At 40.2% G+C, this 54231-nt stretch overlaps 3 protein-coding genes and 4 pseudogenes across 5 annotated transcripts; 5 read left to right on the forward strand and 2 right to left on the reverse strand.

The window, feature by feature from the left end:
• Positions 1-1402: 1402 nt before the first annotated feature.
• Positions 1403-12244, forward strand: LOC111337109 (uncharacterized; annotated as a pseudogene).
• Positions 12245-21416: 9172 nt separating this feature from the next.
• LOC148729085 (putative skeletal organic matrix protein 5) lies at positions 21417-24637 on the forward strand. 3 transcript variants are annotated; one of them, XM_088725346.1, is made up of 5 exons: positions 21417-21666; positions 22241-22355; positions 23100-23139; positions 23464-23590; positions 23780-24637. In XM_088725346.1, exons 1-5 carry the CDS (start codon positions 21496-21498, stop codon positions 24299-24301), a joined length of 975 nt encoding a protein of 324 aa, XP_088581472.1. In that variant the 5' UTR covers positions 21417-21495; the 3' UTR covers positions 24302-24637. The 3 variants fall into 3 exon arrangements, with proteins under 3 accessions (XP_088581472.1, XP_088581474.1, XP_088581473.1); XM_088725348.1 differs by lacking the exons at positions 21417-21666; positions 23100-23139 and having other exon boundaries at positions 22236-22355; XM_088725347.1 differs by lacking the exons at positions 21417-21666; positions 22241-22355; positions 23100-23139 and having other exon boundaries at positions 23230-23590.
• Positions 24638-31998: 7361 nt separating this feature from the next.
• On the reverse strand, positions 31999-33434 carry LOC148729086 (uncharacterized; annotated as a pseudogene).
• Positions 33435-36694: 3260 nt separating this feature from the next.
• On the forward strand, positions 36695-38727 carry LOC148729087 (putative skeletal organic matrix protein 5; annotated as a pseudogene).
• Positions 38728-39678: 951 nt separating this feature from the next.
• LOC148729088 (uncharacterized) lies at positions 39679-40460 on the forward strand. The gene is given in 2 exon segments (XM_088725079.1): positions 39679-40353; positions 40356-40460. Coding segments are annotated over 2 exon segments (780 nt in total).
• A 2506-nt stretch (positions 40461-42966) lies between these two features.
• Positions 42967-43726, forward strand: LOC148729089 (putative skeletal organic matrix protein 5; annotated as a pseudogene).
• Positions 43727-45868: 2142 nt separating this feature from the next.
• LOC148729090 (uncharacterized) lies at positions 45869-50184 on the reverse strand. Its single transcript, XM_088725080.1, has 6 exons — positions 50142-50184; positions 49275-49552; positions 48859-48973; positions 47516-47549; positions 46758-46884; positions 45869-46461 (listed from the first exon to the last, which is right to left on the reverse strand). The coding sequence occupies exons 1-6, from the start codon at positions 50182-50184 to the stop codon at positions 45943-45945; spliced, it is 1116 nt and encodes a 371-aa protein (XP_088581206.1). The 3' UTR covers positions 45869-45942.
• Between the last annotated feature and the right edge of the window lie 4047 nt (positions 50185-54231).

Here is a 54231-nt window from a genome sequence, read left to right on the forward strand (position 1 = left end):
TCTGATGGAGAGCTTCATCTTTCCACAAACATGGTCAAGAAGCTGGCAGAGGCTGGTTTGTCTCATGTTACACTACAATCTCTGTACGAGAAACTCAACATTAACGGTCTCAATGTTGTACTGGCATTGGCGCCACCTTCAAAATCAACTTGTCATCATATATCCAATTCCGCAAGAGAATTCTCTCCGGAATGTTCTTACATTTCCAACTGCCGTAACGGTAAGCAGTCTGAGTCTCAAATGATGACTTATTTTTTAGGAATGTGTAAAATCACGAAACAATGTGAATTCATCTTCAGGATGTACGATTTTTTCCGCGCTGAGGACATCCACCGATTAAGCGCGGACACGGACTCATCCTCGCGAAAGTGAGCCCTGGAGTCAGCGGTATCGTTTAAAGCGCGTGACCGGATATAAAAGTGTGAGCTGAAATTGTAAAATCCGGAAATAAAGCTTGCTAAGTTGATGAACTAGTATCTCGAAAATTAGTTCGGTGACCTACCCTGATTTTTTGTGTAGAAATTATTTTCATCATTACGCATTCCTGAAGAAAATTTAAAAAAAAATTATCCAGTGGAAAGTTTTTTACATTTTAAAACAGCATTTTCCTATATGATTCAAGTTCTACTCGTTAGTTTTTTTTTATATCACGTATACAGATAGAGAATGTGATGATGTTAAATAAATTAAAAAAAAAAAAAAAAACTAGGTCACCGACTTGGTGTTTGTGATATCTTTCAAAAAATGAGTTTTAGAAGGTCTTTTAGCACTACTGTACTGTTGCCATGGCAACAGATGGTGCCTGACGAGCCCTCTTAAAAGATTGCCCTAACATAGTGTTAAGCATATGTCAAGTCATTATCCCGATGATAAGTTTGACAGTCATGATATCTTTTACTGATTGGCACTTGCTGTTAATTGTGGAAAACCCTTTCGAGCCTCCTTAAGTTAGATTTAGACGGATAAACTGTCGTTAAATACTAAAGCTACTAAACCTTAATGTAATCAAGGGGGAAAGTTTCTAAAGAAAATTTTTTTGCTGCCTCGGTGGGGGTAGTAAGGTAATTTGGTTTAGTTTGTCAACTAAATTCAAATTATAAACTGGCCATCGTAAAGAGTTTCAAAGCTGACGCTTCGAACGTTAGCCGAAGGGTCGAAAACGGTCGAAAACGTCAACTTTTTTAAAACTCTTTACAGTGGCCAATTTACAATTTCAACTTAGTTGATTAAACCAAATTGCCATACTATATAATAACATTATTGTTGCCATAATTATCAATTCTTTTATGTTTATCTCTATTAACATATTTTTCCTTTTCTTCTAAATTATTGAGAATTTTCCGATGCAGACCAATGCCGCCATTTGGAGTTTACACCTGAAAAAGCACTAGACGGCAAGCGTCTCGTAAACCACGTGATTCGCATCGTTGAAGTCATGACAATTAAGTTTTGTGAGAAGATGTGTTACATGGAGCCTGACTGTGTCAGCATTAATCTTGATAAACGAGGGGGTAGACATGGAGGGTACAAATGTGAATTGAATAATGTTACTCACGAAGGACACAAAAGTGAGCTGAAGAAAGAACAAAATTATTTTTATCATGCAGCTGAGGTAGGTGTTGGATCATCAGCAAATACTTATTTTCAGCGACGAAAATCTACTTCCTCAACCATAAGCGTTGAAATGATAGCTATAATTCTAATATTACTACAGATATTTTTACCGCTAGTGCTATCATTATGCCCCTCGTTTTCTGTCTTATTTTCATTGCCTGATCAAAATCTAAAATTTAAAGATGATTGATCACCCAACCTGTGACATCGATATTTCAACGTATGATATTAAGATTGTTAATACATTTTCTCCTTTTGGCTTCAAAGCGCTTGTGTTGATAACCCTTGCGATAACAATGCGACTTGTCAAAGTGGTTTTACCGACAAAGGATACCGCTGTTTGTGCACCACTGGATTCAAAGGTGCAGACTGTAAAAAAGGTAAATCTTGCCATGTCAAACCGCGGTCGTAGACTTGTTTGGGCTCAGAGTCTGAAGAATCTGAATGATTTTGATGTCTTTGAAATGAGTGAAACCTGGTTAAATTCAACTTGGAGCGACTGGACAATTGCTTCGAAGAATTATCAGATTCACCACTGTGATCAGAGTGACTCAAAAAGAGGTGGTGGGGTTACCGCTTATGTTCATCATCATCATCATCATCATCATCATCATCATCATAGTTTATTTAATAAAGCAGGTTGAGGGATAGGCAAGACATTACGTCCTGATGTGGACCTGCACCAATTAAACTATCAATTAATAAAAACCTAATTAGTGAATAAACCGAAAATGGGTATATAAATAATGACAATTGAAAGAAATAAATATTAATAACAATACAGAGTAAATGTTAAAAGTGGTTAAAGCTAACAGATTTGTTGAAAACGCTGCAGGAAGCTTTAGCAAAACTGATAGATTTCAGAATTCTCTTATTTTTCCTGAGTTTTCTCATGAAAGAAGTTAAGTTTGAACAGTTCTTGTTGTCTTCAGGAAGGAGGTTACAGGATAGTGCAGCTCTGTGCTTAAACGAAGATCTTCCCATTTCTGTTCTTGGTCTATGAACTTAACTTTTAAGGATTTTCTTAAGTCATAAGGAGTCTCGGATTTCACTATTGAGTTATTTAGAGGCTCGATGCTATTTCCGTGATAGATATTGTACGTAATAGTAACTAAAAGTCTGCTAATGTAAAATGAAACAATAGAGTTCCAGTGTGTAGCCTTGATGATGTCATCATTGTGGATGCTATGGGGTAGGTTGCAAATAATTCTAGTAGCTCTCAAATGAATTCGATCAATATCATCCGTCAAGGCTGAAGAACAAGACCCCCAGACTACAATGCCATACAAAACGCTAGGGATAATATTTTTATAATAAATGTTTTCTAAGGTTGGTATCGGTAAAAACTTTATCCGATTTAGTACTGCGACTTTGTTACTGAATAACTTACAAACGTTATTTATGTGCTCCTGCCATGATAGCTTGCTGTCAATTGTCATCCCAAGACATTTAGATGATGATTTGTACTCAATAAAGCTCAGTATTACCAAAGGCCGAACGTGGCAGGGGGCCAATAAAGTTCTGGCTAGAAATTATCAGCGCTTCAGATTTCGATTCGTTGGCGATTAATCTGTTAGATTGACACCAGGGGTACAGCTGGTCTAGTACAGACTGGAGTGTTAAGACGATATCGTCCATGTGGTTTCCAATTGTAAAATAGTGGTGTCATCGGCAAACATAAATAATTCACCACTAGTTATTGATTCTGGAAGATCGTTTACAAATATTGAAAATAATTTGGGCCCTAGTATTGAGCCTTGGGGAACTCCATGTGTGATGGTTTTGGGCTCGGACTGATATCCTAATATTTGGAAAAATTGCTTACGTGCAGACATGTAACCGGTAAGCCACGAAAGCAGTTCGCCAGATATCCCAATGGCCTTTAGCTTCTCTAGAAGGATGGTATGGTTCACTGTGTTGAATGCTTTTCGAAAGTCAATAAAAAGCACGCCCACTTTCAGGCCCTTGTCTAGCGCATTTTTCCAGGTCTCTTTTAGGTGAAGTAAGAGGCTTTCAGTTGAATAATTTTTCCGAAAACCCCACTGTCTATGAGATAACAAGCCTTGTGTGTCCAAATGGTTGTTGAGGGCATCACTGACAATGTCTTCTAAGATTCTCCCAGGGATACTGGGGAGGGAGATAGGTCTGTAGTTGTTCACTTCTGTTGGTGAGCCTTTCTTAAATATGGGGTTAACACGTGATAATTTCCAGCTTGAAGGGAAAGATGCATCACATATAATCTTCCTGAAGATTGGTAAAAGACCGTGGATAACGGGGTCACCAATCATGGAGAGGACCCTGGGGGATACTTGGTCTGGACCAGTAGCCTTCTTGGGGTTAGGAGCTTTAATTAGTTTCTTTTTTACCAGTTCCCAGCTCATGTCAGTTTTGTCCCTGGTAGGAGTGACTCTAGTGATAAAGGTGTTTATAGTTGACAAGTTCAAAGGATCAAGTTGCTTAGTGAGATCTTTGCTGACATTCACAAAAAAAGTCATTAGAATACTCTGTCTTCTCTAAGTCATGGGTCATTATCTCCTCGTTGTGATCACAGATTGGACCGATGTTTTTAACTTTATGTTTCCTCAAGACTCGGTTGGTCAATTTCCAAAATTCATTAGAATCATTAGCTTCATTGAATATTTTTTGCCAATAATCAGCTTCAGCACTCCTTAGTAGCTTCTTAGCCTCATATCGCTTCTGTTTGTAGAGACTCCATATTTCGGGGTCGCCTGATGACTTTGCCTTTTTAAAGAGCTTGTATCTTTTTTTCATTTCTTTCCTGATGGAGGTGTTGATCGAAGGAAGAGACTTATCTCTTATTTTAGCATCTCGTGGGGGTAGGTGGTGATGTAGGATTTCACGGTACAGACATTGCCAAGCGTTTACACTGTCATCGATGTCGTCGAATAAACTAGTTATATGCCAGGAAGCCCGGTGGAAGTCACTCCTAAGTTGCCTTGTGTCTAGCGATTTATAATCCTTGTTGGGATAACTTTGGGTTTTGCATTACCTCTTGCAACTTTGAAGACTGCGAATAATAGGTGGTGGTCAGAGATGCCCAGGTCGATGGAGCCAGAGGTTTGGATTTTTGAGGGTTGACAAGTGATCACGAGGTCAATAAGTGACTTGGAGTTGGCACTAATACGGGTGGGCTGTTGATAATGTTTTTTTTAGTCCACAGCTACATAGAATCCCTCGTAGGAGTTTTCCATATTCGGATTCCCTATTGTTAGGTTTGTGCAACACATCAGAGTTGAAGTCACCAACAAGGATTACATTTTTTCTTTTCAGCCAGATATTAGCAATCAGGTCTCTGAAAGAGTCGAAAAAGGAGGAGTCATCAGGTGGTCTGTAGACACAGCCAACAAGGAAGGATTGGGATCTCATGGTGATGTTCAGCCATGATGCTTCTAAATTTGGTCTTTCCCAAGAAACAGAAGAGTATACAGTAAGATCTTCTTTAAAATATATCAGAACACCACCTCCACAGGAACCACGATCCCTTCTCACAAATTTATATCCAGAAATTCTGATCCATTCGTGTGACACGCTTGAGTTAAGATGGGTCTCAGTAATACCAAGAAGGTCAAACTTGATCTCATACAAGAGGTGCTGGACCTCATACAGCTTGTTTATAAGGCCATTGATGTTGAGATGACCAATCTTAAGGTTCTCATCGCCAACTGTTTGTTTAAGAACGAGAAAAGGATCTTCCTGGGATTCTGTAAGCTTGATTTCGTTTACATTCGAGGTAGCAGTTGTAAGTGGGGATTCATTTCGGGAGGTATTTGCAGTAATCTCAGTGGATTGTTAGCAGCGAAGACAAGACCACTCGAACATTGTCAGGCGTTGCAAGTTTTTGCAATCGTTAGGCTTGATGTTACCGCATCGGATATGGCACCATTTTTCACATTGGTCACAAATCATGGCTCTGTGGTTGCAAGCGACGGTCTTCAAACAAACAGAGCACTTTGGAGGAATGGAGTTCGGACCAGGATTGAGGGAAAAATCGCCGCTTCTAAGGAGACGACTTTGTTGAAAACTTGTTTCGGAGTTGGCATAGTAGTATGTCCTCGAACCAAGATATCTTCCACCATATGGGGCGGAAACAAAATTGCGGACGTGCTCACACGTTGGGAAAGGCTGCAATTTCGGTGCAAAATTTTCTCTAGGAGACACAAAAATTCTGAGCTGGAAAGCCGAGTCGCTTAGAGAGCGGTTCCAAACTGAGTTTTGACCAGAGTAAGACAGAAAGCAGAACAAATTCAGCAAAAGTACGGGGACGCCAAATACACGTCTGACCGTCATTACACCGCTGACCAAAAAAAGGTGTCGTCGAGTTCGATTCTTGGATTTATCCATTGAACTCAAACATCTCTGCCTGGAAATAAAACAACATCGATCGGTCCCAACGATTTTATTCATTGTTATTTACCGCCCACTGAACTCAAGTCCTGATTTCTACATATTTCTTGACGAATGAATCGACACTCCTATGAGCAGGTATAACAAAGTAATTGCGGTTGTTGAACATCGACTCACTAGCAGTAAATGGGTCTTGTAGGTTATCTAAAATTATTCAGGACGCAGGAATGAAACAGATCGTCTCTTCTTCAACTCCTACAAGGATTACTCGATGTTCGGCCGCGTTGCTAGATTATGTTTCGCATCCATGGCGGATCATCGAAACCCTAGTCCCGATATATGGACTGAGTGATCACTATCCAGTCTGCTTTGTACACAAGTTTCGCGGCCTTAAATCCCCCAAACTGCATCACGATACCATCAAATATCGAAGCTTTAATAATTCTGACAAATAAATTTTTATTTACGATCTAGATACCGGTCCATGGTCAGTGCTTGATATATCCCAAGATGTTAACGACAAGTTGGACACCTGGGAGCTGAATTTCAATAATGTAATCAACCAGCACGCACCCATTGTCGAGAAAAGAGTAAAGCGGAAAATGTTGCCACCTTGGATAAAAAGCTCCCCCATTAATTGTATCCGAACCAGAGATAAGTTCAAGAAACGTGCGAAAACTAATGTCCTAGCGAACACCATGTATAAGAAGCTAAGGAAGCAAGTTGTCAAAATGGTCGCCAACGCAAAATCGGCCCATATGAGAAGTGAAATCACTGAAAATATGCGCAACCCCAAAAAACTCTGGAAAACTCTTAAACATGCAGTATCAACACATTCGATTCCTTCAACGCCCTCTTTCATTGAAATGGATGGCCAAGAAATAAGAGACCCACTTTCCATGGCTGATGCTTTTAACTATCAATCATTTCACCAACATACAGCGGGCTGCAAACCTGGCTCAGGTCACAGTCAACGAACAGGTACTTGCTAACATAGAGGCTAGCATTTTACACTTTATCAATGCTCGCATAGATGCTTCTACGCAGTTTGATATCCACCTCATGACCACTCAACAAGTTGAAGAATATACAAAGCGCCTAGGAGGAAACAAAGCCACAGGCCTGGATGGGATTGGAATTAAAATTCTAAAACTAGCACTACCGGCGATATCTAATTGTTTAACCAATATCTACAATTCTCGCATCAGTAAAACCGTTTTCCGGATCATAAATTCAAAAAAGCAAGGCTAACTCCTGTCTACAAGAAAGACTCACCTCATGACAGGAACAACTGTAGGTTGTCAGTCCTGCCAGTTATCTCCAAACCTCTTGAAAGATATATTGCGTCGTGCTACTTAAAATACCTGTGCCACAATAACCTTCTATACAGCAAACAGTCTGCTTATCGTTCAAATCATTCATGCGAAACTGCGCGTGTTGAACCTCACAGACAACTGGCTGAAGGCTATGGATAAAAAAAAGTTTGTTGGGTCGATATTTTTGGATCTGAGCAAAGCCTTCTACTTAGTAAGTCACGACATTCTACTATCTAAAATCGCTAAATACCCCGCTAGTGAACCAACCTTGAGATGGTTCAAATCGTATTTATGCGATCGAACTCAAACATGCACTATTTCTGGATCACTATCTAACCCTCTCACGTTGCCACAAGGCGTTCCACAAGGATCAATTTTGGGGTCCCCTCCTCTTTTCACTTTATATTAACGACTTACCTCTCTGCCTATCCACTTCTGACGCTGAAATATATGCTGATGATGCAATGCTATGGACTTCCGATCGCTCCATTGATCATATCCAATAGAATTTGCAAGTCAGCCTAAACAATGCTACCAGTTGATTCAAGTTAAACAAAATGGTACCTAACACAAAAGAAGACAAAACACCTACTCATAACTAAACGAGAGAAATTGAAATACGCTAACAACCCAACCTTAGATCTTTACTTAAATGGCAACAGAAGAAGCCAAAGATGAAAAACTCTCAGGCGTCAAGATCGCCAAGCGCATTAGCTGGCACAACCACATCGAATATTTAATTGGGAAGCTGAAGTCTAGAATCTATTTGCTAAAATGGGCGAATGGCTACCTTGACCTCCACTGCAGAAAATTGTTATTAAATGCGCTTAATAAGCCTGTCTTTGAGTATTGCTGTTCGGTTTGGGGTAACGCCCCTAACGATCAACTGCTGAGAATACTTAGAGTTCAGAAACGTTGTAGTAGGCTAATATTACATGCTAGTTTCCACGATAACTCGGTTCAAATGTTCAAGAAACCACAGTGAATGCCCATTGATGATGTAATATGTATGAAGAAATTGTGCAGTGTTCAAAATTGTGAACGGAGAGCGTCCGCATTATTTTACAAGCTATAGATCTTATGTAAAAAACACCCATTCTTATAATGCGCCAGCTTCTTTTCACGATCATCTGGCCGTGCCGAAATGTTGCTCCAACGCAGGCCTTCGAACATTTCATGCGAGTGCCACTAATGGAACCGTCTGGACGACAAATCTAAAACTATCAGAGATGAAAGCAACGTTGAGAATCTCTTAGTGCACAAAAATTAAAAAGTAATTCAGATCGCGAACATTTTACTATCTATAGAACGATTTGAATATATTTATGTGCGTGCTGTTCTTCAGTATTAATCTAGTTTTTATAATTCTTTTAACACAGCGCACAATGTAAACTACTGGGTTACCAGTAATTATGTTAGCTATTAAAGTTTATTTATTTATTTATCTCTTGGTTAGAGAGCTGCTCCAATATTGTAAGACTATCATGTCGGATCCCACGCAAGTGTCAATTTGTTTTTTACATTTTATTTTTACATTCGCAATGATGACGATCTAATTTGCAGGTGTCGATGAGTGTGCTGCAGGAGCACAAGAATGCAGTAAACATGCTGTTTGCAACAATACTGAAAGTTCCTACAGCTGTTCGTGTAAATCGGGATATTCTGGAGATGGAAGGACATGCAAAGGTGAACTAGACCAGAACCCTAATTATCTTGACGAACAAAGGAATAAAAGTTAAAGAAAAAAACGTGTTCAACCCTATAAATGATCAAATTAATCACGTGATTAGGGATTTTCCTTGCTAAGTCAGTTGCCTTGAATTCTACAGATTTAAACAAGTGTGCCGACGGAACAGCCAACTAAAGTGCTGAAGAAACTAAATAAAAAATATATTCAACCCTATAATGTAGTAACGTGCCTAGTGGGTTTTCCTTACTAAATCGGGTGCTTTGAGTTTACAGATATAAATGAGTGTGCCATTAGAAAATCCAATTGTAGTGTTGATGCTCTGTGCAACATTGTCAAGGAATCGCATCGCTGCAAATGCAAACCAGGATTTACTGGAGATGAAAGGACTTGCAAAGGTAATTAAAACGCAGCTTAGTTTCAGAGGCTAATCTTAATCAATTAAATAGGGTCTGGTGAGTAATGTCTAATTCTCATCAACTAAATACATCAAATCGTACAATAATCAATCCCCGTAACTGGCTCGATGGCCCTATTGGTTAGAGAGCTGCTGAAACATTTGCAAGATTACCTGTCGGATTCTTCTTTGGGCTCAATTCGTTTTACACACTTTATTTTCACATCTGCAATGATGACCATCTAATAAAAGGAGAGTATCTTCAGACTTTGATAACCAACGTGGGTCTCCATTCGTTGTTCATACTCTGCTTTTAAATCTGCGTTAATTTCTAAAGTTAACTGCATTGATGAGATTCTTGCTAATGAAGAGCTTTTTCAGATATGAACGAGTGTGCTTCAGGAACACAAAACTGCAGTGCTGATGCAGTGTGCAACAGTACCAAGGGATCGTACAACTGTACATGCAAACCAGGATACTACGGAGATGGAAATATCTGCCGTTCTGGTAATATTTTTCCTGCGGTATTTCTTAGTTTCTTGAAATGCTTCTGTTTAGACATCATTTATGAGACGTTCTTTTCTGTAAACTGGTAAAAAATAAAGAAACAAACCAACAAAAACAGAACAATAACAAACAAAAAAAGAAAAAAAATATGGAAAAATTCGATAAAAGCCTTGTTAGGAACTATTGAGAAAACAAATTAAAAAGACGCTCGAAGGGTTTGTAAACGCTGCCCTGCGTAAATAGCGGCCTTCTGGTGTGCATTTGAAACTTCAAGTGGTGTGAGAACGAACGGTGAAGCTGTGAGTTGTTTGGACGCATCTTAAATTCTCGGCTCCGTTGCTTCCAGTTTCATCGTACGCATTAGACACCACCGACACCACGAAAACACGAGGAACTAAGCCGCAATAGCTTTGATCTTCTTTGCATGGTGAGTATCTGGAACAATCACAAAGCGTACTAAAGTGAAACCAATACAATTGTGGGTTACTTTCGGCCCTCAATTGGAATCGCTACATGGAGAATTTCAAAGCTATCATAGATGAATGAAGTCGATAACTTTCGTACTAAGCTAGGGACTATTCTTCCTTCTAATCGGTGACCAGTCACACTTTTTAACTTGGATTTGAACGTTATATATTTCTCTTCTACATATAAACGTTGCTCTTAAAAAAAAAATGTTTTTTCTTTCTAAAGGCTTTTTCGCTGTTGATATACCTTTTTTTTTCCCAGCTTTGACATTTAAGGAAATTTTCGACCGCAATGTGTAAGTCAGTAATTAATTAATTTAAAGACAAAAACAAAGCCGAACAGAACTATAGAGGGAATACATTAAAATAATATAACAGTACTGATAATTCGAAAAGGAAGAAGGGCAAGGAAAGCTCTGAAAATGAAGATAATGAGAATTATAACCTTGATAATAATATAATCTTCCACACTTGAATCTCGTTTCGGAGGAATTAGAAAGTACTTTGTATCATTTACTGAATATATAGCTATAGAGGCTATGGCCTTCATCAAATTTCAGCTGTATCTCTCCTATTAAAGAAATACTTTATTAAATAGATCCAAAAAGAGTGGCGAGGTCACCCTGCTCCTAGACTCAAAGCCAATTTCTGTTTTCTTTCACCTGGGAGACTTTGGATGCGGAGATGGGGGATGGACGCCGGTCATGTAGATCAATGGTAATAAGGTATGAATTTATTGGCTAAGAAATTCATTGTGGATAAAGGTCAATGCAAAGATGCGAGAAAGGGGATAGGCAAAATGGCAGCTGTTTTCCTGAAAAAGGTCAAGCGTCGCTTGCTTATCTTCACTGAATAGGAGCCTGAAACAGGCTATTACTGTTATTTCATTAATTAAAAATTAAGAAAAAATTAATTACGTATGATGCACGATCCTCGCAGTAGATAGCGCTATTTAAGCAATAGCGAAAATCAGACCTTAAAAAAAAAAATAATAATTAATACCGCACTTCAAAATATATGAACTTCATATATTTCATTGTATCTGGTCTATCACTTTCACGGGTTTATTACGAATCAACTTAACGGCCTGCTCCCAGTTGGCTTGTTAGCTCAATTGGTAGAGCGCTGCACTAGTATCGCAGAGGTCAGTGGTTCGAATCCCGTACAGGCCTGATTTTTTTCAGGTCTGATTTTCGCCATTGCTTAAAGAGCGCTATCTACTGCGAGGATCGTGCATCATACGTATCTAACACCGCAGTTCAAAATATATGAACTTCATATATTTCATTGTATCTAAAAAATTAATTATTTGTTATAAATTTCAGAGTACATTCCATTACGATTCCCAATTTTGGAGGAACAGAAGTTCTTACAACCTTCCAGGAGGCAAAGCTGGCTTTGACTTTCAAGAGACAAAGTTACCAACCTACTGGGACACATCCTTCTCCAACATCTGTCTCGGTATGAAGATCGGCAATCAGCTCAGATTCATTGTCATCAACAAGCATGCCGAGTCTCTACACTCACTCATCGCTGATGGAAAAAAACGCACCATCTCACTTGGTCGTAAAAAGTGGAAGACACTGATTGGCTTACAGACCTCCTTGCAGCCCCACTGCAACATGGAAGGATTCAACGTGGTTGGAGAGGAACCTCATCAATCCAAATCAAGAATCGGAATCACTGCTAACCAGCAGAATGACTGCTCTTCTTGTGACTCCAGGATTGGTTTTGGTGCAGGACGTCTGCATGATGGCTCCAATACTTGTGGAAACGAGGCAACGCGCGAGCCTGATAATGGAGACAAGCACATCAAAGCCATGGGGTACATCCTGGTGCAGTGACGAGGGACACTGCTAAATTCCAAACTCTTAAATTAAAAACATCATGAATAAGGACAATGTAGTGTTGGGACTTACCAGCTGATTAAATTATGGATTCAGAAAAGTTTCCATAATCAAATAGTTAATCTTCAGTTGAGTACTAGTACATTTGCTGTATTGGTAATTTTCCAAGAAACAAAGAAATTGAATAATAATAAAATTATAATGCAACAGCAAACATCAGAGAATATGAAATTTCAAAAGCACCGGGACAGGAATGACATTTTAAAGGAAAATTCCCTTTCGAAAAGAAGTTTATGAAGGTTTCGCTTCATTGCAAGTTCCCTACATACCTCCTTTGCCAGATTGGTCCCTTAGTTCAATATGCAGTTGACAGCGAAACCAGAACCAAGGTCGATCAACATGCAAATGTTAAGGCGTGTTTATCAACCACGAGTGATGCCATGCCGCAATATTACTCTTATCTGACATCTTCACTTCATTAATTCAAACAAAGTGTTCTACTGTTTTTTGGCTTAAGGAGGCTCGAAAGGGTTTTCCACAATTAATAGCAAGTGCCAATCAGTAAAAGATATCAGGACTGTCAAACTTATCATCAGGATAATGACTTGACATATGCATAACACTATGTTAGGGCAATCTGTTAAGGGGGTTCGTCTGGCATTATCTGTTGCCATGGCAACAGCACAGTGGTGCTAAAAGACCTTCTAAAACTCAGTTTTTGAAAGATATCCCGCAAAACCAAATCGGTGACCTAATTTTTTTTTTCAAATTTCTTAAACATCATCACATTCTCTACCAGTATACGTGATATTAAAAAAAACTATCTAATAGAAATTGAATCATTTAGGAAAATGCTGTTTTAAAATGTAAAAAAATTTCCATCAGATAATTTTTTTTTTAATTTTCTTCAGGAACGCGTAATGATAAAATTAATTTATACACCAAAAATCAGGGTAGATCACCGAACTAATTTCGAGATATTAGTTCATCAACTTAACAAGCTTTATTTCCGGTTTTTGCAATTTCAGCTCACACTTTTATATCTGGTCACGCGCTTTAAACGATACCGCTGACTCAAGGGCTCATTTTCGCGAGGATGAGTCTGTGTCCGCGCGATTAATCGACGGATGGCTTCAGCGCGGAAAAAATCGTTCATCCTGAAGATGGATTCACTCAGACTGCTTAACGTTACGACAGTTAGAAATGAACTCCGGAGATAAACTCCGGAGAGAATTCTCTAGCGGAATTCGATTTATGATGACAAGTTGATTTTGCAGATGGCGCCAATGCCAGTACTCCATTGAGGCCATTAATGTTGAGTTTCTCGTACAGAGATTGTTGTGTGACATGAGACAAACCAGCATCTGTCAGCTTCTGGACCATGTTTGTCGAAAGATGAAGCTTTCCATCGAACGTCTGGATGGTATCTTGTCAATGTTCCGAGAAGATGGCTTGATCGAAGGCCTCATTCGGCGATGCACATTTACGATGATTGACCGAAATAATTGTTTATGTGCAATTTGAAGTGGAAGAGTGAAAACAATTTGGAGTGAAAATATTTGCTGTGACGTCTTCCAGAATGTCATGAGCGTCAAACTCAGCGGAAATTAGGGTTTCATATACATCAGCAATTTCGTGAATTTCTATAATTTGCGAGGTACTAGAGGTATGAACAAGCCTTGGCTTCATTTTTCTTTTTTTTTCTTTGCCACTGTCATAACTGTGAACTTTCATTATTCCGTTTTAAATGGAAAACAAAACAAATTTTGCAATCCTTTCTTAGCAAATGCGAGTTTGCATTTTCGTAGGTGTTATTAAAAGTTTATCAAGGGAAATATCAACGAATTTCCTCACAAGTTTAAGATGAATATTTTATTTTGATTTTACCGTCTGTGGTTGAATTAGAATTAAAGTCTCATCTTTAATTATGGCAACGTTTACACCTCTCCATTTCCGTTAATAAAACTGTCACTGTTTACAATTCTGGATCCAACAATGATTTCATTTTCCTTTTCATCTTCCAGTGAGTTGTTTAGGAAAGTTTTCGGTCATCTCATTTTATTAGGAATCAAATTCAATGTGAAACAAATCGTAGCACTCAGAGGTATCCATTTAAATTTTTCGCGGAACAAAGTAAGATCTACCGAATTCACTCAACGCGACTTTATTGATGGGGTGTCGACTTCTCCATCCTCCTTTCGCTCGTTAAATAAAATTTTTTTGACAACTTTAGGCAAGAATCCTGCCATCCAAACATTTTCCTACCAGCTTTCAAGAAGTAAGCTTTCCATTTTTGTTTCTCAAACAACCACTTCCGCTGGAAACAATAGAGGTGCCGGCAATTTTGAAATGCTCATGGTGGCCATGTTTGTTTACGACTCTCTCTCGGATCTGATAACGCGCGCCATCGCTTATTTCTCTCGCGAAGAATTAGCTTGCGTGTATCTTGGAATCCATTCTCCGCGCCGTCGAAAAAACCCTTTCGAGCCTCCTGAAGAAATTTATTTTCAAGGGAGTAGAATTTTTACTTTATTTTGAGTGAAAAAGTGAGAGTCTTAAGAGCTTGGGACAACTTTGTTGAAGGGTAAATACGTGAAGCTTAATCACTATTCTGTCTTGAAACCGATGGTCTTTGTCAACGTAATTATTTCATTAACCTTTGTCAGTGGCATGGAGGCAATCGCGACAAACAAATGATCTCGCACAAGATGATTTGAACATGGAAAGCTACTGGTACGCTTATCGAGCGGTGTGTATGAGTGTATTAGTATGAGTCTGAGAGTTTAAACTTGTCTCTAAGTCAAAGCAGACATAGAGGTCGCAGTTTCCCTTTTGAAACCTGTATCAGCCCAGCAAAGGTTTCGTGGTGACCAAATGAGGCAGAAAGTAAACTGGTGATCCCTCACTTTTTAAATTAGCCCGTTAAAAAATTCGAAACACTGATCTAGATCAATGACAAATTCGTTAGCCCAAAGGACAGCCCTCAATTTATTTATCGCAATCATTAACGTTTTACTCATTTTATATCAAAGTATATGGATCCATAGTCCATTATAACATAGCTCTGCAAAAGCGCGCGCTCTGATTGGCCTTTATTCTCGGTCCATTTTCCCGTGGGTTGTGCTCAGACGTCACTTTCTTTTGCTTGAGGTGAGTAATAAATAGCAGCAATTTTAGAGAGTGTGTTTCAGCGATTTAGCGATAATAAAATTCTGTACAAGCGTTCAATGTGAAGTTTTTCCGACGTGGGAAGCTGTTTAAATGCTTCCTGCAAAACTGTGCTTGTGAGTTATACAAAATGTCTTTCCTATAATCCTCAGTTATCTATTCTTCTACTGTACTAAATAAAGAAAGTAACAGAGATCAATTCTTTTGAGCCATTCACGAGTTGAATTTCAGCCTGGTGCTCTGAGAAAACTAAACAAATACCGCTCGCAGACATGACGATTGGTCAGCTGGACAACAACCTAAGGCGATTTTATGCCGAAGCACGAACTCAGAAAGGGGAGCCATACAGTAAATCCACCTTGCTTGAATTTAGACACGAAATTGAAAGATATCTCAACTCGTCTCCCTACAACAAAGGGCTCCAACTAGCAAGTGACCCGATATTTTTTAGGTCAAACCAAATGTTAGGCGCGCAACTTGTCAATTTAAAACGAAGCGGAAAGTAAAACGTAACTCACAATCCTGCCATTGAAAAAGAGCATTTCAAACAGCTCTAAACTGGTGATGTTTTTTCGCCTTCCTTCCCGCTCTCGCTTTTGAGAAATGTCTGGTTCCATATCGTTCTTTTCTCTTTCTGGAGAGGCCTTGGGGGACAGAGAGATCTAACAACCAAAAGCTTCAATTTTGGCGTCGATGCAGCCGGGCGAAAATTCTCAGCCATGGCCCATGATGAAGCTTCGAAGAATTATCCCGGTAAAAGGAAGCTAGAATGTACGAAACTGTAGACCAATACTGACGACAGCTACAAGACTCTAAAGCTCTACCTTGAAAAGACAAACCCAAAATGCAATGCGTTTTTCCGGTATCCAAAGGCAAATCTCAGCCCTGAAGAAGACGTGTAGTTCGAGCAACGGCCATTAGGCGTCTAAACGTTGGAAAACATGATGAAACAAATCAGCAAAGCGGCTGGGCTGTCCAAAATATACACAAAACACACCATCAGAGCGATGGCCATAACTCTGTTGTCCAATGTTGGCGTCCTAAATCGCCATATCATGTCTACTGATTTCTGGCCATCGAAACGAGCAGTCTCTTGCCAAATACAACGACTGAAAAAATTGGTGTTCGACAAAACCTACCAAAATATTGGCATAGCTGGGTCCCTTTTTGGCACCCATGGTTACGCCATAGGTTTGTTTGCAAAAGTTTTCCCCGAATGAAAAAAAAATCGAGTGTGAGCACTAGTTCAGTTGAGTGTTTTAGATTTAGGTGTTTAGATAAAAAAAAAAAAATGTTTGAGGGGCAGAAGACCTTCGCAACTAGGAATGACAGTATAGAGATATGTAATGTCCATGTTGAAAACAAGCTTGTCTTGGGCAAGGAAATTAAAGTCGCGAAAAATTTGAGCCATTAAGCTCGATAGTTTAGAGCATAAGCTCACTTGCAGCGCTTCCTGTTTTCTAGTTTAACAATCTCGATCCTAATTAACCTAAGATTACCGTAATTTTCACCATGCCAGTTTGTCACATGATGTAAAACTCTAGGCTGACAATACAAGTTTTTGAAATGTTCCTAGCGAGCCGTCGTAAAAGGTACTACAAGGCGGAGGAAAATTTTGGGCCCAATAAGCGGCAAAATAGGTATAGCATATTTCAATACATTAAAGTCAGGTGCAGCGGCAGTAGTATTTATATTTTCCGTCAGTTTCTTGCTAAGCATATGGAAATCGATTTTCAAATTTAAACTGTTGTTATGTCAGTACGATCAACCATCGAGAATCTTACTAAGTAAGATAAATAATCCATTTTTTACCAAAGAATTGAATACCTGCTGGGAAAGTGACTTAAAATATTATGTTTAAACAAAGAACGATAAGGTAACCTCCAGGTCTCATTGGTCAAAAGAAAGTCAGGAGGTTTTTACCATAAGGAAAAAAAATTACTTTTTGCATCCATTTGCACATATTTCGTGAAGTCGGTCTCAGAAAGCGGTCTGAGATATGAAGAATTCGATTTCTATCGTTGTTCTGTTTCTGTGGTATTTCATGATATCTGCTTCTGTCTCATCGCAAGGTCAGTTTTACCATTACTCATTTCTGATGGGGGATGTTGAAGGGAAAGTAGTCCTTCTAAATAAGAGTTACTGTTTAACACCTGCTATCTGATTGAAAGAGGTTTTGTTATTCACCCACACAATAGAAATTATTTTAAAGATACCTTAACACTTTTTAAACTTTTTTAAACTGCTTAAACAAGAAACTCTGGGTGAGTGGATGATGAGTGGGCACATGGTTGGGTAAGTGTTTGGGCATTTCTTTCGCAGTGAATCGCGAATTTTTTTTTTTTTGGTAGATTGGTTCTTTATTACCGAGCTAGTAATTCAGGCGTTTCTTTTGTAATACTTTCTACCTATCTATCCAGCTCTTTATCCATCTCTTCATTTATGTATTTGGATTCTTATATGTGGAAAGTTTACATTTGTAAATATCGTCGTCTACATGCAAGATTTTATTGTTAGCTGCCCGCTGGAGTGGTTATTGTGCCTAGTAAAGTCAGATATTAGCTCAGTTTTGATCAAAATTTTGTCAAACAAATAACTAGAGAATATCAAGAAAATTACCTCTCATGGCAGATGTGTAGCATTAGGGTACTAATTTAAATGGCTAGAAGAACCGTAATATTATACAAGAAAGCTCTCTTGTAATATGAATTATTTGCAAAAGTTACTTCTGTCTTGATCCGGATAATTCGTAAATTTCTTCAACAATTCAGTTTACTCCACTCATTAAAACTAAGAAGTTGCATTTTGATTGGGAAAAAATATTTCTCTTATTTTTTTTTTGGAATTTCGAAGCAAATATCTTACTTGAACATTTGCATTTTCTGTGGAAATTCATTGCCATCTGCAAGTTTCTTGCAATAGGCAGAAGAACGGTTACTTGTTACCGAGAAATTAAAATGGCAGGTAAATGTTTATCTATATTACCATTGTTTTCCTTTTCTCAATTTCTAAGACTTGTCTAACCAATGTCGAAAGTTAGAGTTTATAATGGAAAAAGCATGGTGTTTTTACCAATTTGATGTCTCATGACAGATCAATAATCAGGGCAGGTGAAAGCTTCCGGTTGAAACTATTTATAGAAGATGAATAATAGTATTGTTGATCGCATGATAGAGTTAAAAAGTCGAGAAAATTACCTTGTTATAAATTGTAGTCAATGGATAGCAAGAAAAACATGGAGACTTCGACTTTTATCTGTTTTTTTGTTACTGTTAAGCGTTATCATGTCTATCTTTGCCACATCACAAGGTTTGTTTCAACATCGCTCATTCGCTCCATAATCACACCAGGCCTGTACCCATTGTAGTTGTTTAGGGACATGTCTTAGTTTTTCATCCTCAGCATGATAAAAAAAAATATTTTTGGCTGTGGCTTAGCATATAAACCGTCATTTTGAAAAGCCAGTTCTCTCAATCCCTTAACTAAGAAAATTGCATGGGGATGAAGGAGTTAATGTATGACTGGGTTTGCAGTTTACATTAGTAATTACATAAGTAATGCCAGTTTATGCGGAGGAATTGCAAATGTTCTCGATAATCTCAAGTTCCCTTGATATATTCGACTTTATCCGTTCATAGCGATGTGGATTTGTATAACAAGAGCTGAGGGTTCATATCTGTTATAATTTTTTCATAATTCGTGAGAAGGTGGTATTCTCTAAATCTTACGATTTGATTGGTTCCGAGAGCGGGCAGTAATATCCCATCCGGCCCGCTCTCAGTGGGCGATATCCGTTTCGTGTTGAGTCGCTTTGCACAGCATCTCTTGCTTCATCCAAAATTTTCATAAATATATACTGTTTTACTGGCTGGGAAGCATTTTTAAGAAAAGACTTCGGTCGCGACGTTTAGCCGATAAACAACATTAATCCTTTCTCTTCTCTCTCTCTCTCAAATCTCATTGGTTTTTCCGCTAAAATTTATTTCGAATTAAACTTTTTACTACTAAATTTTTTTTCAAAAAGATTGATACGCGGCCTAAAAACAATTGTAATTTTATAATCTTTCTCCAAACGTAACTCAGAAAGATAAAACGAAAGGTCCTTCCAGTTAACAATTTCATTGATAGTGAGAATCTCATTCATTTGTATAGGTAATCGTATGGGGCCAAGTAAAATTAAAGATTAATATCACTTGTGTTTTCGGAAGTTGTTGAAATTGCCCGAGTCGCGCTGCAACGAGGGCAATTTCTGGAACTTCCGAAAACACAAGTGATATTAATCCTTAATTTTACGAGGAACCATGTGATTACTTGTTTATAATATAAGGGGCAAAATGTTTTCTTACTGATCTCGCGCAAAAGGGGACGCCATTGTTACAAAACAAACAGAAGTTTCTTTACCTTGGCAGCCGTTGCTAAGCGTTTTTCAGCCAATAATTTTCAAGTAATTTTGCCCGGGGTAATTACAAAAATTAAGAAAAAATGCCCTCTGTCTTGAGCAATCACAATTCAGTAATTTTGCCCCTTGTATGATAAAATTAATATCCAATTCCTCCAAGACCATTCGTTCGTTGGCGAGGTTTTGAGATCTTCCTTAATCAAGGTATCACAGAGGAAAAATTAGCGTTTTCATCAAACTGAAAATCATTCGCGCTATACCTATAAAAGCATAAATTTTCTTGAAGCTTAATAAACACTGATTAAATTAGAGGAGGAAAGAGGTCAGGCAGAGGAAGGAGAGCTACACTGTAAACGCAAACGCAAGTGCAATGCTACGCGAATGATTATGGACGGTCGGCAATATCATTCGCGAGCTAACTCCCACGGCAGCTTCGATAGATATAGACCCTGGCCATTGAATCTCTCTGAGTCTAGTAGGAGCCCCTATCACTATCGGTGAACAATATTTCCACTTCGATGCAAACTGCGATGAAATTTTCCTTTTACCGGAGCAGCAAAAGGGACTCGTCGCTTTTGGATGTCATAACAACTTGAAAACATCACTTCAATTACAAAGACACTCTCTCTATATATCTAGTTTTCGGAAAGAACTAATGTAAGTGTATTTGAAAACGAATGAGCGATTTTAGAACTGTTCAAAACTCTACAACGTACATTGAAAATCAAGACTGGTTGTGAAATCGTTAACTAGATGATCGCGCGCCTTTCGTTTTACTCTCAAATTAATTTAATTTAATTTAATTTTTTCTTTATATCTCCTGAAGTAAGGAATATATCAAAATAAAATTTCAGAAGATGATAAATCCTTATTTTTTGTATTAGGCATTAAATTTTCAGGAAATTGAAACAAACATTTTTTCCCTCCGTGATACCTTAAATGCAATTCTGCTTATTCTTTGAAAGTCCCTTGAATTTGGACATTTCTAACATAAAACTCACCGATGCATCAAATACCCTTTTGTCTAGCTAGAAAAAGCCTCTCAGATGACTTCAGATTTTCGGCGGAAGAAAGATCAAGGTTTACACTCGCCTCTGCAGAAAACAAACAAGCAGACTCTCATAACTCCAAACAAACATTTGAATTCACCAACAATTTCTAGCAATTTGTTCATCTTTCGGAAATTCGGTTTTAGAAAGCAATCTGGGCCAAGATGAATTCACAGGATGTCTGCGTCTGTCTTATCGCAAGGTTGACTTTACCATCACTCATTTCTGAGCGGGGACAGTGAGGGGAATGTAGTCATTCTTTAATAATCAAGGTTGCCTGTTTAACACCTGAACGTTTTTAAAAGATGTCTTCTTTTTATCTTTACATAGGAATTCATTTTAAATTAGTGAAGCACTATTTAAAACTACTTTAAACAGCTTCACCTCTTAAACTTTGAAAAGATGGCCGCCTTGATCCATATGTCGGTCACAGTAACTGCAAGTAGAGACAATTCTCCATGAAAGTTTAGAAACGTCACGCATTTCCAATTCTTTTTTCCTAATAAGTGAAATTTTGCTAGGAGCCTATTTTTTCCAAAAGTACCTTCAATCTTAACCAATAGATGCAGAAATTACAGCACCCGACGATATACCAGAAACTTCGTCACAGATATCCAGACAAAGTCTACTCTCCTTAGACAAGTTCCACCATCTCAATGTACCTAAAATTGAAGAAATTATGGTATACGACGACTTTGAATGCACTTTTAAATGCCTTCACCACCCTCTGTGTGTCTCCGTGAACCTGGCCACTGAAGGGCAACTGTGGTGTGAGTTACTGTCAACTGATAAATACAGCAATCCTAACGAATATAAAGTCAACAAGAATTCGTATCACTATTACTTTGAGGTAAGAAGCTATTTTTATCATCAGCTCTGAGACTCTCTCTACTACATATGAGCCAACTCTGGGGGGCAGTAATCTTGAAAAACGACCAAATACGCTTCGTCGAGGTCATAACAATTATTTTTTGTTGAAATATGTGTATGGAACTCGACTATGTCAGAGTTCACCTTGATAAACGATTTAGTCAACACCGTGGGTACAATTGTGAATTCAGTAACGTTACTCACGAAGGACAGAAACTCGATCTCAAAGAGGATGAAAGGGAATTTTATCATGCGTCTGTGGTAGGTGTTACTTCATCAGCAGACGACTAGTCTCGGTGAAGTACCACTTTCATAATGTTCAGCGTTGAGATGATTGCTTTAACTTTGTTATCACTGACATTTATTTTTTGATCATCATCACTTTTTTTGTTTAAGTGCCCCATGTTTTCTAATTCCTTTTTTTTTTTAATTTGAATTGCTCTGATTAAAAGTTAGAGACTTAATTTAGAAAATAATGATCCCCCATCTTGTAACATTGATATTTCAAAGTATGATTTTAAGATCGTTATTATTTTTTCTCTTCTTGGCTTCAGAGCGCTTGTGCTGATAACCCTTGCAAAAACAATGGTACTTGTCAAAGCGGTTTTACCGACAAAAGATATCGCTGTTTGTGTACCACTGGATTCAAAGGTCCGAACTGTGAAAAAGGTAAACCTTTTCATGTGAAACCAGACGTAGGATTGTGTGGGCTCCATTTTTACATACAACTTCTTAAAGTGATAGTAAAAGTTTAGGTTCGGCATATTGTAAAATCTCACCATAACCATCTCACAACTGGCTTGATGGCCCTCTTGGTTAGAAAGCTGCTCCAAAATTGCAAAATATTCTTCCACAGGCGTCACAAGCTCGCGTATCGAGGAAAAGCGAAGGATCGTTTAATGAAAACGTCACGCGTGTTAACGCGTGTGACGCGGTGTTAAGTTACGCTAGCAACCGTTGAGTATTTGAATGCGTTATGAGGAATAGTATTTGGAACGAAATATGGTCCATTTAGAACACTAAATGTTCCGATATATGAACATCTTAGGTGTAAGATTCATCAAGCTTACTCACTCTTTGAGTGTCCGTTGTCGTTTCTGGCGATATCTGTTGCTTTGGGCTTTCTTTGCCATCACTGTTTTTCCTGTTATCAAGCGAGGTCAAGGCTGCTCATTACGATTTCGACCGTTGTCCACGCTGAGGCGAGAGAAAATCAGTCTGATCGGCAATTTTTTTACCCATAGCTTCTCAATACCAAAAATCTCCCCGCAGTGCGCTGAAAACGAGCGTTTTCTATCATCATTTCCAAGTTCGTTTCTTTCTGCCTGTGCCTTTGACTCAGACTAGACACGGCCGCGGAAGAGTTTACCGAGCACACAACTTACAATCTTTCTTACTCTATTTAAATTACAGTTTCAGCTTCGACGTGTAGGGAAATTTTCGACCGGAATGTGTAAGTCAATAATTCACAAACATAAAGCGAGAAAAAAACACAAACACTTAGAACAAGAAAATATGAAAGTAACAGTTCTGTGCTGAGGTAATTAATTAGTTTAGTTAGCCATTTGGCCAGTTAGTTTGTCCCCACGGCATAATTTTGACTTTCTTCTATATCAAAAAATGTAGCATAATAACCTTTATAATAATCTTCCACATCAGCTTCTCGCCTGCAAGGAATCGATAAGTGTTTCGTGACATCTAGTGAATATGCAGAAGCCATTGTCATTATAAAACTTCAGCTGTATCTCTCCTCATAATACGATAATGTATTCAATAGATTGAAAAAGAGTGGCGAGGTTGCCCTGCACTTAGACTCAAAGCCAATTTCTGTTTTCTGTCACATGGGAGACTTTGGGTGCGGAGATGGAGGATGGACGCCGGTTATGAAGATTAATGGCAATAAGGTAAAAATTTTACCAGCTAAGGAATTCAGTGTGGGTATAAGTCGGTGAAGAAAAGCGACAAAGGGGATAGACAAAATGGCGGCTGTTTTCCTGAAAAAAGGTCAAACGTCGCTCGCTTGACTGGGAGTCCGGAACAAGCTGTTACTGAAATTTTATTGAAATTGTTTTTTTCTTTGTTGTAAATTTTAGAGTACATTCCATTACGACTCGCATTTTTGGAGCGACAGGAATTCGTTCAATCTTGTAGGAGGTAAGACTGGATTTGACTTCCAAGAGACCAAGTTACCGACCTATTGGATCACGCCCTTCTCCAAGATCTGTCTCGGAATGAAGATCAGCAATCAGGACAGATTCATTGAAATCAACAAACAGGCCGGCTCTCTCCACTCACTCATCGCTGATGGGAAATACCGCAACACCTCACTGGGTAGTTCAACGTGGAAGTCGCTGATTGGTTCAGAGGCCTCCTTACAGCTCTACTGCAACAAGGAAGGATTCAATGTGGTGGGAGAAGACAACCTTCGTGGTGCCAAAGCAAGAATCGGTATCGCTGCTAACCAGCAGAATGACTGCTCTTCGTGTAACTCGCGAATTGGTTTTGGTACAGGAGGTTCACAAGATGACTCCAACACATGTGGCAATGAAGCAACACACTCGCCTGATAATGGAGACAAGCACATCAAAGCCATGGGGTACATCCTGGTGCAGTGACAGGGGACACAATTAACTTCCTAACTTTTAAGCCAAGAAACCATCATAAAGCAGAAAAATGTAGTGTGCTAAGTAAGGATTACCAACCAGTAGAAGAATAGGCTCCGTAAAACTGCCATAATTAAAGTAATTAATCTACAGTTGAGTAACAGTTCATGTGCTGTATTGGTGTGGTCGAAAGTAATATTTGAGGAAAGAAAGAGGTCGAATAATAAATTGCGATCTTTGAAATAAAAACTACAGTACAACATAAAATATCAGAAAATTTAAAAATTAAAAACGCCGCGGCTGGAATGACAGATTTCTTGTCGAAAATAGGTTTAAAAAGGGCATCGCCCCAATGCAAGTACTCCTCATGCCCCTTTGCAAGATTAGTGGCCCCCTAGGTTAAAAAAAGTTACCTCCACCTTTATCAGTTCGTCCCCATATGTTCCAACCCACAGCTTCACGGCATAACATTTTTCTTTTCTGCCGAAATGATAACTTATTTCGATCAACATGCAATTTACAGCAAAACCAGAACAATATTTGATCAACATACAGATGTTTAGGCGTGTTAATTGACGGTAAAATACTCTAATCTTTATCTGGTTTGAATATATATATATATATATGCGCATGCTCGCTAGTGTACTCTAGTTTGAGCACTCTGGCATGGCTTAGACGATACCACAAAGGTTGGATCGTTTGGGGTGACCATATTGGTTCTCCTCCATCCTAGCATTAGCACTGCACTGATGAGGCCCAGAAGGCCGAAACAGTACTGTCTGCAGTTAGTTATATATATAGTTATATATATATATATATATATATATAACTGCAGACAGTGCACACTGTTTCGACCTATGTGGGTCTCATCAGTGCAGTGCAGACACTGGGCCAAGCTCTGGAATAAACCATTGCCTGGGCGCTGCACTTGTGGGACCAAGTGCAGACACGTTGCCATGCGAGAGTGCTCAAATCACAACTAAGGTGATGAGCTTCGCCCGAAGGCTAAGTGCATGGCAACCCCAGTGTAGAGTGCTCAATCGCAAGGTAGCCAAAAGGCAAAGCCCATCGAGAGCTATCTAACTGCAGACAGTGCACACTGTTTCGACCTATGTGGGTCTCATCAGTGCAGTGCAGACACTGGGCCAAGCTCTGGAATAAACCATTGCCTGGTTAGTTAGTTAACCATTAGTTAGTTAGTTAACCATTGCCTATATATAGTATATATATATATATACTATATATTGCTCATGTAATTAGTATGCTTCTGAAGAAGACCGAGACGGTCGAAACGTCGAGCTATTAAACCAACAAAGCTACATTAGAGTTGGCCTCTTGACTATTACATTTCTGCTCTTATATATATATATATATATGTATATATATATATATATATATATATATATATATATATATATGTATATGTATATATATATATGTATATATATATATATGTATAACAGACAGAACTGTTATAGTTATATATATATCGCTGGTTTACTCTAGTTTGAGCACTCTGGCATGGCTTAGACGATACCACAAAGGTTGGGTCGTTTGGGGTGACCGTCTCGGTTCTCCCCCATCCTAGCATTAGCACTGCACTGATGAGGCCCGGAAGGCCGAAACAGTACTGTCTGCAGTTAGTTATATATATATATTATATATATATATAACTGCAGACAGAACTGTCTCGGCCTTCTGGTCTGGGCCTCATCAGTGCAGTTTTTTTTATGTTTAAGGTGGACGGCCGGGCCCCCGATGAAGGGAGGTGCAGTGCCCGCCGACCTACATGTCTAAGCCCAACCCATGGCAGGCGTGCAATGCCTTAGGGATGGGGTCCACCAGAAACGTGGGTCACCAGACGCCAAACTCGCTGGGGAATCGAACCCCACCTCACCTAAAAATTGCACACTCACTCCAAGGAAGAACGCACTCACAATAATAATAACAGACCAAAACCAAAACGATAATAATAGCCCCTAGCCAGCCAAGGGGTGGCACTGGAAAAAACCAAAACAATAATTATAGCCCCTAACCAGACAAGGGGAGGCACCACAAAAAACCAAAACAATAATCATAGCCCCTAGCCAGCCAAGGGGAGACACAACAAAAACCAAAACAGCTAAAAAGCAAACCGGAGGGAGTCACCATGCACGGATGCAATGACACCACGGGCACACCACTGCCGATAAAACACGCGACGACGCCTGTTAGACTTGCACCGCCTGAAGGAGACTGGTAGGTAGGACTTCAGGCGGGCTTCGATGGATGCACTCACCGCCACGGCGCTAGGACGAATATCACGAAACCGGAAATCATTTCTACACAGCCAGATACAAAACTTAGAGACATTGAGAAGATAGACAAAAACACGCGGAACAGAAACAAGGTCACTAGAGTTAAAGCCAAAAAGGACATGACGAAGAGTGATGACAGGACACATAGGAGAGAAACAAAATAGCAAAGACTGCACCCAGGCGAGAACACTCTGAGCAAGTGGACAATAAAAGAACAGATGCTCGAGCGACTCGACCCGGGGCCCACAAAAACAAGAGAGGGGAATAGACAAACCAAACGAGGAAAGACGCCGGGCGGTGTACAGGACGCCGTGAGCAATCTTCCAATTCAGATCGATAACACGGCGATCAAGATGAAAGAAAGATAAGGCGCGCCACGTGGCAGGCCAGTCGATATTGGGGTAGATGAACATAAACTTTAGAACACAATGAGGCTGGACCATGTTCTCAGAGAGAAGATACAGGTAGCAAGACTTGGCAGACATTGTCAAGACAGGAGAACAGACAAGAGGACACGAAGAACCATAAACCAGAGAGTTTTTGGACGTAGCGAAAGCCCCGTCGAGCTTACGCCACGCCAGTACCAGAGCTTGATAGAAGGGTGGCAAGACCCTAGGGTCAAAACTGAAAGGACGAGAAAACACAACAAAAGGAGAGACACCAAACAAGGAATTAAACCAAAAAGACATGAGAGTGACCCAACTGGAAGGAGAAGAGACAAATCTTTTCACCCATTGGCCCAGGAGGGCCCTCACCTTAGACTGAACATCCACCTCAGAGAAACCCCCAAAAAGGGGGGATTGGACAACGGCAGAACGAGAGACGAGCTCCCGCTTGCCAGACCAAAAGAAAGAAAAAACCAGACGAGAGAGCGCCACCTCCACCCAGGCCGGCATGTGGATAAGAGAGGCCACATACCAAACCCGGGAGAGGGCAAGAGCGTTAATAACGAGGGCCTTGCCACGAAAAGACAGAACACGAGCACGCCAAGACTTGAGAACATGGTCCACCGCATTGATGCGAGGGCGCCAGTTGTCTTCCTTAAGGTTACCGGGGCCAATGAAAACCCCCAGCACCTTGAGCTTGACAGGAGACCAGTCAAAAGGAACTGGGGGGTCCGTGCGACCCCGCCATCCACCCAACCAGAGACCCTTAGATTTGGAGAGATTAATCCTCGATCCAGAAGCTAGTTCATAACACCTATATATGTCAAGAGCAGCCGAGATGCCTTCATCCGAGGTAAGTATGTGTCATCTGCCTACTGAGAGATAGGAGACAGCGGAGGACAACCTGGAAGAGACAGACTCTTAATACGGGGGTCTGCACGAATGCTACAAGCAAGGACCTCCGAAACAAGAACATACAATAGTGAAGATAATGGACACCCCTGCCGAACACCACGAGAAAGACCAAAGAAGGGAGTTAAGTAACCATTAACATTTACTGCACTTTGCACACGAGTATAAAATAAGTCAATCCACGCGACAAAAGACGGACCAAAACCCATGGCGACCAGGGTGGACCGCATAAAACCCCAATCCACCCGGTCGAAGGCCTTTTCTTGGTCAAGAGATAGGATTGCGACAGGGGTGCCAGAGGACTCAGCATAGCTGACAACATCTCTCAGTAACGCGACATTCTCACCAATGAAGCGGCCAGGGACCCCACACGTCTGATCTCGGTTAACGACGAGATGTATCACGCGGAGAAGACGCCCGGCCATGGCCCGCGACGCTAACTTATAGTCCACATTTAGAAGAGTTATGGGGCGCCAGTTCTTGGGATCAAGACGATCCCCCTTCTTGAATGACAGAGTAATGACCCCTCTGCGCTGAGAGAGAGAGAAAGAGAGCCAGAAGAAAAACACTCATTAAGAACAGCCACAAGATCAGCACCAACCACATCCCAAAAGCGGAGATAGAACTCCATAGGGAGCCCATCTAGACCTGGCGTCTTGTTGCGTGCCATACCCTTGAGAGCGTCAAAGACCTCAGATGGTGTGAGTAGGCCCTCGCAACTATTGGACTGATCCTGAGGGAGAAACGAGGACAGATTACCGAGAAGGGAAGATTGGACATGAGAGTCTGTAGGCGAAGCAGTATATAGACCAGAATAGAAGGAACCAAGAGAAGCACAGAGAGCAGCAGAAGAAGAAACAATTGAGCCATCAGGCTCTCTCAGCGCAGAGATGCGACGGTCGGCAGAACGTTTTTTCTCTAAACGAAAAAAATAACGCGAGGAAGTCTCACCTTCCTCAACCCATTTGACTCGCGCCCGAACCTGGGCCCCCTTCGCCACATGAGAATCTAGGCGAGCAAGCTCAGAGAGAGCCGACCGCAGGGGATCCACACAAGAAGTAACCCCCAAATCGACTTTCTCCTGGAGATGTTGAACAAGGCGCACCAAGGCGTCTCTACATGCAGATGTCTCACGGGCCCTACTGGCACAAAAACGGATGGTCAGCCCCTTAATCCGGCTTTTCCCCCTATCCCACCATTTAGCGAGAGAGGGAAAGCGAGGGACAGCAAGACGCCAAGCGGACCATTCCTCCTGGACAAGTTGACAATAATCCTGATCTTCCAAAATTGAGGTGTTGAGCTTCCAGAAGCCAGGGCCAGGTGGGACGACGTCAGGAACAGACACAGACAAACACAAGCCACGATGATCCGAGAATGGACAGACATACACAGTAACAGAGGACACCGATGGGACCCATGCAAAAGGAATCCCAAACATGTCAATACGCGACGCCAAACTCCCGTCCCACCTGGTCCAGGTGAATCCCGGAGAAGAGGGGTGGAGGTAACGCCAGATGTCAGTGACGCAACACGCATCAAAAAGATGACTAAGCGAGGAGGAATTATCCCTAGATACAGTGGCAGGAACTGGACCACGTCGGTCTCGAACCCGGTCAAAGACGGAGTTAAAATCGCTAGCCAGGACCGTAGGTATTGAAGGGTCAATCTTCGAATGCAGGCCATCAAAGAACTGATCCCGTGCAGGGTTGCAATTGGGGGCAGAGAGACAAACCAACCTAAAGACCTTTTCATGGAAAGAGAATTCACATTGCAAATAGCGACCATCAGCAGACCAAGAATTAAGAAGAGAGATACACGGACGATAGAGCACGACGCAACCACAGGAATGGACAGAACCCGGAGCTAACACGGAAGAGAAACCAGACAAAGAAAACCACAAAGAACATTCAGCCCTAGTAACACAGTGCGTTTCTTGAAGGCAGACAACGTCAACCTTCACAGGGAGAGATCGCAACCACTGCACGAGACCAATCCTTTTAGACTGGTCCCGGATACCATTACAATTTAACGTAAGGATGGAAAGAGCCATCACAAAGCATGAAAGAAACATCATGACTTTTTCTTAGCCGCACGACTTGCATTAAACCTAGTAGCAGCCGAAGGGCCCACAGGCAATCGAGGAGTTCCCGGGGTCCTCTTAGCTGGACGGCGCCTAGGAGTCGAGGAGGTAGAGGGCCTTTTGCGTTGGCCAGAGGCCGGTGACATATTCACATCCTGAGAGTCAACAATGGAACCCCAGTCCTGAGGCTCATCTACATTAGGTAAGGTACTATTTTCACTATTGACATTAGGTTCATTTGCAATTTCATTAACTAAGATAACTTCCCCATTGCCAGCGCTGGCCTTATCGTTAATTACATCACTACTTGTATTGTTAATTATTTCACTACTTGTATCATTAATTATTTCATTATTTGTACTACTTAGGATATCACCATTACTCAAAATACCCTGAACAACCGACGAGGTGACACTAGCAACTTCATCCAACTGACTGAAGTGCTCGTCATACAATTTAACACCAGACTCCGAGGAGTCTATATCACTAGAGGGAACACTAGCCCCTTGACCAGACACAACTACAATTGGGTCAACAACATCCTCATTTAAATAACCTTGATAATCAAGTGGGCCCTGCGAGGCAGGAGGAAAGACATCACCACACTCCATCGCAGTGTCCACAGGCTCGGGAGGGGTGGGGTCAGCAACGTTCGAAGCAGAGAGGGCAGAAACTTCATCAACTGAACCAGCTGGAGGAGGGGGAACAACAACATCCGAGTCCAAAGGCTGTACCGCCTCATCACCAGGAGCTGCCACACTTGGGACAGTAGGAGCTGAGGCCTTGTTCCAGACGTCGGGGCAAGTCCGAGTGAAATGACCTTCTTTGTGACACCTTAAACACCTGCCTCTATCAGGGCATGCTGCAGACTTGTGTCCAATCGCTCTACAAATATCGCAGCGGAGGGGCTGGCTACGGTACCAAACTTTACATCTAATCCCCTTGATTGACACAAACCGGGGGATTTCCTTAGTTCGCACCATCGATACAATTCTAGAACCAGTGGAGACATCGGGCAAGCCCGGCCAAACCTGGTGCCTAACGCTTTTAACTACCCCATAACCTGACAGAGCGGTAGCCACCGCATCATTTGGCCACTCATAAGGGTACCAAGAAACCACAATATTAGTGAACTGGGGGGGAGGGGGGGAGGCTCTATAACTGAGCACTTAAACCCATTGAGGACAACAGAACCCTGTTCTTCAAAAAACAATTTAGCCACGCCCTCCGTAAAAGTGACCCTGGCTATACGGCCAGGACATTCTTGAATAGAAACTACTTTATGTTGTGATTCCACTGCAAAATAGTCATTGATGTACTTAACCACCTCAGATTGTAAAGTTCCAGCGGGGAAACCAGTACACCGAATGTCAATTGTCTTCTCCAAAGGCGGAGCCATGGAGAAAAAAGGAAAAAAAGGGCAAAGCCCAAAAAGCCCCAAACGGCTGACCCACCAAGTTCGGACCCAACCAAAAAAACAAAAAAATTGGATGGGTGACGAACAGCGAAAAAAGAAAAAGACAACTGCAAAGCTTTCCCTCCCGGCAGGTACTCACAAGTGCAGAAAAGGCAAAACGACAGGATAATTACAATTGTCCTGACCAAAAATGAGCTCCTCGCCAACAAGAAAAATCCCGCGTCATGTGGGTCTCGTCGGTGCAGTTTTTTTTTTTTATGTTTAAGGTGGACGGCCGGGCCCCCGATGAAGGGCGTGTGCAATGCCCGCCGACCAACAGGACTAATCCCACCCATGGCTTGCGTGCAATGCCTTAGGGTTAGGGTCCACCAGAAACGAGGGTCACCAGACGCCAAACTCGCTGGGGAATCGAACCCCACCTCACAGAAACCAAAAATTGGGTACACAGAACTAAAACGAACAAGGACAAACAGACCAGTGCAGTACACCAACAAAGGAGACCAGCACATGGACAACAAAACAAATACTCACGAAAGGCTACTGTGCAGTGTACCAACAAAGGAGACCCAGCACAAGCAGCGGACAGACACACTTACAAAGTAGACAGAATGAACGATACTGGCCCAGTGCAGTGCACCAACGAAGGAGACCCAGCACATGGGTTACGAAACAGATACTAACAATTAGGCTACTGTGCAGTACACCAATGAAGGAGACCCAGCACAAGCAGCACAAAGACACGCTCACTCAAGCAAAAGATCACACGTCACTCAAGCAAAAGAAGAACGAGGCTACTGTGCAGTACACCAATAAAGGAGACCCAGCACGAGCAGCACCGAGACACACTCATTTGAGCAAAAAAAGGAAACTAAATAACTACGGGGAGCAGGACTAAATGGAAAAGACAAGGGAGTCGTTTACCACTGAAGCTATGATGCCACGGGCGCCCCACTGACGATGGAAGACGCGACGACGCCTGTCAGACTTGCACCGCCTGAAGGAAATTGGTAAATAAAACTTCAGGCGGGCCTTGATAGAAGCAATCACCGCCACAGCGCCAGGACGAACGTTACGGAAACGGAAATCGTTCCTACTCCGCCAAATACAAAACTTAGAAACATTGAGCAGATAGACAAAGACACGCGGGACAGAAACCAGTTCACTAGAGTTGAAACCAAAGAGGACATGACGTAAAGAGATGGCAGGACACATAGGAGAGAAGGAAAACAGCAAGGACTGGACCCAGGCGAGAACACTCTGAGCAAGTGGACAGTAGAAGAACAAATGCTTGAGTGACTCGACCGTGGGTCCACAAAAACACGAGAGAGGAACAGATAAACCAAAAGAGGAGAGACGCCGGGCGGTGTACAGGACGCCGTGCGCAATCTTCCAATTTAGGTCGATGACACGACGGTCAAGATAAAAGAAGGATAGGGCACGCCACGTGGCAGGCCAGTCAAGGTTGGGATAGATGAATAGAAACTTAAGGACACAATAAGGCTGGACCATGTTCTCAGAGAGAAGATATAGGTAGCAAGACTAGGTAGACATAGTAAGAACGGGAGAACAAACAAGAGGGCATGAAGAGCCGTAGACTAAAGAGTTTTTTGACGTGGCGAAAGCCCCGTCGAGCTTACGCCAGGCCAAAACCAGAGCTTGATAGAAGGGCGGCAAGACCCTGAGGTCGAAACTAAAAGGACGAGAAAACACAACAAGAGGAGAGACACCAAACAAAGAGTTAAACCAAAAGGACATGAGAGCGACCCAACTGGATGGGGAGGAGACGAATCTCCTCACCCATTGACCAAGGAGGGCCCTCACCTTGGACTGAATATTAACCACAGAAAAACCACCAAAAAGGAAAGATTGAACCACGGCCGAACGGGAGACGAGCTCACACTTGCCAGACCAGAAAAACGAGAAAACAAGACGGGAAAGCTTCGCCTCCACCCAGGCCGGCATGTGGATAAGAGAGGCCACATACCAAACCCGGGAGAGGGCGAGAGCGTTAATGACTAGGGCCTTGCCATGAAAAGAGAGAACACGAGAACGCCAAGACTTGAAAACACGGTCCACCGCATTAATATAGAGCGGGCTGCAGACCCGGCTCAGGTCACAGTCAACGAACAGGTAGTTGCTAACATAGACGCTAGCATTTCACACTTTATTAGTGCTCGCATAGATCTTTCCACGTAGTTTGATATCCCCCTCATGACCACTCGACATGTTGAAGAATATACAAAGCGCATAGGAGGAAACAAAGCCACAGGCCTGGATGGGAAAATTCTAAAACTAGCACTACCGGCGATGTCTAATAGTTTGACTAATATCTACAATTCTAGCATCAGTAAAACCGTTTTTCCGGATAAATTCAAAAACGCAAGGCTAACTCCTGTCTTTAAGAAAGACTCACCTCATGACAAAAAACAACTATAGGCCTATCTCAATCCTGCCAGTTATCTCCAAGCCTCTTGAAAGATATATTGCGTCATGCTACTTAAAATACCTGTGCGTCAATAACCTTTTATACAGAAAACAGTCTGTCTATCCCCCACATCATTGAGGCGAAGCTGCCCTGTTGAGCCTCACAGACAACTGGCTGAAGGCTATTGATAAAAGCAAGTTTTTTGGGTCGATATTCTTGTATCTTAGCAAAGCCTTCGACCTAGTGAGTCTCGACATTCTACTATCTAAAATCGCTGAATACCGCGCTGGCGAACCAACCTTGAGATGGTTCAAATCGTATTTATGCGATCGATCTCAAACATGCACTATTTCTGGATCACTATCTAACCCTCTCATGTTGCCACAAGGCGTTCGAGAAGGATCAATTTTGGGTCCCGTCCTCTTTTCGCTTTATATTAACGACTTACCTCTTTGCCTACCAACTTCTGAGGCCGAAATATACGCTGATGATACAACGCTATGGAGTTCCGATCACTTCATTGATCATATCCAACAGAATTTGCAAGTCAGCCTAAACAATGCTAGCAATTGGTTTAAGTTAAACAAAATGGTACGTAACACAAAGAAGACGAAACGCCTACTCATAGCTACACGACAAAAATTGAAATACGCTAACAATCCAACCTTAGATCTTTAATTAAATGGCAACCGCATAGAAGAAGCCAACGATGAAAAAATCCCAGGCGTCAAGATCGACAAGCACATTAGCTGGCACAACCATATCGAATATTTAATTGGGAAGCTGAATCGAACTCTAGAATTAATCCGCTAAAAAGAGCGAATGGCTTCCTTGAACTCCACTGCAGAAAATTGTTATTTATTACGCTTATTAAGCCTCTTTTTTAATATTGCTGTTCGATTTTGAGGTAACGCCCCTAACGATCAACTGCTGAGAATATTTAGAGTGAAGAAACGTTGTAGTAGGATAATATTAGATGCTAGTTTCCACGATAACTCGGTTCAAATGTTTAAGAAACTACAGTGAATGCCAATTGATGACGTAATACGCATGAAGAAATTATGCATGATGTTCAAAATTGTGAACGGAGAATGTCCGCATTACGCATTATTTTACAAGCTATCAAACTTATTTAAAAAACACCCATTCTTATAATACGCGAGTTTCTTTTCATGATCATCTGGCCGTGACGAAATGTCGCTCCAACGCAGGCCTTCGAACATTTCATGCGAGTGCCACTTACTTATGGAACCGTCTGGACAACAAATTTAAAACTATTACAGATGAAAGCAACTCTAAGAGTCGGTTGGTGAACAATTTTTCACAAAGTAATTCAGATCGTGAACATTTTACTATCTCTAGAACGTTTTGAATATATCTGCGTGCACGCTGTTCTTGATAATCTAGTTTTTATAATTCTTTTTAATTCCGACCACAATGTAAACTACTGGGTTACCAGTAATTGTGTTAGCTATTAAAGTTTATTTATTTATTTACTTATTGTAAGACTATCATGTCGGATCCCGCGCAAGTGTCAATTTGTTTTTTACACTTAATTTTTACATTCGCAATGATGACGATCTAATTTGCAGATGTCGATGAGTGTGCTGCAGGAACACAAGAATGCAGTAAACATTCTGTTTGCAACTATACTGAAGGTTCCCACAACTGTTCGTGTAAATCGGGATATTCTGGAGATGGAAGGACATGCAAAGGTGAACTAGACCAAAACCCTAATTATCTTGACGAACATAGGAATTAACAAATGGTAAACACCACAGTGTACACTATTGAGTTATGGATGCACGCGGGAGGCTGCTAAGCACGAAAGAAGCGTAAGAGTCGCTCGAGGCGATAGCCGAGAGCGACTCTAGCTTCTTGAGTGCTTAGCAACCTCCCAAGTGCATCCATAACTCAATCGTGTACGGTGTGGTGTTTACCATTTGTTTTATAACATAACATAACATTGATACATTGTAGCTAAAGAGTTCCCTTTTATCTAACAAATCTTACGTGACCAGAAAAAACAAGCGCGCGCGGAAAAATAGTCTTTGCATTTGCTCACGTCTGCAGCGTACACCCATGGGCAAATGGGGGACGCTAAATTTACCAATTAGAGCGCGCGCTTTACTTTCGTTATGTTATAATAAAACTTAAAGAAAAAAACATGTCAATCAACCCTATAAATGATCAAATTAGTCACGTGCTTAGGGGTTTTCCTTGCTAAGTCAGTTGCCTTTAATTTTACAGATATCAACTAGTTTGCCGACGGAACTGCCAACTAAAGTGCTGAAGAAACTAAAGAAAAAACATATTCAACCCTATAATGTAGTAATGTGCCTAGGAAGTTCTCCTTACTAAATCGGTTGCTTTGAGTTTACAGATATAAATGAGTGTGCCATTAGAAAATCCAACTGTAGTATTAATGCTCTGTGCAACAATACCAAGGAATCGTATCGCTGCAAATGCAAACCAGGATTTACTGGAGATGAAAGGACTTGCAAAGGTAATTAAAACGCAGCTTAGTTTCAGAGTCTAATCTTAATCAATTAAATAGGGTCTGGTGACGAATGTATAAATCTCATCAACTAAATACATCAAATTGTACAATAGTCAATCCCCATAACTGGCTTGATGGCCCTATTGGTAAGAGAGCTGCTGAAAAATTTGCAAGATTACCTGTCGGATTCCTCTTTGGGTTCAATTTGTTTCATACACTTTATTTTCACATCTGCAATGATGACGTTTTAATAAAAGGAGAGTATTTTCATATTTCAATAGCCAACGTGGGTCTCCATTCGTTGTTCATACTCTGCTTTTAAATCTGCATTAATTTCTAAAGCTAACTGCAGTGATGAGATTCTTGTTAACGAAGAGCTCTTTCAGATATGAACGAGTGTGCTTCAGGAACACAAAACTGCAGTGCTGATGCTGTGTACAACAATACCAAGGGATCGTACAACTGTACATGCAAACCAGGACACTACGGAGATGGAAATATCTGCCGTTCGGGTAATAATTTTCATGCGGTATTTGTTAGTTTCTTGAAATGCTTCTGTTTATACATCAGTTATGAGACGTTCTTTTCTGTAAACTGGTAAAAATAAACAAACAAACCAACAAAAACAAAACAAAACAATAACAAAAAAAGAAAAAGAAAAAATATGGAAAAATTCGATAAAAGCCTTGTTAGGAACTATTGAGAAAAAAAAATTAAAAAGACGCTCGTAGGGTTTTATAAACGCTACCCTGCGTAAATAGCGGCCTTCTGGTGTGCATGTGAAACTTCAAGTGGTGTGAAAACGAACGGCGAAGCTGTGAGTGGTTTGGACGCATCTTAAATTCTCGGCTCCGTTGCTTGCAATTTCATCGTGCGCATTAGACACCCACCGATACCGCGAAAACACGAGGAACCAAGTCGCAATAGCTTTGATCTGCTTTGCATGGTGAGTATCTGGAACATTCACAAAGCTTACTTAAGTGAAACCAATACAACTGTGGGTTACTTCTGACCCTCAATTGGAATCGCTCCATGAATAATTTCAAAGCTATCACAGATGAATGAAGTCGATAACGTTCGTACTAAGGGACTATTCTTCCCTCTAATCGTCGACCAGTCACACTTTTTAACTTGGATTTGAATGTTATATATTTCTCTTCTACATATAAACGTTCCCCTTAAAAAAAAATGTTTTTACATCACCCCGTTCTTTTTTCCTCCTAAAGGCTTTTTGCTGTTGATATACCTTTTTTTTCCAGCTTTGACATGTAAGGAAATTTTCGACCGCAATGTGTAAGTCAATAATTAATTATTTTAAAGAGAAAAACAAAGCCGAAGAGAACTATAGAGGGAAAACGTGAAAATAATAGAACTAATAATTCGAAAATGAAGAAGGACAAGGAAAGCTCTGAAAATGAGGATACTGAGAATAATAATCTTCATAATAGAATAATCTTCCACACTTGAATCTCGTTTGAGAGGAATTAAAAGTACTTTGTATCATTTACTGAATATGTAGAAGCCATGGCCTTCATCAAATTTCAGCTGTATCTCTTCTAAGAAAGAGATACTTTATTCAATAGATCCAAAAAGAGTGGCGAGGTCACCCTGCTCCTAGACTCAAAACCAATTTCTGTTTTCTGTCACTAGGGAGACTTTGGATGCGGAGATGGGGGATGGACGCCAGTCATGAAGATCAATGGTAATATGGTATGAATTTATCGAGAAAGAAATGTATTGTGGATACAGGTCAATGCAAAGATGCGAGAAAGGGGATGGGCAAAATGGCAGCTGTTTTCCTGAAAAAGGTCAAGCTTCGCTCGCTTATCTTCACTGAATAGGAGCCTGAAACAGGCTATTACTGTTATTTCATTAATTAAAAACTAAGAAAAAATTAATTATCTGTTATAAATTTCAGAGTACCTTCCATTACGATTCCCAATTTAGGAGGGACAAGTTTTTAAAACCTTCCAGGAGGCAAAACTGGCTTTGACTTTCAAGAGACAAAGTTACCAACCTACTGGGACACATCCTTTTCCAACATCTGTCTCGGTATGAAGATTGGCAATCAGCTCAGATTCATTGTCATCAACAAGCATGCCGACCCTCTCCATTCACTCATCGCTAATGGAAAATACTGCACCACCTTACTTGGTCGTGAAAAGTGAATCACAGGCCTCCTTGCAGCCCCACTGCAGCATGGAAGGATTCAACGCGGTTGGAGAAAATCTTGATCAATCCGTAGCAAGAATCGTTATCATTGCTAACCAGCAGAATGACTGCTCCTCCTGTGACTCCAGGATTGGTTTTGGTACTGGAGGACTACATGATGACTCCAATACTTGTGGAAACGAGGCACAGCACAAGTCTGATAATGGAGACAAGCACATCAAAGCCATGGGGTACATCCTGGTAGAGTGACGAGGGACACAGCTAAATTCCAAACTCTTAAGTTAAAAACATCATGAATAAGGACATTGTAGTGTTGAGGCTTACCAGCTGATTAAACTATGGATTCAGCAAAATTTCCACAATCAAATAGTTTAATCTTCAGTTGAGTAATAGTAAATTAGTTGTATTAGTGCAGTCGCAAGTAATATTCGAAGAAACAAAGAAATTGAACGGTAATAATAAAATTACAATACAACAATAAACATCAGAGAATATGAAACTTTAAAAGCACCGAGACAGGAATGACATTTTTAGTGGTTATGAAGGTTTCGCCCCATACACCCTTCTCATGCAGCGTCATCTTGGATTCCATGCCGCAACAAATCGAGGCTGAACGGACATTAACTTTGGGGGTGTGTTACACTAGTGTTACAGTAGGGATATATGACAAGTAAGCATGGCGCACGATCATTGCTCTTTTAACCTCTGTACGCACGACAAGTGAAATCAGAGTGGCAAGAATTTATATTTTCTTAACTTTCCTTCAAATTCTTTATTGAGATCTAAATGGATTGTCGCTATAAAGCGAGATGAAGGGCTAGATTTTGGGTAAGAATCGAGCCGTGACCGGCGAGTTGTCAGACGCACGTGCTACTCGCGACCGAATTTTTGCTTTCGATTGAAAACACAGACTCTACACGTTCTGAAAAATGCCTACTTTTTTCTTATCCAGAACACTAGCGTCCCTTAAGGAATTTACTCGTCCTTTACTTTTTTATTTTTCATTTTACTTTTAGCTCAAGCAGTCAAACGCACATGGCAATGTTTTGTTTGGTTTTAATAACTCTGATTTTGTACAATGTATTAAATGAGATTCTCCGGCCCTCGTTTATTCGCGTTGTAATTTGCGGTCTTAAACTAATTTCCCAGATCAAAAAAGGTTATACTCTTGTGTGCTCGGCTCACTTCAAGCCAGACGATATGTATAGGACTATAACTGGGCTTACACGCCTAAAACGTGGAGCTGTGCCATCGCAGTTTGCAGGGACCAAGGAGGGTAAGGAGCGCCGACCGAACAAATTGCAAGAGTCAAAAATTATTGTCGAACAGCAAGCACAGGAGCAGCGACGTCAACTCTTTGTCGATTCAATCCAGCAAGATGTTGAGATGGAAGAAGAGGAGACTGCGTCAGCAGGACTGGAAACCAACGCAAGTGCTGAGCCAATGCAAGTGACATCTGTGGACCGAGCGGAAAACGAAAACAGTCAGCCTGACGAACTGAGCCCTGAGGAACAAATTGAAATATTTAAAGCCAGAATCAAAGATCTAGAGCAAAAAGTCAAAGATCTTCAAGAGTCCAAGTTTGGAGGGGAAAAAAGTTCAAAGGGTCCTGAATTGCTGACATTTTACACAGGCTTTACATCGAAAGAACGATTTGATAGCTTTTACAAATGGGTTGAGCCGTATGCAAAAACCATGATAAAATTGTCCCAGACTCAACGAGGCAGAGGTAAGGAAAACTACCAGCGAAGGCGCAGCAGTGGTAATTTTGCATTGTCACTCTACGACCAACTGTTTTTATTTTTGATCAGAATGAGATTAGGTTTGCTCGAGACAGACCTAGGAGTGAGATTCAATATTAGCAAAAGTACTGTCGGTAGAGTTATTATAACTTGGGAACATTTTCTGTACACAATGCTTGGCCAAGTGCCAATTTGGCCCACAAGTGCTCAGATCGAAGGCAGTATGCCTCAATGCTTTAAAACGACATACCCTAAAATAAGGATAGTCCTTGACTGCACTGAAATTAAAGTCAAAAGGCCTAGCTCCAAGGTCTTAAACTCAGAAACTTATTCTACCTACAAGTCATTCACAACATTTAAAGGCTTAGTTGGTACAGCTCCACATGGTGCAGTAACATTTGTAAGTTCCCTATATCAAGGAAGTATATCCGACAAAGAAATAAGAAGGCGCAGTGGATTTCTGTCGCTTGTTGAAAAAGGAGACCAGGTAATGGCAGACAAGGGCTTCCTAATACAGGATTTTTTGGAAACTAAAAAAGCTAAGTTGACAATCCCACCATTCTTGTCAAGAACAAAGTCCGTACAATTCACTGCTAAAGAAGTGACATACCCAGCAGATTGCCCGCCTCCGTATCCATGTTGAGAGGGCAATCAGACGAATAAAAGAGTACCAAATTTTTGTAGGAGTTTTACCTGTCTCATTGGCTGGTTCAGTAAACCAAATTTGGACTATATGCTGCCTTCTGACAAATTTTAGAGGGTCACTATATCGAAACTTCGATTTCCCACTGGTTTTGTTTACCAAACCTTGCTACAATCATAAGATTTGTGACGCCTCAACTAAGTTAACCAAGTTCTTTACCAGATGTGCTTAATAAACCGAAACTGATTTATTTTAAATTGAACAAAGAAAGTATTTTAATTTGTGTGATTCCAGACAATTTCCATTCCTCCTCTTCAGGGAGATGAAATTGGATAGAAAATGTTAATTTCCTTCCTTAACATTAACACTAGTCTAGTACCTATTGCTGGCAGAAGCCCAGTCAGCATACATGTACATCCCATTTCTAGGATTTCCAAAAATTGTAGGGTTGGCTTAGTTTTACTCATTTTTTCCAACTTTGCACCACCTGTGATAATTTAGGGAGAAGGTATTCAAAATAATACTGATCCAATTTCATTTTAATTTCTGAAAAAAATTCTGCTTCAAACCTCAATCTTTCACAATGAAAGTCATTTTTACAATAAACATAAAAATCTGCCCATTGACAACCAGTTAGCAGCAATTGTCCCGTGATCTGGTAGTAATAGCTGAGTGTTTTTTTTAGTCTGAAGATTCCATTTACACATCTCAGATATTTAAGCTCATAGATGGATCCCTTAAGAGGGCACTTGTTTTCCAGCAGCCCCTAGGGATTGACTTCTGATGGATCGTACACTCTTAGATCTGAAGAGGAAGCCAGATGAGGGCAGGAGGGGTTGACGACAATTCCGGCAGGGAAAACATTACACTCCACACTATCAGCATATGCAGCTGCTGCCTCTTCCTCTGTACTTATTCCATGCCTCATGGCTGCAGTCTGAACACAAAGTCCTTCCATGAAATGCAATTGTTCTGGGGAAGGCACAGATGCATTTTGGCTAACAATCTCTGGAAGATAGAATGCTGGTGGTTTCTCTGGCCATCAATATTCATATGAATTTTGGGGTTATTTGTCAATCTTTGTTGTTGTTGGTAGGATAACACAGAGCCACCAGCCACTTTGCCACGTTTGTTGTTGAAAAACTCTAAATTGTCAGTGTCTGGCAGAATAGAGTTAAGTTGCATATCCTCAAATTGTTCAAATATGTATTTCATGGAATTTATAATTTGGAGGTCTCCAAATTTATCTGGTATGGGGTTATAAAGAGTAGACCGTACTCCATCTACCCTCCGATTTTTTTTCTTTTCTGTTCTATCTTTGGCTGGTGGTTTCACCTGCTGCACCGGCACCTCCTGCACCTCTCGAGGATTTATTCCAGCTGTTTTTTGTGGCACATGCCATGTCTGTGGAAAACTTGTCTTGGACATCGCAGGAGGTACACTTCTCAGGCCCAATTTTCGGTAGTGCTCAAGGAGGTACACTAGCCCAATTGCATGGTTGAACATCCCTGCTCCCATCTCACAGTTGCAAGAGGTACTTGATATTCTGACTTTAGGAGTCCTTGAGATCTCAATCTACTGAAAAATTTTAAAAAGAGCTCAACCTCTCCTTCACAATGTGCATTTTCAACATCAAACACTATTTATTAAGCTTTGGTCAGCATTTCAATAAAATATAAGACCTTGATTGAAACTCCGAAAATAAAACTTGACACCAATCCTGTACCGCCAATCACTGCGGTGAGATCAGCAAAGACGTTAAGACGCTTCAAACCGAAGTGAAAAATCTTGTATCGCTTGTGAAGGACGCTCTGCCTCCAAAACCTCCAGGTACTTTTTTTACGATGATGTATTGGGGAGCGGCATTTCATGATTTCACGCTCAGATGTTAAAACTGCAGTATTTTCTTTCTCACAGCCCGTCCCTTCTCTTCTTGCAAGGAAAGGAAAGTAAGGAAAACAGTAAGAAGTTTTCATTTCAATATTCCAAATCACTCGCTTGATGTGTGCTGTCCATTATGGTAGGTATAAGGACTCTTGTCTTGCATACAAGCTGACTCAATCCGTTTTAATGCTCTCCTTTTCCATAAGGTCGAGACGAAGCCAAGTGTATCTGCTGATGTTTGGTTCACAAAAGATTCCTGTTTACTGTCACATGGGAAACTTTGGATGTGGTGATGGAGGATGGACAATGGCCATGAAGATTAACGGTGCAAAGGTAAACTCCCTGTCTCCTTTAAAAAACTCTGGATATTTTTATTGATTAAAAAAATAAAGAGAGAAAAAATGAAATTAAAAAAACACACAAAAACGAAAAAAATTAAATATTAGTTCTTCGTTTCTCAGAGAACCTTCCATTACAACTCCCATTATTGGAGCAACAGAAATTCCTATAACCTTGCTGGAGGCAGGACTGGGTTTGACTCACAAGAAACCAAGCTACCGACCTACTGGAACACACCCTCCTCCAAAATCTGCCTCGGTATGAAGATTGGGCATCAGCTCAGGTTCATTGTCATCAACAGGCACGCCAACTCACTCTACTCACTGATTGCTGCTGGAAAATAGCGCGCTACCTCACTGGGTCGTGACAGGTGGAAGTGGTTAATTGGTTCACAGGCCTCCTTGCAGCACTACTGCAACAAGGAAGGGTTCAATGCTGTGAGAAGAAGCCTTCGTTAGTCCAAAGCAAGAACGGCATCATTTCTAACCAGGAGAATCAATGCTACTCTTGTGACTCCAGGATTGGTTTTGGTACACGAGGTCTTCATGACGACTCCAACACGTGTGACAATGAAGCGACATACTCGCCAGACAATGGACACAAGCACATCAAAGTCATGGGCTACATCCTGTTACAGTGACAGGGAACGCCGCTAACGTTCCAAGTTTCAAGCCAAGAAGCCATCATGAATTTTAAAAAAAGTAGTATCTTCAGGCTTACCAGTTAATAAAACAAGGGTTTCATAATTATTTTCTTCTCTGGTCAGATTTGTCTTAACTATTACTTTTTAAAAACCGGTCTAAGACGTATCAATTGTGCAAAGCTAATTCAAGCTTTGAGAACGAAGCTAATTCAAGTTTTGATCTGATCACGCACTAAGAAGGGTACACGAGAATAGTGTCTTTTTTTTTTTTTTTTTTCTCGCGATTTGCCGTTTGCGCTCGCCTTACGCATTTGTCTGCTTGGGTGAAAAACCCGAAAAGCCTCGCCTGTTCTGCAAGGTAACCAGGAGACCGGGAAATGAATTATTTGAATGGACAATAATCGGCCCTGATACGATAATCAAAGGAACACAAAAAACAGTACCTTCAAAAGTATTGCCCATTTTCTCGCTCTCATTAGACCAGCCCATTTTTCTGAATCATTTCTTTGAGGCGTCTGTCTCTACGCGAAATACGAATGAACATATTAACAAGATTTTTATTAGTTCTTCAACCGAACAGATTTCCTTCCGAAATATTTCCCGTAGTTTTAACAGACCTCTTCACCACGACTTCAGACAATCCCATTTTAATTCGAAAATAAGACTAAATGGGTCAGTGAGATTTCATTTTCAGATTTTAGAGAAAAGAGTTCTTTTGTTATCTCGTGTAGAACAAAGGATAGTACTAAAACCGCTTTTACCTATCGACGGGGGCGGGGAAGTTTAGGGGGATGATATAGTTCAGGAAGTTTTAGAGGACAGATCGGTCGTTGCTTAGAGACCACGAAGTAAAAACATAGAAATCTGACTGCCAATTGACTGCTAATAATGGGGAATGGGGAGAGGGGGGGGGGAGGCTCATACGAATATTAAAACCAAAATTGACCGGACTTCCCCCTCAGCTATAACTGGTCCCTTACAACATAAATCGGTTAGTTTGCTGTACGTGATGTAGTGGGCTCTCGAGTCGCGTAAGTCATTCCTGACTGTTTAGTTAAAATCCGTCGGTAGGGTTGAGTGGCTTTGTTAGGCTCGTTTGTTGTGAATTTGTGGCGAGGGAATGGTTTATATAGCGCCAGCAGTTGTTGAAATCTGTTGAGAAGAGTCTGTAGTAAGATAGCGAACCAGCTATATATCATCGTTGAAAGTAGCTGTTGCAGTAAGTGGAACTTTCTGCCAGCCCAATCTCAGGCCCGGTCAATGATGTGATTCGAATTCATTATCGACCAGGCTTTTTCGTGGTACACCATGCACATTTGGTCCATTTGCGGCAAAATTGTTGAATCAGTTTACACTACCGATACCTAAGGCAATCGACCGACCAAATACTCTTATTTTAAGTGAGGTGATGACGAGTGGTCAATCACCCCCACCGACAACAGTCCCTCTTAAGTCAACTCTTTCCTGAACGATCAAAGTGAACCATCAACTGAACTGAAGATAGGCTGTTAATGACGGTGTCTTTATTGTTTCTACGAAGAATTGTTTTGCTGGTGAGGTCACAGGCTGTTCAGCTCTGTAAAACTTCAAGCAAACCGTAAGATATCAGTATAAAAAGGAAGAGATCAAATCAGGAAGTAACGGCCATTAAAAAAAAGATGAGGAACAGAGCCTGTCACAAATATCTTTTCCATCGTCAATTACACGTTCAGCTGGGGGGTTTGGATTTTACGATTCTAGCAAACAAAGCCTCTCCCCACTAATTGCTACACATTTCCTTGTAAATGATATACGCGAACTTGGTGTTATATCATGGTAATTATTAACAACTATTCACCGAAGTGAAAGTGGATATTACTGAGCCACGAAGCGGCGAGTTAATTATCCATCACTAGCCACCGACACTTAAGGTGAATAGTTTTTTAAGCATATACTAAAACGGTGACACATGTAACTTCCCTGCGCATACAGCTCGCGACATCGACGTTTAATGGATATCGAACATGTCTTCTTAGCAAATTTCTATAGAGTTTTAATACTTGAATTGGCTTTGTGCGATTGAAGCATCTTAGACTGGATGTCAAAAAGTTATGTTTGAGACAAATCTGACCAGAGGAGAAGATAATGCTGAACCCACTGTTTTATTAGCTACTAAGCTTTACATTTTTCTAATTCATGATGGCTTCTTGACTTGAAATTTGGGGAGTGAACTGTCACTGCACCAGGATGTACCCCATGGCTTTGATGTGCTTGTCTCCGTTGTCTGACTTGTGTGTTGCTTCATTTCCACACGTGTTGGAGTCATCATGATGACCTCCCGTACCAAAACCAATTCGGGAGTCACAAAGGGCGCAATCCTTGTGCTCGTCAGTGATGATACCGATTCTTGCTTTGGAATGAGGTGAGTCGTCCCCCACAGCATTGAAACCTTCCCTGTTGCAGTGGGGCTGCAAAGAGGCCTCAGTACCAATCAATTCCTTCCACGTGTTACGACCCAATGAGGTGGAGTGGTATTTTCCATCAGCGATCAGTGAGTGCAGAGAATTGGCGTACTTGTTGATAACAGTGAAGTTGGCCTGTTGGTAGATCTTTAGACCGTGACAGATCTTGGAGAAGGATGTGTTCCAGTACGTCGGTAACTTGGTCTCTTGTAAGTCAAACCCAGAGTTCCCTCCAAAGGAGTTATAAGCTTTTCTGTCGCTCCAGCAATCAGAGTTGTAATGAAAGGTTTTCTGAAGTTGATAATAAATGATTTTTTTCTTATTTAGTATGATGTCCATTATAGACTGTTTTAATCTCACGGTCATTAACTAATCATAAGCGACTCCTGCTTGTTGTAAGGAAGACCGTAGCCATTTCTTGCCCGTCTTGTAAAGATGAGTAAACGATCGAGCGAACGACTTTTGGTAGCTGTAAAGGAAACTGAATACACTTTCTCACAAACACTATTTCGCTTACTTACACTGACCTGTACCTCGAATGAATTTCAAATAATTTTATAATTTATTGATAGCAAATCAATTTATACCTTGCTGCCATCAATTTTCATGACAGGTGTCCATCCTCCATCTCCGCATCCAAAGTCTCCCATGTGACAGAAAACGGAAATTGGCTTTGAGTCCAAGAGCAGGACAACCTTACCACTCTTGTTCAATCTGTTGGATAAAATACTTTGTGAGAACTGGTAGTACATAGCGAGACTTTGGCATATCTAGTAGGTCTTATAACTTTTCAAGAGACACAACGTACGTTTCAATTCTTTTCCAAAAAGAAGTCGGCTCGGATGACTATCATAAAGGATCAGGAGCTGGATTGTTGTTAAAATAATTGCTTTCATCATATAAGGGGCAAATTACAGAATTGTGATTGGTCAAGGCAGAGGGCATTTTATTCTTAATTTTTGTAATTGCCCTGGGCAAAATTACTTGAAAATGATTGGCTGAAAATCGCTTAGCAACGGCTGCCAAGATAAAGACATTTCTGTTTGTTTTGGCGACCCGTTTTACGCGAGATCAGTAAGAAAACATTTTGCCCCTTATATTATAAGAAGTAATCACATGGTTCCTCGTAAAATTAAGGATTAATATCACTTGTATTTTCGGAAGTTGCAGAAATTGCCCTCTGTCGTCGCTGCGCGACTCGGGCAATTTCAGCAACTTCCGAAAACACGCGTGATATTAATCCATAATTTTACTCGGCCCCATGCGATTACCTATACTTATTCCTTCTGATAGCATATCTCGTTCTTAGCTATTTCTGATATTGTCATTGAGCTATTTTACTTACATATTCCTTTCGTAAATTTCCTTGCATGTTGAGACTGAAAGAAGAGTAACATATGAATATTAATCTTCTCGGTAGCATGGTGAGTAGTTTTGCATTCATGTGATCATTAAAAGCATCAAGTTTCCTCCAAACTTTTGTAACCTGATCAATACAAGGCCGGTGATTAACATAAACAAAATCACCCTCTCAGATAACAACAACGGACCCTTAAACAACAACAGAAAAAAGAACGTGTGGTATTTTATAAAATCTGATTGAAACGAAAAGTTACATTTAAAGAGAAAAAAACGAAAATTTACATTTAAAGAGAAAAAAACGGAAATGAAAGGCGTTTACGTTGAAACAGAGCATCACAAGAAACCTCATGGAGACATCAAAAGAGATTTATTACTCATTGTGCAGATTTTTCTATCTCCAAAGTATCCAGGTTTGCATGAATACTTGTATGATCCTTCAGTATTGTTGCACACAGCATTGGCATTACAGCTATGTGTATCTGTAGCACACTCGTCTATGTCTGAGAAGAAAATAATAACTTTTGATGGCGGGACAATTCTCCAAAGAATGGTTTTCATTTGAGCGTTAAAGGTAACCGATGGTCTGCTGGTTTTTGTCCTGCCCTGTGATTGGTTCAAATACTCGAGCCATACCCTTGATAAAGCGTATCAAAACCAACTGCAACTCAATCACTCGTCATTTCCCGGCCTGCAAAGCTGGCGTATGTTAGCCCCTTACAGAGGTTAAGAGGGGCAGAGCCGCCAAAAGAGGCAGCTTACCAAACGCCTCGCTTCTCTGCCACTCATTCTGACCTCTCAAACCGTACTCAAAACTGCAAGCTACGCAGAATCGCGTTTTCTCACCCTCAGGCTTGCTGGCTTGTTTTTTCTTTGACTTCTCATTAATTTCTGCTGGAGTTTTTCTTTTTTTTTTCTGATTGGCTGCCATGATTACTATGGGTCTCGCTTTGGACATTCGGTTAAATGGAATAATAAGTTTTTGCGATGATCCAAATGCAGCCTAGTGTAAAAAGTAATTCAGATAAAGAAAGAGATCGGTTCGTTCTTGGCAAATGGACCTTGAAATAATCTTTTTTCTGGTAATGAACAGGCGGGTGGCTCTGAATGATGCCCCGAAACCAGGGTGGATGGGTAATTAAAGCATAAATTTCGAAGTAAGCCTTGTTCGATCTCCTCTTTTTCATGAAGAAGAATTGACAGGTAAAGAAGAAGGTCTAAACTCCTTTGATAATCACCGCAGGTATATCTCCTTTAACAGCTTTTCTCGTCCCGCTTGCTAAATAGTTTTGGACGTACTCACTTATTTAAAAACCAAGTTCTGTTTACCTTGGCCGCAGTCTTCTCCTTTGAATCCAGCAGAACACAAACAGCGATAGCCTTTGTCAGTAAAACAACTTTGACAAGTGCCTTCATTCTTACAGCGGTTTGTAACACATGCGCTCTAAAGCCAAACAGATAAATTAGTAATCAAGTACACTTCCCTTCAAACTGATGATAATTATACTTAGTCATCACAATTGCATCTTGGTCCTTGTCATTCTCTTGAGACTGAGCCCGTAAATGCAATTTGCGGCCACGTTGCGTTCAATCTCAACCTATCATACTAAAACTCAAAGAGATCGTTGGGTTAAAGAAGAAAAGTAAAATTATTCGAAGGCTTGCAACAAACTTAGTTGCATTATTGAAATATTTTTCATTACTTTTTGGACCAATGAATAGGTAGATCAACACAGAATACTTGCATCAGCAGAATGATGAAAATAATCTATGTTCTCCTTCAGCTCATGTTCGTGTCCTTCGTGAGGGACATCATTCAGTTCGCATAGGTACTTTCCACGTTCCTCTGCTCTTTTATCGAGATTGATACTGACACAGTCGGGTTCCATGTAGCACACGTTCTTACAAAACCCTGCGATCATGATTTCCACCGCGCGAATCAAGTGGTTTACCAGGCGTTTGCCATCAAAGGCTTTTTCAGGTCCAAACTCCAAAGTGCGGCATTCGTCTGCGTCACTGAAGTCTGGAATTAAAATAAAACGTAGAATGAGCGTAGTAGTAGTAGTAGTAGTAGTAGTAGTAGTTCTTAATTTAATGTGGCACCACACTTAGCTACAAGCTACTCACCAGGAATCCCACAACAAAATATACAATAAAAATTACAACCAACATCAAGAAATTATGTACATTAAGTAAAATGTTTTTACAAAAAGGATATTTCAAAATTTAAATATATATTTGTATACACGTGTAGTAAAACAGAGATCAAAAACTAAAAAGTTAAAATTTTAGGCGACGGATATTGTGAAGAAACGTGCTTGTGCCAGCCTTTGCGCGTATAGCATCTGGTATCGCGTTCCAAGTCTTAGCAGCAAAATAACTAAATGACTTAAGACCATGCTTGGTACTGTTAACTTTAGGTAAGGAAAGCATGTTCCTCCTTGGTTTAACTAAGTCAGTAATAGGTCTGGAAGCCTTATATAGATAGCAGTTATTGACCGTCTTGAATCCTACGACTCTTCGATGTCGTATGCAAGCCGATACAATCGAGCCAGTCTTCTTATAAAATAGCGTTATCTTCGTATACATGATCTAAGCGCAGGTTAATATACCCTTTCCATTTTCTTTGTATTCCTTTCCCCACAGTGGTGCCATATCTGGCTACAATAATCAAAGTGAGGTAAAATAAATAAGAGGCAGGATATTTTTAAGCCTATTTAAAGCATTAACCTGACCCGACACCTTTCGACAGATCGATGCGACATAAGTATCAAATTTGAGCTTGTCATCCAATGTTAGAGGTAATAATTTTATTTAACTGGAAGTAGGTATTGGCCTCCCTGCACATTCTAACTGGAAATCACAATCAGTGTTTCTAAAACCAAACCCTGATATTTGTCTGGATTTGCTAACGTCCCATTCTGTCGAAACCGTTGTGTTGAACTGGCTAAGTCTCGGTTTATACCTTCCTCCAATGCTCGGGGATCATGGGGATAAATAGAGTTTAGAGTCTTCTGCATAAAAAATTTAGTGTTGACTATTAAGCCCTTCAATATCAGTCGCGCCGAGTGGCGAGATTAATAATTTAACACTTCAGTGATATTTTAAAAAAAAATAGATCACAAAAAAACACATTTCATAAGTCACAAAGGGTATTATAGAAATCTTCTAGATCTGCTTCTGAGAAGTTTGAAATATCCTATGGTGAAAGCCTCCATCATAATTTTTTCAGACTACTTATCTCACCGTGCAAGTTTTTACAAAATATAAAGCTCTGCGCTAAGTTAAGTGGGCTGAATATTTTAAAGGAACCTCTTATTAATAAGTAGTCAGTTTCAGTTGTCACTTTGGTACAACTCCATGGCAACAAACATTATATTTCCAAGTAGCTTTCATCTTTGATAATTTTAAGCCGAGATGAAAGAGAAAAGAGAATGAGATTTTCCTTGCTCCATTTGCTTTGCAACGAGTTCTCAGTGCTCATGCAGATTTGTCAATTTGCTCTAGAATGATCTTAGCACCACTGGCTGTCAAACTTGTGCTGCCACCTGAGATACCTACATAATACTGCACATGACAAATATCAGACAGGAATGGATTTCATGAATTATAGAAAAAATGACGGTGATTCTCCATTAAAAATTAAATATCCTTTCGAACCATGTTCGCAAAAAACTTCAAAACAACTATAAGTAATTGTGTCTGCTTCGTCTCTATTTCGTCCATAGAACAGATGCAAGCCATAGCTTCTATAAGCCCATCAAGATCTACCAAAAAATAATTTATTTAGTTATGAAAAGCTTCAAAAATTTAATTTATAAAAAACTGATCTACCACAAAAACAAGAGGAAAAACGCAATCGCTGGAAACTAAACAAAGATGCTTTAAAACAATAGCATTTCTTAAACAGTTTAAAAGTTTATTTTTACCATAATTTTTTTTTCCGCTAATAATAGGTTTAAGTAAAACTAACCTTGTGTTGCAGACATCATACTACACAATGGCAAAACAAGACCTATATAGATCAAATACATGTACATCATCGAGAAGAACTCATTCAGAAAGTTTTCCGAGAGAAGTGTAAATTCATGTCCAACCCTACATGCAGGTGAAGCGATCTAAAAACTATTTTTTCTTGGGCATAACCTTCTAATCTATTTTCAGCCAATCGAAACTCAGCTGTTGCGTGAAGTATAGTTATTCAAATACTTCATTTCGTGTCACGACGATGGAATAATTAATAATTTACTAGTTTTTTTCTTTCTTTTTTTTTTTTTTAAGAGATTCAGTCTTTGGCTATTGTCTAGTAAATTTTACTGAACCGGCCTTAAATCCTTCTGTTACTCTGTTATCTAAAGAGGTCTTCATGTTATCTAAAGAGAATCGCATGTGGATTTAAACACTTTGAAAGCATTCCTATCTTATTACTGGATCATAAACTCCCCAGAAGGGAAAAGAAGCTTTTACGGGTTTATTATAATGTATATTAGTCAGCTTTCAAAAAAAAAAAACAACTGCGTAGGTCTTATAATTATGTAGCCTACTTTGCAGTACGACCCTTTGAGGAAAAGCAGTATTTACCGTTAGCCATCAGTGAGTAGAGAGAGAGAGATGGCATGCTTTTCTATAAAGATAAGCTATTTTTGATGGCCAAGTTTCATACCGAGGCATATCTTACTCCCGACCAATAGGTCGGTAAATGAATTAAGGGAATAAGTTTATAAAGAAATTGTGGTGCTGCGTCAATGGGGGTAACAAGTTAATTTGGGTTTATTCGCTAAGTTGAAACTATAAATTTGCCACCGCAGAGAGTTAAGAAGCTGACGTTTCGAGCGTTACCCTGTCGCCATTCGTTCTGACGAAGGGCCAACGCTCGAAATGTCAGCTTTTTAACTCTTTACGGTAGCCAATTTAAAAATTTAAATTGAGTTTATAAAACCAAACAGTTGTTAATTAGGTCATTGGGAAGCTTGGTAAAGTAAAATGAATAATTTATTTTCTCCCAATTAATTGAATACCTGCTGGAAGAATAAATAAAGATAACGTGACATCCAGGTCTTATTGGTCAAAAAAAAAATTAGAAAGTGGTTACCACAAGGAAAACAAATTGAATGAGATATTTTACAATCATTTGCATACTTTTTGTGAAGTCGGTTTCAGAAAGCGATCTGTGATATGAAAAATTCGACTTTTATCTTAGTTCTCTTACTTTGGTATATCATGATACCTGCTTCTGTCCCATCGAAAGGTCAGTTTTACCATTACTCATTTCTGAGTGGGGATTGTGAAGGGAAAGTAGTCCTTCTTAATAATATTTACCGTTTCACACCCATACCTGTTATTTGTTTAAATGGGTTTTTGTTATTTATTTGCGAAAAAGAAAAAACGTTTAAATATCACTAAACACTTTTAAATTCCTTTAAACTCCCCAACGAAAAACCTCTGGGTGAATGGATGATGAGCGGTTGGATGGTTTGTTCAGTGAGTACGTTTTTGTGCATTTCTTACGCAGCGAATTTCGAAAGATCTTCTGTCTTTTTTGTTGTTGTTTTGGTAATATTTTCTACTTTTGTATCCACCTCTTTATATATCTGTTCATTTTTTGTATTTTCGCAATGAAGGAGTTTACTCTTTTTTGATTCCACACTTCTTGTTTGTATCTGCTGCTGTGGTTATTGCGCTAATAAAGTAAGATATTTGTTTAGTTTTAGTCAGCTTTTTCCCCAACAAACAACTGCCTCAGTTTGGGTATATCGACAAATTTACTTTTCATGGCAATTACGTAGCTTTTGAGTAAATATAATCGGTTGAAGATCAAGATGTCACACAGCAACGCTTTTCAGCAATACAGGTTCTTTGCAGAAGTGACTTGTTAGTTGATATGGATCATTCTCGGATTTCTTCAACGATTCAGTTCGCTTTACTAATTTAAACTAAGAACTTGCGTATTGACTGTGAAACTTTACTTCTCTTCTGTTTATTTTTGGGAATTTTCGAATTTAAACTTCTTGCATATGGCAGATGCAATACGGATAATTGCTACCGAGAAATTAAAGTGGAAGGCAAATGCCTAAGGGAGTTTAAACAGTCCGAATAGGAACGCGAATGGCTGGACAAATGGAAAAAGCCATTTAGGATGCTTAAAGATTTGTACGAATAATCTGCCGATAATTATTCAAACTTATTGATAAACCCAACTGTTGCTATAGTTACATGTATTATTAATTGCTATTTGCAAGTTTCCTGCAGATGGCAGTTCGAAACATTACTACCGAGAAATTGAATGGAACACAAATCCCTGAGGAAGTTTAAGCGGTGCGAATAGGACCACAAGTGAATGGACGAATTGAAAAATTTAGGAATTTACTTAAGTATTCAGACGGATAAACTGTCGTTAAATACTAAAGCTACTAAACCTCAATGTTATTACGGGGGAAAGTTTCTAAAGAAACTATTTTGCTGCGTTAGTGGGGGTAACAAGGTAATTTGGTTTAGTTTGTCAACTAAGTTCAAATTTTAAATTGGCCATCGTTAAGGGTTTCAAAGCTGACTCTTCGAGCGTTAACCAAAGGGCAAACGCTCGAAACGTCAGCTTATTTAAAACTCTTTACGGTGGCCAATTTATAATTTCAACTTAGTTGATAAAACCAAATTGCCATACTATAATCATAATATTATTGTTGCCATAATTATCAATTCTTT

The sequence above is a fragment of the Stylophora pistillata genome, chromosome 6, assembly GCF_964205215.1.
Source record: "Stylophora pistillata chromosome 6, jaStyPist1.2, whole genome shotgun sequence".
Taxonomy (NCBI): Eukaryota; Metazoa; Cnidaria; class Anthozoa; order Scleractinia; family Pocilloporidae; genus Stylophora; species Stylophora pistillata.

Excerpts from the sequence above, each read along its gene's own strand:
- LOC148729085 (XM_088725346.1), top strand. The coding sequence starts at position 21,496 with ATGGTATACGACGACTTTGAATGCACTTTTAAATGCCTTCACCACCCT. Across the intron at positions 21,667-22,240 it reads CGTATCACTATTACTTTGAG|AGCGCTTGTGCTGATAACCC; the intron begins GTAAGAAGCTAT and ends TCTTGGCTTCAG. Across the intron at positions 23,591-23,779 it reads TGAAGATTAATGGCAATAAG|AGTACATTCCATTACGACTC; the intron begins GTAAAAATTTTA and ends TGTAAATTTTAG.
- LOC148729090 (XM_088725080.1), bottom strand. The coding sequence starts at position 50,184 with ATGGCACCACTGTGGGGAAAGGAATACAAAGAAAATGGAAAGG. Across the intron at positions 47,550-48,858 it reads AGGAGAAGACTGCGGCCAAG|TCTCAACATGCAAGGAAATT; the intron begins GTAAACAGAACT and ends CTCTTCTTTCAG. Across the intron at positions 46,885-47,515 it reads GAAATTTACGAAAGGAATAT|ATTGAACAAGAGTGGTAAGG; the intron begins GTAAGTAAAATA and ends TTTATCCAACAG.